The sequence below is a fragment of the Podarcis pityusensis genome, assembly GCF_964106645.2.
Source record: "Podarcis pityusensis genome assembly, chromosome: 11".
NCBI classification, from domain to species: Eukaryota; Metazoa; Chordata; class Lepidosauria; order Squamata; family Lacertidae; genus Podarcis; species Podarcis pityusensis.
This window is the reverse complement of record NC_138036.1, coordinates 11,225,083-11,297,171: the sequence shown is the minus strand read 5'-3', so window position 1 is coordinate 11,297,171 and position 72,089 is coordinate 11,225,083. Positions and strand designations below refer to the sequence as shown.

Below are 72,089 nucleotides of genomic sequence, written 5' to 3'. Positions count from 1 at the left end.
GGATTTTGGATCTTACAAATACAAACTTTGCAAGTAAACTCAATTTTTAAAAAAAGGTTTTGCAAATAGAAAGCCCGGAGAGGTAGTCAGTTGTGGCTACCCAGTGCATTGCATAGGCTGACACCTGTATGATCATCTACCTCAGGCATGTCCAACTTCAAAGAGACTGCAATCTACTCCCACTATTAAAAAAAAAAAACCTGGCAGTGATCTACCCCTTGGATTGACCAAAGTTGTTGAGCTTTTTGGGGGTTGGGGGAGATCAATCGTGATCACGTGATCAACCAGGATCGATCACGGACGCCCCACGATCGACTGGTAGATTGTGATCCACCTGTTGGACATGCCTGATCTACCTGATAGACAGAGGTTGTGGGCATGTGCTCACTGCAGTGATCTCCTGCCTCTCAGGAAACAAGATCATTCCCTTTGGGCCGTAGTATGCTGCGTTGATTCAAAGAGTCCCAATTATGCTTATGGTCCGCTGAAAACAATGGACAAATTAGTCACATCCAAGACCAATGGGTTTTCTTCTTCTTCTTCTTCTTCTTTTAAAAAAATTATTTTCAGTTTTTTATGATGATAATGATGATGATAATGATAATGATAATGATAATTTATTTGTACCCCGCCCTCCCTGGCCGGAGCAGGGATCAGGGTGGCTAACATCATAAAACTAACAGATAAGATGATAAAAACATAAAACAGGCAATCAGTTAATTTAAAAAAAACACCTTAAAATTAGTTCAGAGCAAATTAAAATCTGGACAGATGGCAGTCCATGGGTAAAACTGAGAGTGGTTCATATTCTCCAGGGCCAAATGTTGCCACTGGTATTATAAAGGACCTGTGAGCAGACTACGAGGCCTCTTTAATGCTTGTTCTTATACAGAAAGAAAAGAATTAGACTGAACCCTGACCAAAGGCCAGGTGGAACAGCGCCGTCTTGCAGGCCCTGCGGAAAGATGTCAAATCCCACAGGGCCCTGGTCTCTTGTGAGAGAGTGTTCCACCAGGCCGGAGTTATTTCCATACACTCCAAACATTTTATATGTATATAGTACTGGGATTAAATAAACCCCCTGGTTTCCAAATTTTACCCTCTTTTCTTGCATATAATTATATTTATCCATACTATTTCATCTTCTTATATTTTTTTTTTACTTTAGTTCACATCACTTCATAAATGTTATAACAACCCTGCTAAAGTTTCTAAGTGACTACAGTGGTTTTTAAGGTATTCTACAAATTTTCTCCTTTCTTGATTAAATTTTTCGTCATCTTGGGACCTGATCTTCACGGTCATCTTTGCCATTTCAGCATAGTCCATCATTTTGGTAATCCATTCTCCTTTTGTTGGGACCTTCTCCTCCTTCCACATCTGGGCTAACAACATTTTTGCAGCTGTTGTCACATAAATAGTCTTTTTAGATCTCTTGGTATTTCTGAGACCAATGGGTTTCAGTGTGTCTTAAGCATAAATAACTTCCTTTGGATTTGTGTCAGGAAGTAGGAAGTTCTGAATCCGAAAGGTCAGATCCCAGATTTTGGGGGGGGACAAATCTGTCACTATTCATGTAGTTTGCAGGAAAGTATCGGTGAAGGAATTCAAGCAAGACTACAAAAAGAAGAAAAGGATCAGAGTGCATTTAATAACAGCTCCATTCCATCTTGTGGTAAAAGCAGTGCAATTTGGGAAAGACATTTTCATCCAACAAATCAATTGATAACTATATGAAAGGCTTCCAGCTTCCCTAGTTTGTATGGGTGGCAAGCTGTTGACGAAGAATGAAATCTTTCTCCCGTCCCCAAAATGTAATTACCCATGGAAGATTTATGTTTCATACTCCAATATGCAGAAGCCACTCTCAAGAGACGTTTATAGATCACAATGAAACTTTAGCAAACACAGACAGAATGTAATGGCACACAGATAGGTCACAAAGAGCTGCTCAAAACGAGGAGTGCAGGATTCATCCCTCGGTGGAATTATTCAAGACTTCTTGTTGGATGAGAAGGCATTTGCGAACTCCAAAGTATGCAGAGCTGCAACAGCAAAATCCTTAGCATGTTAATTCAGAAGCAAGTCCCTCTTTGTTCAATGGGGCTTACTCCCAGGTAAGTGGGCATGCAACGCAGATTTTATCTGCCGTGTATTGTGGCTGTTGCCGTGTAGCTCCTTCCACTGATTGACTGAACTGGTGTAATGGCCCAAACATTCCAACGGCTCGGGGACATAGGCGCCATCTCTGGGGAGCCCTGAGTGCCAAGGCACCCACAAAATTTGGGCAACCCAATGCTTCACATGTGTGACATCACAAGGTGTGCCAAGTCCCGATGGGGCTTGTCGCAGCCACGGGAGGGTCCGATGGGGCCCATCGTGCCGTGTGACATCTCATTTGTGCAAAGCACAGAATGCCACGCTCTCTGGGCACCTCCAATGTGGGGCAGAACCCGGCATGCCTGCTCAGGGAACAAATCTTTCAAAGTGTTTGCAGTTCTGCTTCTGTCAGGAAAGGAGAAAATGGCTGACTTCTGTTGAGATTAAAACTTCACAGAGACTGTGGAAGTAGAAGCAGTTTTGTGGTATGCGCTGGGAGAAAAGTCCCAGAGTAAGATCAACGCTTATCTTAAAGGTAAAGGTAAAGGGACCCCTGACTGTTAAGTTCAGTCGCAAACGACTCTGGGGTTGCAGCGCTCATCTCGCTTTACTGGCCGAGGGAGCCAGTGTTTGTCCTCAGACAGCTTCCGGGTCATGTGGCCAGCATGACTACGCCGCTTCTGGCAAACCAGAGCAGTGCACGGAAATGCCGTTTACCTTCCCACCAGAGCGGTACCTATTTATCTACTTGCATTTTGATGTGCTTTCGAACTGCTAGGTTGGCAAGAGTTGGGACTGAGCAATGGGAGCTCACCCCATCACGAGGATTCAAACCGGCGACCTTCTGATCGGCAAGCCCTAGGCTCAGTGGTTTAGACCACAGTGTCACCCGCGTCCCAACGCTTATCTTAGGTAAAGTGACCACTGACCATTTGGTCCAGTCGTGGCCGACTCTGGGGTTGAGACACTCATCTCGCTTTATTGGTCAAGGGAGCCTGCGTACAGCTTCTGGGTCATGTGGCCAGCATGACTAAGCCGCTTCTGGCAAACCAGAGCAGTGCACGGAAATGCCGTTTACCTTCCCACCAGAGCGGTACCTATTTATCTACTTGCATTTTGATGTGCTTTCGAACTGCTAGGTTGGCAAGAGTTGGGGCTGAGCAATGGGAGCTCACCCCATCACGAGGATTCAAACCGGCGACCTTCTGATCGGCAAGCCCTAGGCTCAGTGGTTTAGACCACAGTGTCACCCGCGTCCCAACGCTTATCTTAGGTAAAGTGACCACTGACCATTTGGTCCAGTCGTGGCCGACTCTGGGGTTGAGACACTCATCTCGCTTTATTGGTCAAGGGAGCCTGCGTACAGCTTCTGGGTCATGTGGCCAGCATGACTAAGCCGCTTCTGGCAAACCAGAGCAGTGCACGGAAATGCCGTTTACCTTCCCACCAGAGCGGTACCTATTTATCTACTTGCATTTTGATGTGCTTTCGAACTGCTAGGTTGGCAGGAGCAGGGACTGAGCAACGGGAGCTCACCCCGTCACGGGGATTCGAACCGCTGACCTTCTGATCGGCAAGTCCTAGGCTCTGTGGTTTAACCCACAGTGCCACCCGCGTCCTAACACTTATCTTACCCTTCCATTATTATGTGCAGTCTTTCAGGGGCCACATGCCTGAGGCCAAAATGGGCAGAGCAATTTACCTTTGTGGTCAGTTTGGCAATAGCAGATCCAGAGAACCTGAGCCCCTGAACCCATCACTAGAGCCCATCGATAGACTCAGCCCACTCTGTGTGCCAGCCATAACAGCTGTAAAAGTCAAGTTTTGTTCCACTTCTATCATAATCCCTTGAGATGGGTAACATGTCTTTTGGGGGTCAGCTGCTTACTCCCCAAATCAATCTAGCTCATTCTAAAGGCAAGAGTTGAACACGAATTCCAGCGCTTGGCTAATATTGCTTCCAACACACATACTTGGGTGGTGTTAAATAAGCTTGACTTATGAAAGGTCCCTGCGGCTTGGAAACAAAACTGCCGTCCGTCAATTCTGCTGCAAAATGCATAAGGAAAAGTTCTCTGAAATGCAAAACTGTTGTATGGTTTGGCGTTAAGAAAAAGGCACTTTTGAAAAGCAGCGTGGACAACGAGTAGAAAAAGGTCAAAGCCTTATTTTTTATACCCTTATCTCATTTGTTGCAAAACTGGCATGTCGTTACTCAAAACTGTGATTTAAAAAATGAGGCGATCGCATTCTGTTTTACTGCTGTACAAAATCAATTCCTTTATATTTGAGACATGCAGAGGCCAGCATTGCATATATCTGCAGCCTGTAGAGGGGAGGGGACAATGTAGATGTTGATTGCGATGGGATGCAACTCATGTAGCAATGCACTGATCCAAAGTCCGCTATCGGTGGAAGAGTACCAGATTCAAATCATGTCCCAGGGTATGGTCTGAAGAAGCATGGGGCCACCAGCTTGCTGAAACCAAGCAGATTGGGGTTTGGTGAGCACCTGGATGGGACACCACTAGAGATGGTGGAGAAATCAGATTCAGTTCACATTTAAAGGTGAACCTACCTGATTCACACTTTCCGAAACAATATGCAAACCGAAGCACAGCTGTCCTCCGAAATTCACACTTCTCTGAATTTTGCAGTGCCGTTCTCCAAACCCAGTAATGTCGACAAAAATGCATGAATGAAAGAGTGCATTAAAAATGCTTAATATTAGGGGAACTAGCTTTGCAAAAAAAAACAAAACACCCTGTGTGTATTAAGCAAAATTGCATTCAAAAATGTGTATATTAGGACAAACATGCACTCAGATGCTAATGAATTGTCATGAGGACTTTATAAAATGCAAACTGATGTATAAATGTGAAGAACTTGAACTGAAGACTGGAAGGAGAGGTAAATAAAAAGGTAAAGGACCCTTGGATGGTTACGTCCACTCAAAGGCGACTATGGGGTTGCGGCGCTCATCTTGCTTTCAGGCCGAGGGAGCCAGTGTTTGTCCACAGACAGCTTTCCTGGTCATGTGGCCAGCATGACTAAACCGCTTCTGGTGCAACGGGAGACCATGACAGAAACGGAAACGGAAACACTGTTTATCTTCCCGCCGCAGCTGTACCTATTTATCTACTTGCACTGGTATGCTTTCAAACTGCTAGGTTGGCAGGAGCTGGGACAGTGCAATGGGAACTCACCCCATCTTGGAGATTCGAACCACCGACTTTCTGATTGGCAAGCCCAAGAGGCTCAGTGTGCAAATCTACACCTTTTTTTAGATCTATGACATCACCTAGCTCCTAGCTGCGATTGGTCAAGCTACGGGGCAGGGCCAATTCCTATTTCCTTTTCTTCAATCCATCCCCCATGTAGCAGTGGTGGGCTTTAAGCTTTCCAGTCAGACCTCTACCATTTCACACCCTCGTGTTTGCGTGAGGGTCCTTCCAAGATGTCCTAGCCACCAGCCTGAATCTAAGAGAATGAGGAAGATGGGGTGCATTTATTTGACCTGCACCAGAACCAGGAGGAGCCCCCCCCCCAAACCAGCTAGGGAGACAGCTTGCTGTAGGTTTTAGCCCCTCCACAGGTGATGAACAGAGCTGTTGTCCAACAATCCATTCAGCGCTGCCCGGGTCACCGGGCGTCTTCCTCTAACAACTTCGTGGTGAGTTCCAACACCTATTTTTCTTTGGGAAAAAGCACTTCTAAAACAGCACCCTTGTTGGGGCTCAGAGGACATAATAGGATGCATAAGAGGGTAGCCTCTAGGGTTATGTTGGGACTGACCCATCTGGAGTTTCTGCAAAACTATTGCCGTCTATTATGCCTGGAAAACAACAGAGAGCCACTGCAGATGTTAGAGCAGTGATGTAATGTGTTGTCATCCCTTAGCAGAATATGGCCTTCCTTCCTTGCAGTATGTCATCTTGCATAGATTTACAGGGCTGCAGCTTGGATTCATTGCCCGGTCAAAATAGATTTTGTGCCAGAGCCCCATTATTACAGCTGACATGCAATCTTCCATGTTTAAAGTTTCATAGTCCCCGAGTCGACAGGTGAGGTCTTGCTTGCAATAACGAAGAAAGCGCTGTCAGTGAGATGTAATAGAGAGAGAGATTACTGCAAGGGCATTTATGCAGAACGCGCTGGAGGAAACCTCGCGGATGCTCCTCAAAGTGGCCGTTTGTCACCGGTTTGGGATGAATTCATGAAAGACATTGTGAAACCATGCTTTATAATTGGATGCCTCTGTGCTTTGCTAGTTAGCCTGGCATCTTCAAAAAGTTTGTTTTACAAAACATTGTCAGGGAGATGTGTGACGTCCCCCACAAGGTTTAAAGGTAAAGTGACCCCTGTCCATTAGGTCCAGTCGTGACCGACTCTGGGGTTGCGGCACTCATCTCGCTTTATTGGCCGAGGGAGCTAGCGTACAGCTTCCGGGTCATGTGGCCAGCATGACTAAGCCACTTCTGGCAAACCAGAGCAGCGCACGGAAACATCGTTTACCTTCCCGCCGGAGCGGTACCTATTTATCTACTTGCACTTTGATGTGTTTTCGAACTGCTAGGTCGGCAGGAGCAGGGACCGAGCAACGGGAGCTCACCCCGTCGCGGGGATTCGAACCGCCGACCTTCTGATCGGCAAGTCCTAGGCTCTGTGGTTTAACCCACGGCGCCACCTGCGTCCCTCCCACAAGGTTTAGGGAGGGCTCAAGTTGTGTGTTTCAGGCTCTGGGTCATGATTTGTGCAACATCAAAACTATACTTGTGGAGAATGAGCTGGTCGCTGAGCATCACGGTCAGAACTTCATGGACCAGTTGACTCAGCCATTTCATATTCTTTATGGTGTGTGGCGCAGAATGAACACCTTTTTGAGCATTGGTTCCCAGATCTATGTCAAATGGCAGCAGGAATCCAGCCATTCACACCACAATCTGGAAGGTCTCTTTCTAATAGTCAAGAAGATTATCTGATTAATATACCAACCTCTGCTAATCTGGGCCCCTCCAAAAGTGTTGCATATAAAAAGTATATTGGACGCCGGCTGCCATTCTGGCTGGGGTGATGGGAGTTCAAAACATCTGAAGGTTGGTATTTTGATGAAGGCTGGGGTATACTTTTCCTATCCAACTCTTTTCTGTGCATACTTTCTAGCAAAGTATGTGCTCTTTCATTATTGTATTTGTTCAGTCTATTTGAAGGACTTTGTTTCCTCTTTGGATTTGCAATTCTGGTATACTTCATAAAAGTACAGTTTTAAAAGAATAATCAAGTGCTTATTCATGCATATATGATCCAGCTCTTAGCATAGCTTATATCAGGCTTCCTCAACCTCGGTCCTCCAGATGTTTCTGCCCTACAACTCCCATGATCCCTAGCTAGCAGGACCAGTGGTCAGGGATGATGCGAATCGTAATCTCAAAACATCTGGAGGGCCGAGGTTGAGGAAGCCTGTCTTATATGATTTAAACAATTACATAATATAGAAATAAATGTTCAGTGTTGGTGTTGGGAATTCAATAAATAATTTCTCAAATTATTTGTAGCAAACTTCATTTTATAACCACTCGCCACTATTACTTGGGTATTAAAATTTGATATCCGATGAGCAAAACAGAGGTGTTGGAGTTTAATTAAATCCATTAACTGTTGCTCTCTTACATGAAATGACCACTAGAGGGAAGAAAACACTTAGATTTTCCACTCTTTTAAAAACAAACCTACAGTTGAATCCACAGTACAGTGGTACCCCGGGTTACATACGCTTCAGGTTACAGACTCCACTAACCCAGAAATATTACCTCAGGTTAAGAACTTTGCTTCAGGATGAGAACAGAAATCATGCGGCGGCAGCAGAAGGCCCCATTAGCTAAAGTGGTACCTCAGGTTAAGAACAGTTTCAGGTTAAGAACAGACCTCCAGAACGAATTAAGTTCTTAACCAGAGGTACTACTGTATCTTATGTTCCCATTGTCCATTGAATTCCAAAAGGTAGGCTAAATGAGGAGCCAAAATGACATCTATAGACTGTTAATCATCTGATCCAAAGCCACCCTCACAACAATATTTGTAAGTAATATTCAGTGCTTTTTTTCCTAGAAAAAAGGTGCTGGTACTCACCATGAAGTTGTTACAGTAAGTGCCACACCTTTTAACAACAACAACAATAACAACAACAACTGTGCTGGTACTGTGTACCCTTGAGTGCCCCCCCCGGGGGGGGAGCACTGGTGATCTCCAATATTCAGCATCAGCATTTGACAGAATCGATATGTCCTTAACAGATTGGTAGTGTTGCCATACATCCTGGAAAACCCGGACATGTCCTCTTTCGGGAGACCAACATGCCCGTCCAGGCAGATTTTTACATTTTAAAGAAAATGTCTGGGGTTTGGGGGCGTTTTTGGGTTCAGGCTGCTCTGCACCCCATGGCTGCTGCCATATTGAGCCAGGAAAAGAGGCACAGAGGCATGGCAGCAGTGGCCCCATGCGCCTGCACCCACGCACCACTTGCCCCGACTCAGGCTGGCAGCAGCTCAGGCTATTCTCTTTTTTTGCTCTTCAAGATATGGCAATCCTATGCCTATGGATTGGATAACTGTGCCTCCTCCTCCTCCTCCTCCTCCTCCTCCTCCCCCAAGCTGAGCAAGTGCTAAGTAGGTTTTGTGAAGGAGGCAGGAGGACTCCAGGACCCTGAAAGAGCACTCATGTCTCCTCCCTGTTGCAGGAATTTACCGTATTTTTTGCTCTATAAGACTCACTTTTTCCCTCCGAAAAAGTAAGGGGAAATGTGTGTGCGTCTTATGGTGCGAATGCAGGCTGCACAGCTATCCCAGAAGCCAAAACAGCAAGAGGGATTGCTGCTTTCACTGTGCAGCGATCCCTCTTGCTGTTCTGGCTTCTGAGATTCAGAATATTTTTTTCTTGTTTTCCTCCTCCAAAAACTAGGTGCGTCTTGTGGTCTGGTAATACGGTATGTATAGTTTTTGGGGGGTTGCCCCTCCAGCAGATATCATACGCATGCAGCCCACTACCAAAACCAGCACAATCACTTTTGTGAATTTTGTGATTTGTCCCCACAAAACACTTCATCACAGTTTCTTCCTGTCTATTCAAAGGGCCTCTGCTGCACAGTACCAAATGTAAGAATTCACTGATAAATGTATCTGTGTACTAGCTCACTGGGAAAACTTCAGAAATTCATATAGACCTGTGAGCTCAGCTACTCAGCAGCCCCTCTGCCTGAGTGATAATTCCTGGCATCCTGATACCTGAGTGCCAGACAGGTAGCCATTCCAGAAATAACAAACCCAGATGAAGACAAAAGGGTGTGATTAACTTGGCTGGGAAACAGGGAAATGTAAATATATATTTTTGTTACACTTGATGGGTGTTTGGTGGAGGGCAAGGAGAACCATGGGGCAGGGTCCAGGATGCTCAGATTACTGCCACCAGACCTCCCCTTTCATGATGTAACCGTGATGTGTGAGTGATGTAGTTTGGAGGGGTGTAACATGGGGATTAGCAGCTAATAAAAGTTTGGGGGCTCTTTTGTTCAGGGCTTCCATCTTGTTCCACCTTTTGGCAGGTGGGAGTCCTGTCGCAACAGTCTTCAATAAAGACCAAGCCTACTGGCTGCTGTTTTGCTCTGGTATTCCTGGCTGGTGTCCTTGTTTTTTGTCCAAGGGAGCCCTCAGATTTCTCCATTAACATACCCAAAGCCCAGCACTTATTAGGCTTTGGGGGAAAGGTGCCCCCTTGTCTTTGCAGCCTGTGCTGGGGAACCAGTTGCACTTCCCTAAATCTGCCTTGGCCCCAAAGTTTGTGCTGATAGATTTCTGTGTGTCAGGCTGCTGTTAGCAGTGTAAGGGGCTGGACCAGTAATAACATATGGCAACCTGAGGATTAATCTGTGAGGTTTCTTGGATGGCCCATAGAAGCTGGCATCTTCCTTAATGGGAGGCCATTGTCATGCCATCTTAGTGTAGTCAGCACACCTACAGGTCTTAATTACCTTCTCTGGAGGTTCCTATGCTGACATAAGTGTGTTTAATTCATATTATTACAGGCCTTTGATTCTGAAACAGGACGTGCCCAGGGCACAAACTTCCTTTCCTTCCTTGGGGAAGGAACCACACATGTAAGACAGGAACAGTTTTCATCTTGAGTCCCTCCCCCCATGTAACACCATACCCTCCAACATTCCTCCAATTAAAATGTTGTTGTTTAGTCGTGGCCGACTCTTCGTGACCCCATGGACCAGAGCACGCCAGGCACTTCTGTCTTCCACTGCCTCCCACAGTTTGGTCAAACTCATGCTGGTAGCTTCGCGAACACTATCCAACCATATCGTCCTCTGCCGTCCCCTTCTCCTTGTGCCCTCCATCTTTCCTAACATCAGAGTCTTTTCCAGGGAGTATTGGAGCCTCAGCTTCAGGAGGTTCCAGTTAAAATAGGAATTTTTCCTATTCTATTATTATTATTATTATTATTATTATTATTATTATTATATTTTATTACCCCACCCATCTGACTGCTTTTGTACAAATCTATGGTGCAACTGTATTTGGAATACAGCACTGAGTTCTGTTTAGGTCACCTCATGTTAAGAAGGATCCTGCAGAGATGGAAAAGGTTAACAGAAGGGCATCCAAAATTATCAAGGGGGTGGAGTTTCCATGAAGAAAGATTGCAGCATTTGGGGAATTTTTAGTTTAGAGTCAATGAGAGTAAGTGTCAGGCGTCAGGGCATCCGATCCCCTCGCTGCCGGGAATAGATAAGACAGGGAAAGTTCTTACCAATGTCATTTATTCCATATTCACAGAGAGAGGCTTAGAAATGCATCCTCTTGGAGTAATGGTGTTGCTCTGAGTAAATCTCCACACACACACACACACACACACACACACACACACACCTTCTCTCCACTTCCTCAATCGTCAACAGTGCCACCCACCTTATGGTGGCCACTTAGGGTCATTTGCCTCTGAGCCTTTGGCTCTCCTACTTTCAATGCCCGCCAGGTTCTGGGAGGGGAGGGTCTGGAATGATTTCTACTGATAACGTGTCAGCCAGCTGTTCCAGCTCTGCCTCCTCTTCCTCTTCTCCCATTATTTCCCAACTTTGCCCTTCATCTGCCTCTGAGCTGTGACCTCCTGCAAACCAGTTTTTTAAATTATTATTATAGATTTTCTTGATTTACAAAAGTGTGTGCAATGTCTCTCTCTCGTATTCCCCCCCCCCAGTAACATTTTTACAAATCAGTTTCATTTGTTGAGACATTGGGAAGAAAGGGGGGAAAGAGGTGGAGGGGGGAGAAGATGGGTGGGGTTGGGGTTGGGTGGTGATGTTTCTATTTTACTTACTATATGTAGGGTTTGGTGTCAGCGTTGCTTGTGCAGGTTCTTTGCTGTTCGCTTGTGTTCCTTTGGTGGTGAGAGAGGTTAGGGTTGGCCTAGGGTGTGGTTATTCATTTGTGGTTGGCTGTGGTGGTCTTCATGTATGAGTGGGGTGGGTGGGTGTTTTGGATCAGGTTAGCCATATTGATTCGTATGCTGTTGGTGGATTCTTGTCGTTGTCTTGTTGGGCTGTGTATGTGATAAAGGGGAGCCATACCGGGGTGATGGCATCTTCTTCTATTTGTCCCCGTGTCAGTTTCAGTTTATTGGTTAATTTTTCTAGTAGGGCTGTTTCCTATACTATTTGGTACCATTGGTCCATGCTTACTCCTGACAGGTCTCTCCAGTGTCTGGCTATGATGTTTCTGGCTGCTGAAAGTAGGTGGGTTATGAGTTCTTTGTGGTGTAAGTGGGCATTGTTGTCTTGGAAGATGTTTATTAAGGTCAATTCTGGGGTGATTTCTAATGCTCCACAAACCAGTGTTGTAAATCTATACTGACGTCCTCTTCTCTGGAAGGTTCAGGCTGGGGCGGCAGTCTCCACCACTCTTCCTCTGTCCAGTCCCTGACAGTAAGAGGTGTCATGATACAAGTTTATAAACGTATACATGGTGCAGAGAACAGTTTTTTCCCCATCTTTCATAACACTAGAACTCGTGGACATCCAATGAAGCTGTAGGTTGGAAGATTCAGAACAGATAAAAGAAAAGTCTTTCTTCACAGCACATAGTCAAACTATGGCTCTCTGGACTAGATGGGTCATTGGCCTGACTTAGCTGGCTCGTCTTATGTTCTTAAGGTAAAGGTAAAGGGACCCCTGACCATTAGGTCCAGTCGTGGCTGACTCTGGGGTTGCAGCACTCATCTCGCTTTATTGGCCGAGGGAGCCGGCGTACAGCTTCCAGGTCATGTGGCCAGCATGACTACGCCGCTTCTGGCAAACCAGAGCAGCGCACAGAAACAGTTTACGTTCCCGCCGGAGCGGTACCTATTTATCTACTTGCACTTTGACGTGCTTTCGAACTGCTAGGTTGGCAGGAGCAGGGACTGAGCAACGGGAGCTCACCCTCTCTTAGGGATTCGAACTGCCGACCTTCTGATCAGCAAGTCCTAGGCTCTGTGGTTTAACCCACAGCGCCACCAGCGTTATGTTCTTAGGTTTTAGCAAAATCTGCTTCTGAGCCTTATTTGTGGCCCTGTTCCTAGCTATACTCCTTGATGTTGTTTCTGATACAAACTGTACAATATATATGTCTATAACGACCTCATTAGAAACTTCACATCCTATATATGTTAAAAGCAGAACCATGCTGGACTATAGCAAGCTCATCCCTGCTTTAGACAAAGGAATCTCCTAGGACCAATATCCCCTAGACTGGGTTTCTGCTGTTCTTCTTTGCACAGGCTTAAATTTGTGCTGCAGTGATCCAAGAAATTAACATTTGGTTCTTTCAGGCAGCATAACTAGAGACATTGCCCGTGTATTGACCCATTGATGAATGTTTCCTTTTTTAAAAAAAAATTAAAACTGCTGCCAGACACAGAATTATATCTTTGCTTATAAAACGCCAATTAAGGATCAATGTTGGCCAATTAAAAAATTTTTATCAGCAAGCTTTAGAATCGGCCAGTGATTAATGGGTTAGCAATTAACCTTTTCACCTTTCCCAAGTTGGAGAGTATATATTTTTTTCACGGCCAGGAACTTGTTCAATTAAATATAGATTAATGGTGCCCGTTGCTGAGTTTATCATCCTTCTGGCTCACGGTTCATTTGTTATCTCATAGATCGCTGCGACAGCCCACGCTATCTACAGGTGCACCTGTTTTCAATTGGCCTGCCTTTCTAATACTTTGGCTATCTTTCGGACACCCGCTAGAAATAAGAATCACCCACTCAAATATGTTTTTATTAGGCTAATAGAGGTCATCTCTTACTGAAACCCCAAGAGAGTCTCTGAAATGCTATGCTGTTTCTCCCATTCTCCAGTAGCTCAGTTAAGGTTGCCAACTTCTTACCAACCCTGCTCCAATGCCTTCAAAAGCAGGTGTGCCGCACAAAAGATTTAGCAATAAATAAATACATAAATAAGGATGTTCTATGTTTTAAAGGGATTGTTTTATTGTGCATTTTAATGGTGGGTGTTTATATTTTCATGATTGCACGGTTGGTTTTTATACTTGTAAACCACTTGGAAGCCTATGTTGGCATTCAGGGGTATATAAATGAATAAATAATCCACCTGTAAGGTAAGTCAGCATTTTTATTCACCCTATTGTGTGGGGTGGAGTTGGGGTTATCAAGAGTGGCTTGCCCAACTCTGTCCTGAGTTCATGACAGAGGCAAGATTCAAACCGGGGACTCCATGATTCCCTTCACCAGCTCCTGCAGCTGCAAAGAGTACATTAAAAAGAGAGAGAGAAACACCTCAGAGTATGATATCAAATGCTTATTAACAAGGGGTACATTTTATGCTTCCGACAGGAGCATGCCTCTAATCTATTATACAGCGAGAAGAGAATTACATAAACCTAAATTCCAAGCATGGCTAGCCTGCCTAACAAACCCCATTCCCCCGAATGCTGAAATAATTAGGAGACTGCTCATTCATAAAATTAAAGCCACAGATGTAAAACTGCAGCTGTGCGAGGGTGGGTTTTTGGTTTTGTTTTTTTTTGGTCGCCACGCAGAGCAGGGGGAGAAATTACACACTTTTGTGCACAATTCTTTCTGGGGAATGAGTGAGAGGCCAGGATTGCCACGCATGTCAGAATTCTTTTCTCTCTCTTCCCAAGATGTGCTTATGTTTTTTGGTTTTGAAAACTTAATAACTGAAAACATACAAACAAAACAAAAAACAACAGCTGTACCTTGTTGCACGTAGAATAAAATAAGCAGAAAGTTCGGTATACTTTAGCAGACATCAGAATAAAATGTCACATGCCTCTGCGACTCTTACTTCCCCAATGCCCCTTTGATGAATCTATTTCATTATGTCACAGTTCTTGTACACGGTATAAGACCCTCTATGCTCTCATATCCAAATTTCCATTTGAAGCACCAAAGGATTAAGCTCAGGCTGTGCAATAATTCATAGAATCACAGAATTCCAGAATTGGAGGGTTATCTAGTTCAGGGGTCAGCAACCTTTTTCAGCAGGGGGCTGGTCCCTCAGACCTTGTGGGGGGCCGGAATATTTTTTTTGGGGGGGAATGAACGAATTCCTATGCCCCACAAATAACCCAGAGATGCATTTTAAATAAAAGCACACATTCTACTCATGTAAAACACCAGGCAGACCCCACAAATAACCCAGGCATGCATTTTAAATAAAAGGGCACATTCTACTCATGTAAAAACACGCTGATTCCCGGACCATCAGTGGGCCCGATTTAGAAGGTGATTGGGCAGGATCCGGCCCCCGGGCCTTAGTCTGCCTATACCCATGATCTAGTTCAATTCTCTGGAATGCAGGAATATGCAGCGGTCCCAAAAGGGGATCAAACCTGCAACCTCAAGGACTGCTTCTTTCCATCTGAACCTACCTGGACCCTGAGATCATCTTCTAAGGCCCTCCTTCGTGTGGCCCCTCTTTGAGAGGTCCAGAGGGTGGCAACACGAGAACAGGCCTTCTCTGCAGTGGCTCCCCGTCTGTGGAATTCTCTCCCCAGGGAAGTTTGTCTGGCACCTTCATTATACACCTTTAGGCACCAGACAAAAACGTTCCTTTTAAACCAGGGCTTTGGTTGATCCGATTTATATCCTATGCCCTTTAAAATGTGTTTTTGTGTGAGGGGAGTGCTATTGGGTCGTTATTTTTATTTTCATTAGGTATTTGGTGGTTTTATAGCTTGATTTTATTCTGTGAACCGCCCTGACACCCCCGGGTATAGGGCGGTATATAAAATCATTATTATTATTATTATTATTATTAATAATCAGCAGCATGTTCTAATCCAGGGGTACGCAACTAAGGCCCATGGGCCAGATGTGGCCCAATCGCCTTCTCAATCTGGCCCACGGATGGCCCGGGAATCAGCATGTTTTTACATGAGTAGAATGTTTAGTTAAAATGCATCTCTGGGCTATTTGTGGGGCATAGGAATTCGTTCATTTTTATTTTCAAAATATAGTCCGGCCCCCACAAGGTCTGAGGGACGGTGGACCGGCCCCCTGCTGAAAAAGGTTGCTGCCCCCTGCTCTACTGGCTGAGCTATCCAGGCCTTTGTTATAGTGCAGCCCAACAGTGCAGCAAATGGCCAGCAAGCAGCTTTGGTCCCCAGTAATCCCAGTTCAAAGGATCTCGAGTTGCAGAACTAGGACAATGTCAGGCAGGCAGCCAGAAATAAATCACACAGAGCACATGAAGTTAACTCTTTATTAGTAGAATTTGCTCCCCCCCCCCCCTTTCATGCCTCTTCTGCTCCTGAAAGACCAGAGGGAAGGGGAGCATTTTGCAACATTTTGAGTCCCCTCCTCTCCAGCCTCTGCTTCTGCTTCTGGAGTGCTCTCCACCACAGCCTCTTCCTGCTCACTAAGCCCTGTTACCTCTTCAGCTTCCGACACCTCCTCCTCCTACTCTGCTCCCTCTTCTTCCTCTGACCGCTCAGTGCCGTCCCACCACAAGTCCCTAGGCTCTGAGCCTTCTTCCCTTGGGCACTCCCCACCTAGTGCCTCCCACCATTCCTCTGTGTCCAGCCAGCCTGTGACATTAACATATGAGAGTGCTGGAGGTGAAATAGTTAAACAAGTTACCCAATCAGAACCCAGGGGGTGGAGTCAGAGGGACTATAAAACCAGCTCTGGGAGGGGCAAAGGGAGGAGTTCGTTGGGAGTTGGGTGGTTGGTTGGAGTGGGAGTGAATTGGGATAGAGTCTGTAGGTAGGTTGACTTAGTGTAGAGAAATAAGCTGAGTCAGGAACAGTTAGGAGCTAGGAAGCCAAGTACCGTATATTTTGCTCTACAAGATGCACCAGACCATAAGACACACCTAGTTTTTGGAGAGGAAAACAAGAAAAAAAATATTCTGAATCTCAGAAGCCAGAACTGTTCTGTTCTGGCTTCTGGGATAGCTGCGCAGCCTGCATTCGCTCCATAAGACGCATACACATTTCCCCTTACTTATTAGGAGGGGAAAAGTGAGTCTTATAGAGCAAAGAATACGGTACTATCTGAGAGGTGGTTTAGTGAGTTAGAGCAGGTAGCGCAAGTTATAGGTCTGGATAGGCACCCCATGATTGTAATTGACCGATACCGTTTATGAAACCACACGCTTGTTAAACTGCAATAAATAAACAGAAGTTTATGTTCCAATTTAAACCTGACTGGACTCAGTAGGTCCTAGGTGGTGGCAGCGAGAAATAAAGTGGTGGCACAGGGATCGATAGACGGTGAAACATCCGGGGACCCTGTGTGATCGCCACACAGCCCACGACAGGCAATCATTTCACTGGACATAGGAAATCCCGTTTTCTAAGTATAGCGTTGTATCTTTTCTTTTTCATATGAGTAATAAAACCATTTTTGCGCTTCTCGTGAGCAGCTGGCCATGCTCTGGGAGTTGATGATCGCAACATTTTTAGAGGTTCTGTAGTTCTTCCCCCCTGCCTATGGTTAGAGCAGGAACAGAGACAGAACACCATTAAATTACTTTGGGAGATTTGCAAACCGTTAGTCCACACGGTTTCCAGCCTATTAAAAGAAATTCCAGGGAAAGCTCTAAGATGCCTTTCCTAGAAATCATGGGAAGATCCCTTTGTTATACAAATGTCCAGAAGGGTGCTTTTGTGTGGACTCCATCTCTAACAAAAGGCACTGAATGTTGGACTCAGAAAGTTCTGGAATGCCCCACGGCAGTTGGAAGTCGGCTGGAAGGAATAGAGACAAGCAACTTTTCATAGAAAAAGAGAAGGGAGTCAGAAGGGAGTGTGCAAAGGAGAAGATTGCGAGGTAAGATAAAGTCTGTGGCTGTGTGTGTGTGTGTGTGTGTGTGCATGTGTGAGTGAGTGACCTGAGAGTGAATGAGGGAGTGGAAAAGAGAGAGACTAAAGGAAAGGGATGCAAAACAGGGAACCTTTCTGATGAACTTAAAAAAATAACTATCACCTTTCCAAATTTAGATTATCTTGATCATCGGCCAGCCAAAACAAAGCACACTTAAAGGTAGAACTATTGCCCTACGTTTTCCAGGTTCACATTTAGAGCTCCATGCCCCAGTGCTCCTTTTTTTTCTCCCCTGAGCTTTCTCTGTGAAAACCCACTCCTTAAAGCTGAAGCGCAGCAGACGTCAATTCAGTTTTTCTGCAGATTGCTGTTTGCTCCGATTCAGCAGTAAAGAGCAGGCTTTCATGGGGAAAGCTTCAAAGCAAGACAGAGAGAGAAAGAGAGAGAGAGTGCGCTCAAGCACAGGAAATTCCTCGTGGGTCTTTTATTTTTATTTTTTATATTATTATTAGTTTGTTTTAATTTTCTGAATATTTTAACTGTTTTGACCAATAAATTTATTGTTTTAATCTTTTTGCAAACGATTTTGAGGTAGGTAGGTTTGTTTGTTTTTCAATCGTATAGAAATCTTAGGAAATAAATCAATTAATAAATAAATTCAGTTCAAATGTGATGCCAGAGAGTAATCTACCTCATGAAAAACACATTGATCTATTGCTTCCCAAAGCAATAGCAGACTTCATCAGAGCAATGGGCATATATTTTTTAATTCTCTTTTCTTGACCCACCAGTAGCATGCAGTCAGTGGGCCGGGGGAGGAGGCTAGTCTCCTAAATGTTCCCCTGGTGCCTCCTCCCCAAAGCCCCGGAAGCTTCTGCCTGGCTTAGGGAAAGAGGCATGATGCTCTTATGCATCCGAGAGCCCTCCCGCCACCTTCCCAAAGTCCGATGGGCTTTGGGAAGGAGGCAGCAGAGCTCCAGCAATGCTCACACACACAACATTGGCCCCCTGCCCCAATCGCCCTTGCAAGCCCTAACTTTTGCCCTACGGAAAGTTTCACCGCATGCCACTGTTACCCACCCCAAAATACTGTGTATTGTAGCAACTATGTTGTTGTTGTTTAGTCGTGTCCGACTCTTCGTGACTCAAACTCATGTTGGTAGCTTCGAGAACACTATCCAACCATCTCGTCCTCTGTCGTCCCCTTCTCCTTGTGCCCTCCATCTTTCCCAACATCAGGGTCTTTTCCAGGGAGTCGTTTCTTCTCATGAGGTTGCCAAAGTATTGAAGCCTCAGCTTCACGACCTGTCCTTCCAGTGAGCACTCAGGGCTGATTTCCCTAAGAATGGTTAGGTCTGATCTTCTTGCAGTCCATGGGACTCTCAAGAATCTCTTCCAGCACCATAATTCAAAAGCATCAATTCTCTGGCGATCAGCCTTCTTTATGGTCCAGCTCTCACTTCCATACATCACTACTGGGAAAACCATAGCTTTAACTATACGGGCCTTTGTTGGCAAGGTGATGTCTCTGCTTTTGTAGCAACTATGATGGTGCTCTAAATGTTAAGACTCCAACTGCAATCAGCCCCAGACAGCCTGGCCAATGGTTAGCGGTTGCGTGGCAAGACCCCTCCCCCATGTGAAAACAAGACACTGGACACATTATATAAGGTTAATGGGCATAAAAAGGCCACAACTTTATTGATTACAGAGTTGAAAGGTATTGGCCTTAGGCATTGGCTCCTATCGACTACCCGGTAATCAACCCGGGAAGGGTTAACCACCAACCGTGGGAGTCCTGTTGAAGTACGCCAACTAGGATCCCACGGGTGTCACCGTTCGGGGGCGTGCCGGGGGCCCTTACCTCCCTAGGTTTCGGACAAGGCAACGCCCCCCGGAGTCCTCTACCGGACTACCCTTTCCATGGGGGAAGGTGATGGCGCTTCCTTCCCCCCCAGACATTTGCATAACAATAAACCCCTGCCAATGCCTAACCGCCACTCGAGCGAAGCTCGCCGCCAATACCTTCAAGCCTGCAACCAACTCTTGCAGTCCATGGGACTCTCAAGAATCTCTTCCAGCACCATAATTCAAAAGCATCAATTCTCTGGCGATCAGCCTTCTTTATGGTCCAGCTCTCACTTCCATACATCACTACTGGGAAAACCATAGCTTTAACTATACGGGCCTTTGTTGGCAAGGTGATGTCTCTGCTTTTGTAGCAACTATGATGGTGCTCTAAATGTTAAGACTCCAACTGCAATCAGCCCCAGACAGCCTGGCCAATGGTTAGCGGTTATGAGAGCTGCAGTCAAACATCCGGAGAGCAGCAGTTTAACCACCCCTACTGCAGTTGATAAGAGGGATGTGGGTGGCACTGTGGGTTAAACCACAGAGCCTAGGACTTGCCGATCAGAAGGTCGGCGGTTCAAATCCCCGCAACGCGGTGAGCTCCCGTTGCTTGTTCCCTGCTCCTGCCAACCTAGCAGTTCGAAAGCACTTCAAAGTGCAAGTAGATAAATAGGTACCGCTCCGGCAGGAAGGTAAACAGCGTTTCTGTGCGCTGCTCTGGTTTGCCAGAAGCAGCTTAGTCGTGCTGGCCACATGACCCAGAAGCTATACGCCGGCTCCCTCGGCCAATAAAGCAAGATGAGCGCTGCAACCCCAGAGTCGGTCACGACTGGACCTCATGGTCAGGGGTCCCTTTACCTTTACCTTACTGCAGTTGATAAAAAAGGTAAAGGTAAATGACAAAAGCAACATAAGCCTGATGCCGAGACCAACGTAGCAAGGATTGCCATGCAGTCAGCTGTAGCAGAGTTAGCCAATCACATGGCAGAACAGCCATGCTTCTGTTTCAAACAGAAAAGCACCTTACCCCATTCTGCTGGTTGCTCAGCTGCAGTGACAAAATACATACTTAGCTAGAAGGACCAATAACCTGAGTCAACATAAAACAGTTCCTTGTATCCAGCTGCTGTCTGGAATTGACAGCCTTTGTTTCCACAAAATGTTTTGATGCAGAAGTTTCGGTGGAACAGAAAGAACCACTCTGAGTCTGGGAAGGCCTTGTGATCTTTTTGAGTAATAGTCATAGGAAGCAGCCTTATACTGAGTCAGACTTTTGGCCCATCTAGCTCAGGATTTCTGTGCTCACATACCCTCCAATATCTGGACAGTGAAAACTGGGACACAATCTTCATGGACACCACCTTCCTGATTTTTTTTATGGCAAGAAAATGGCGGCCATTTTGATCGCAGTGATCTTGCTCGATTTCATGCCACAATTCACTCTTTTCCCGGGAGAAAATCACAGCACGAAATGATGCAAGATCATGCCAACCAAAATGGCTGTGTTCTCTCCCAAGAAAACAGGGGTTGTCCCAGTTTTCCTGGGACACTTGTGGGGAATAATAATAATAATAATTTATTTATACCCTGCCCATCTGACTGGGTTTCACTAGCCACTCTGGGCAGCTCATAACAGAATATTTAAAACACAATAAAACACCAAACATTAAAAACTTCCCTGAACAGGGCTGCCTTCAGATGTCTTCTAAAAGTCAGATACAGTCATACCTCGGGTTACAGACGCTTCAGGTTGTGCATTTTCGGGTTGCGCACCACGCCAAAGCCGGAAGTACCAGAACGGGTTACTTTCGGGTTTTGGCACTCGCACATGCACAGAAGCGCTAAATTGCACTTTGCGCATAAGTGCCAAATTGCGAGCCGCGCGTGTGCAGACGAGGCGCTGCAGGTTGCGCACATGCCTCCCGCACGGATCATGTTTGCAACCCGAGCATCCACTGTAGTTGTTTATTTCCTTGACATCTGATGGGAGGGCATTCCACAGGGCGGGCACCACTACCAAGAAGGCCTCCTGCATGATTCCCTGTAACCTCACTTCTTGCAGTGAGGGAACCACCAGAAGGCCCTTGGAGCTGGACCTCAGTGTCCGGGCTGAACGATGAGGTGAAGATGCTCCTTCACGTATACTAGGCTGAGTCCATTTAGGGCTTTAAAGGTCAGCAGCAACACTTTGAATTGTGCTCAGAAACATACTGGGAGCCAATGTACGTCTTTCAGGACCAGTGTTATATGGTCTCGGTGGCCACTCCCAGTCACCAGTCTAGCATTCCACATCATTGGCACAGACTGTCCAGGATTTCACACAGGGATCTCTCCCAGCCCTGCCTGAAGATGTCAAGGGTTGAACCTGACTTCACTCTGCCCTCCCAAGTCTCAGAGGTGATGACCACAAAGAGCAGTATTTACCTGAAAGCTCTCCTTCCTCCACGTACTACATACTTGGTTGTTGACCCATAACTAATTATGGATGGTCCATAAGGACAATGGGGCATTTCCCCACCAACCTCAGCCAGCTTCCCCCTGTCCTGCCTTCAGTCCAAAGCGGGGAGCACAGACGATCAGCTTCCTCTTCCTTGGTCTTCCATTGTAAAACTCAGCTTGAAGAAGAACAGGAGCAAAACTAGAATTAGTTGGTTCTCTGGCTCCATCTGCTATTGGTCTGTCTGCCTTCTATCTTAACAGTTCCAATAGATACCAGCTACCACGGACCATAACTATGGAACTGAAGGCCAAACCACCCATTATGCTCTACGAATAGCATGAAGCTACAACATCTCTGTTTTTTCCTTCAGTTACAGGCCAATGGGCAGTTGTTACTAGGATTATTCATTTACAATCCCCCCCACAAAAACCTATTTCTATACTGCTGTAGCATGTGTGTGTGTGTGTGTGTGTGTGTGTGTGTGTGTGTCTCACATCACACAGTGGTTTACAGCAATATAAAAGCCCCAAACCACACAGTAAAATCACGAAAAGTTAAAAGCAAAAGAATTTAAAACAGACCATTGTGAGTGATGTGCTCTTCATTGCCTGCATAGGCCTGGCAGAATAGAAAAAGTTTTCGGATGTTTAAAAGCTGGCACAGAATGACCTTCCCTCAAGGTCCCAGGGTGGGTTACGGTATTAAAGCACAATATTAAAAACATATAGATAAGGAAAGGCGCTAGCAAAGTTTGTCCTTCTATCGGAAGAGTTAACCAAAGTAGGTAATGGTGCAAACTATCAAGCATTGTCCAGCAGCACTAAACATTTTTAAAAAAACACAAACATGGCCTGGATATTTATTTTAGGTAAATATTGTCAGAGCTGGGCTCTAAGAGCCTGTTCCATGGGCCTACTGACTTTCCTGATTAACCAGTAAGCTTTTATAATCTGCAATTAAATTTTTAATGGATTAGCCATGCAGATGAATCAATTAAATTCCAGGACCTCCAGCTGAGTATTATTTTAGACTGTTAACAGTCTGCAAAGATTTATAAATGAGAGACTCCAGGTCATCTGAGGCTAGTTATGGAGGCAGATCACATAATCCTGGCCTCCTAAATACTTGTGGACGTTTCCCAGGATTCCCAATGTGCTCCTAGCAGCTGCATTCTCCCCTTGAGAAACTAAACAGCCTTCGCCTGTTGCAGCAGGGCTTTAAATGCAAACAAATTTAGAGCAGTTATACAAGAGGAAGTCACAAGTGGCAACTGCAACAAAATGCTGCAGTCTGTTCTCCCCCCCCCCCCCAAAAAGCATGCTTCTGCTCAGGATGCCAGCAAGCCATTTCCTCCCAGCAAAGCATTCCACTCCCCTTTCAAAAACAGTTCAGTTAGGACTAAGCATGCTCAGCAGCCTCTGCAACCTGGAGAGGGGGCGTGACGCCCTTTGGGGTTTCGTTTTTACTGCTTTTCCTTTTGTAGTTCTGCAAAACATAGTATTCCCCAGAAGCATGGAAATCTCTCTCTTTCCCAATGGCCCCATTTTGACTCCAGGCCTGCCTGCACTCAGCACCTGAGCTCAGTATTAGATGGAGTGATAGAAATAGCTACTCTCTCCAGTCAACCATGGAGAAAGCAGGTTTTTCCTATGAAGAGCTATTGTGTTCCTTTGGTGTCTAAGTTATTGCCATGACCTTCTGTCAAAAGTGTGTGTGTGTGTGTGTGTGTGTGTGTGTGTGTGTGTGTTTTTTACCCTTTCTTAGGACCTTACCCCAACAATTCCTGTGCTTCTTAGAGACCAGTTAGTTATGACTTGAACAGCCAGACTTCTTTTATGCACTTAAAAATATACATCCTGTTTTCTCTCCAAAAGGCAGCCTTGAAATGAGTTACAAGAATGCCTTTGATGTTCCGCCAGGTTGTGGGGAGTGTATCTGTATACATGTGTATATAATTTTAAGGGACGTGTAAGTTGAGTTGTTTATGTGCATTCACAGCCAGCCATGGTGCACATTCACCAGGCCACGTACGGAATGGGCACATGATCTATTCACGAAGATGGAATGTTGTACATTCTCCGATCATTATGCATAATCCCCAACTGACTTTGGAGAATGTGCATATATCAACTGAATTTTGTACATTCTCTGGACATTTCAGATACAGATATATACCCACCCACCACAAACAAGTGAAAAGCTGAAAAGATGAGCATCCCAGCTGGAGTAAAGGGAAATAGGGAGAGACACAGGCGAATGGAAAAAGGAATAACAGACCGGGGGAGACTGTCATTGTCCAAGGCAACTAAGCACACTTCTATTTATTCTGTTGTGTCAACATTTGTTTCATTTCAGCAGAGCCTCAAGAGGCAAATTCTAATGAGCACAAGAGCCCTGTCGGATCAGCCCCATCAAGTCCAGCACCCTGTTCTCACAGCGGCCAAGCCCATAAGGAGGACCCACCTATGATTCCTACCAAACGGTAATACTAAATGGAACCATGCCTTCGTGTTTTGTGCAGATAGCAAAGCACATATCTAGCTTTATATATTTTTCTCTGAAAGTGCTAGGACAGACACACCCTCAGTCCAACTATCAAGTTTAGGACCGAATAGTCTTTCCATGGCCACTCATGCTCCAAGGCAGCTTCTGTCCATTAGACAGTGCCCATGACATCACAGCATGCCTTCTTGAACCCACTGTCATTTCAAAAAGCTTTCACTCCTTTTTTTTTTTTTTTTTTACCTATCTTCTAATCCCGCCTTCCCCCATTATGTAGGGATAGCATTAAAGAATTGGTCAAAGTGATGCAAACGCTTCTTCCTTCAACACCATCCTATTTCCTGGTAACATGCAAAGCCCTCCTGAATTCTGTGGGGATTCTACTTAACTTTCTTATTCATGTAAAAGCCCACATTTGTGGAACTGGCAAACCACTTAAGCTAGGACAGTGGGGCGTTCTGAAATCCACAGTCCAGTCCTATTTGATGTACTCAACACCATAACATCCCAATTTCCATTGAGATACATTGGCACAGAAATCACTACACCCCTTCCGAACCCGTCCTCGCTATTTAATAGCAAAACAATCCTTAGAATTAGGCTATTAGTCTTATTGATGTCAGTGGGGCTAAAAGCCTTCTTAAGTGGTTTGTGGGTGTCAGCCAGGATGACTCAAAAGCATATTTGCAGAGCTTCAGGCATGCAGGAAACATAAGACGCGTAGCAAAGGCAATATGTGTGTCATCCTAACTGTTTTATATCACATAAAGTTTGAATAAATATTTATTTTCCAGGGGAAAATGATGAAGGTTGGCTTAAAATAGAGCCTTGCAGATAGTCTGGAAATAGTCTAAGCTCACACCATATTGGGATTTCTCCATAAAGCATGTGTCCACAGGAAAAGGATGAAAAATTCAGTCTTCTATGACCTACTTTCCCCTCTAATATTCTCCTATGTAACAGTAACTTTAAAAAAAAAAAAAGGCTGTGGAACAAGTTAACAAGGGAGGTTGTGTGATACTTATCACTGGAAGACTTAAAAAAAACTAAACTGGATAAACAGCTCCTATCGGAGAGCTAAGGTGTAGTTCTTATACCCTCACAGTTTAAAAACACATCATCAGCTCAAACTTTGTTAATTGTAAAATTATTCAGAATGTTGCAACTCCCAAATTGAGCAGCAGACTCAAGTTGCCAGCCTAAGTAATAGGCCCTCAGACTCACATTTCATCTCAACTCTTGTCTCCCAGTACTGTATACATTTGCATAAGGCCAAATGGAAAGTGTTTTTTTTTGGGGGGGGGGTTGAGTGGAGACATTTTCAATCATATTGCTTGAGGTGCCTTCTCCCTTGGACCCATAAGCACTACCTTCCCATTGGCAGCATTCAGATATTGGTTCAAACAGACCACTCCATTAATGGTAGCTGCTTGAAAACGCTAGCTTCATGCAAGCTGTTCTAAGTGGAAAATAATTTGTCTGAAGTAGCCACCACTCATGAACATGGAATTTATTACGGTCAGAGACCAGCTTCTGAAACACAAATGGAACTACAATCCCAAAAGCAAAACAAACATTTAAAACAATATACATTTAAAACAATAGCAACCACTCTAAATCACCAGTTTTCAAACATTGTTGGCTTCTCCACTGTGGAATGCCACGTTTGCCATGAAACCTCTGTGTGCTGCAGAGGACGTGGGGCATATTCTAGGGTAGAGCTTTGGAGTCTGAGTTGACCCATGTGCTCCCGATATCCCACCCCCTGCACACTGCAGAGGAAGATCAAGATTGGTTCGCAACCTGTCCTTCGAAGAAGCTTGCCTGCCATTACTGATCTCCTCAAGGAACCCCTTTTACGTTTGAAGAATCCCAGCGGTCCCTAAAACAAAGTCTTAAAAACCACTGCTGTGGTACAGATATATGGAGAACACTGTAAGCCAGGCTTCCTCAACCTCGGCCCACCAGATATTTATGGCCTACAACTCCCATTATCCCTAGCTAGCAGGACCAGCCGTCAGGGATGATGGGAATTGTAGTCTCAAAACATCTGGCGGGCTGAGGTTGAGGAAGCCTGCAGTGTAAGCAATTTGCTGGCGACAGTTTTACTTCTCCTTTCCATCTGCAAATGGGGCAGTGGATGGGCTGGATCATTGCCTTGTCTCAGTAATGGAATGGATGAGAGCTAACAAAGTGAGGCTCAATCCAGATAAGACTGAGGCATTCTTAGTGGGCGGTAGGGTTCCACCTTTGTCCTGGCAAAATACAGGACAGGCTGGGGTGGTTGGGGATGTGATCTCCCCCCCCCCAAAAAAAAATGTTGCGAAGTGACTTCAAAGCAACCCATTACAATCTATTTCAGCCTAACAGGATGACCCCTCTGGAATTTGTCACATACACATGTGCACATGAATTTGTAAATCCTTCTGTGCTTGGCTACCCAGAGCTTAAAGACATGACCTCTCACACACTCTTTCAAACATGCATTTGGAGAGGATGCCTAACTTGGCATGCGCACACACACAGAGGGGCAGAGACGACCTGTAATACATGACAAAAGTGTATCAATGCAGGACATAGCATTTTCCACTGAAATACGGGACAATCCTGTATTATAAAGGACAGGTGGCAACCCTAGTGGACCGTTCCCTAGATCAGCTAGATGGGATGTTGTCTGCTCTTGATGCGGTTACACTCCCTCTGAAGGTGCAGAAATGTAGCGCCTATATCTGGACAGGGATAGCCTAACTTCTGTCACCTATGCTCTGATAACCTATAGGTTAGATTACTGCAATGTGTTATACATGGGGCTGCCTCTGAAGGTGGTTTGGAAACTTCAGCTGCTGCAGAAATTGGTGGCCAGGTTGCACACCTAACACTTGTTGTGTTAGGAATCCACATCATCTGGCCTTTTAGTTTTCCTTTTGCTTTCACTAGTTTTAGCATATTACAACAATCCTGGCCTGACTACACCAGCTGCCAGTGCCAGTTAAGTTTCCAGGCCCAATTCCAAGTGCTGGTTTTAGTGTATAAAGCCTTAAATGGCTCAGGACTGCCTCTCCCCATATGAATGGATCCTACGGTCATCCTGAGGACCTTCTTTGTGTGCCTCATTTCTGCAGTGGCTCCCCACTCGTGGAATGTTCTCCCCAGGGTGGCTCGCCTGGCACTTTCATTATATATCATAACATAAACAGGCCTTGAACTGATTAAACATTCTATGGCCTTTTTAGATGGTGGGGGTGTTCTATTATGCATTTTATGTTGTGAACCACCCTGGGATCTTCAGATGGAGGATGGTTTACAAATTAAATAAAGATGGAAGACATTTCTCCTTTCTGCCACTTTTAAGAAACCTGATGGTGAGCAACTGAAAATTGACAAGGGGTAACTTAGCCCCAGCCTGCAAAAGGCAACTTGGCCTGCTCACCCAAGAAACCTTTTCCAGGCAACTCTCCAGGAAGCACTGTAAAACAAAACAAACAAAAAAACCCTTTTCTTTTGGAGAAAGAAATTCACATGTGCTTTTGCAGATTTTCAGCAGAAGCTTGTTCTGGAAGGAAGTGGGCAAGTTCCCCACACTCTCTCTCTTTTGTCAGGGCTGGTGCCACCCTGCCATTTATTAAAAAGGAGGCTTGGGCTTTCCTGGGTGGAAGCCATGCCTTTGATCTGGGGAAGCTTCTGGGGGCGAGACTTGAAAAAAAAAAGTAAATAAAAAAGTTGTGCGCGCGCAGGTGCGTGCATTCTGTGCATGTTCAGAGGCACGCTTGTGTGTGAACCTGTCGAATTATTATTATTATTATTTAAAAATGGCATATAATCTCTGGACGGGCGCCCATCCTTTGTCTCCTGCTCCTCCCTCGCCTCACAGCGGCTCCTGCCCTTCAACCTTCCCTCCCTCAGGCGCCTCTGCCTTTCTCCCTCTTCCCTCCGTTCCTCTTCCCACGCGGGATGAGGGGGGGGGGGAGCGGGAAGCTGACCGAAGGCCGGGGTGAGTGAGGGGTTGGGCCAGGCCAGGCCGCGGAGGGCAAGCAGGGCAAGGCCTCGGCTCACCCGGCCGGCGCCGCCGCCTCAGGCTCCCTCCCGCCCCCGTCACAATACCCGCCCGGCCGACCCAACAATCCTGCGGGGCCTGGCGGCGAGATTGGGCCCGAGGCGAGCCAGCGAGGGCGGGCGGGCGCGTGGATGGTGTCTGAGGAGACCAGAGGGCAGGAGGGAGAAGAGCAGCAGGAGGCGCCGCCGCCGCCGCCCTCTCCGCAAACGCCGCCGCCGCTTCTTCTCGCCCCGCGCCCCTTTGCCCGTCCAGGCGCGGCCGGAGCAGCCGCTTTCCCCCCCTCCACCTCCGCCGCCTCCTCCTGCGGCCGCGGCAGCAGCCACCGCCTTCCCGGGGCCCTGCCCAAGCGCCGGCTGCTGCTGCGGTTGCTGAGCCGCCGCTGCCACCACCCAATCGCCCGGCTGGGGGAGCGGCGCGGGGCGGGGCTGGAGCTGCCTGGGCCGCCGCCGCCTGCGGCCGCCGCCGCCGCCGCTGCCGCTGCTGGAGGAGCCGGCGGGGGGAAGCCGCCATGGAACAAAAGAAGCGCTGAGCCGAGCGGCGGCCGTGGCGGCGGCACCACCGTCGTCGCCGCCGCCGCTCCTGCTGCCAGCGCCTCGCCTCAAGCCCCGCAAGAGGCGGAGGAGGAAGAAGAAGAAGAGGAGGAGGAGGAGGAAGAGGAGGAGGCCGTCGTCCTCGCCGCCGCCGCGGGAGAGCCGGCAGCAGCAGCATGTCGCCCAGGAGGGCCCAGTAGCCCCAGCGCGTCGCCCCTTCCTCCTCTTCCTTCTTCTCCGCCCGCTGCTGCTGCCGGCGGCGGCCTTGCCGAGGCCATGCCGAGCGGCAGCGCCTCGCCGTCGCCTCAGGAGGAGCCGCCCGAGCTGGTGGGGCTGCTGCTGCCGCCTAGGCCACCGCCGGGCCTGCTGCTCCACTATCACCACCATCACCCGCTGCTGCTGCCGCCGCCGCCGCCCTCGCCGCCCATGCTGAGGGAACGCCTGGCCGGCTTGGGCCTGGGCGAGGCGGCGCCCGTTCCGTCGCTGGAGCGCCCGGAGGAGGGAGAGGAGGGCGGCGGCGCCGAGGAGGAGGAGGAGGCGGCCCCCGAGGGCGGCGGCGGCGGCGACCTGGAGCTGGACTTGGAGGAGCCGCCTGACGAGGACGACGACGACGACCGGGGAGGAGGAGGAGGCGGCGGAGAGGACTTGCTGCTGGAGCCCGGCGGCGGCGGCGGCGTCCCGGCGGCCTCCCTCCTGCTGCTGCCGCCGCCGCCGCCGGCCTTGCCCCCCGGGCTGGGCTCGGTCATGCTGCCGCCGCCCCTCTCCGCCGGCTCGGCCTTCGAGGCCCAGGAGGCGGCGCTCGGCGGGGCGCTGTACGGGCCCGGCGACGATGCCCACCACGGCGGCGTGATGGCGGCGATGCTCTCGCAGGGCTACGGGCCGCCCGGAGGAGGTGTGGCGGCAGCGGCGGCGGCCGGGATCCCTCCGGTGCCGGCCTTGAACGGCGAGCAGGCGGCGCTGCTGAGGAGGAAGAGCGTCAACACCACCGAGTGCGTGCCGGTGCCCAGCTCCGAGCATGTGGCCGAGATTGTGGGGCGGCAGGGTGAGTGCTTTGGGGGGTGGGAAGGAGAACAGGAGGAGGCGGCCTGGGGGGTGGGGGAGGCTGAGTAGATCGGGGATCGGGGCCCCGAAATTAGGTGGGCGCTGGGGAAGGAAGAGGAGAGGCTGGGGGGGCGGGGATCTGGATAAACTGGGTTCGGGCGAGGCCCCCCTAATTATTATTATTGCCCATTGTTGGAGGCTGCCCTGTTCTCTTGTACATGCGAAGCACGAGGGGGGCGGGCGGGTAGCATGCCCCATTGAAGGCGCACACACGAAATTTGCACGAGGCCAAGGGTAAGTGCAATGGGATACTGGGAAGGGCTGGGTCCGATGGAATGGGATGCACGCGGGGTGACTTGGAGCGAAGGCGAAGTTCCGGAGTGGGTCAGGAGACCCCCGGGCATTCGGAGCAGGAGGAAGTCGGGTCTGAACCTTGGGATTGCCAGGATGCCAGGTGGGGGTAATGGGGAGGAGGGGGAAATTGTCTGGAGGATAAGGGGTTTGGAGGGGTGCGACCTCGGGCGATGCAGGATCATAGCTGTCAACTTTTCCCTTTTCTTGCGAGGAATCCTATTCAGAATAAGGAAATTTCCCTTTTAAAAAGGGAAAAGTTGACAGCTATGTGCAGGATTGACATGTGCTGGAAGTTGGGAAGACCTCTTGGTTTTGGAACTAAATGGGTTACCTTGGTGGTGGGAGGTGGGTGGGTAATACCAACAGGTGGGTGAGGAAGTGGCGTTCCGAAATGTGGGGTGCTTTCTGGTGTTCCTGTGACCTGTAGAGAAAGGGAAGCTGCGCAAGAGTTATGAGCTGGATTGGGAAGGAAAGGTCCAAGGTAATTTAAAACTAAATGTAGGAGGCCTTTGGACAGGCCTGGGCATGTTCCACAGAAAGCATGAGCAGATTTTGGTGACTTAAGTTTTCACAGACAGTAACAACTTAGTTGTATGGGTGGTAGAACTGAGTAGGGCCTGTTTTTTTATTAAGAGCAGACACTTAGAAAGAATGTTTGCTTCCATTAAGTGGGGTTGGGAATACTGTATATTGCTCGTAAAGAAAGGATCAGAGATCTTTCAGGAAGCGTTATTCTGGAGAAGACGAATAGAACATTTATCGCAGGTAGAACCGTGCACAAAGTCTTATTGTTGCAGAGTTTGGAATGGATGATATTGAAGCCTGACGTTAGGAAAAACTTTCTAAATAAGCATAACTTAGCAGTGGAAAAGATTGCCTGGGGTGTGGTGGAATCTCCACCCTTCAGGCCAGGGGGAGGTTAGGAAAGAATTGAGTTGGGATAGGTGATGAATTCAATGCCTGGGGCTGGCAAGAGGCGTGAATATTGAGATGACTTCCTGGTAGAAAGCTGGTATGATGTTAAGAGTACTAGGGAGACCAGAGTTCAGTCCCCAACTTGGTCATGTAGCTCACTTAATGATGCACTTGTCACCTGCTCAGTCTTCATTGTGAGAATAGGTCCCATTTTCCTTTGGAAAGATAGACATGTAATGTGGTGTGAGGCCATTGCTAATATACACAAGCACCTTATAGCCTGCGGTAAAGGACTCCTACCACAATAAAGGGCTACCTCAGTTGTATGATTCTGAGAGCTCTTTCAATGAAGGATTTGATATATCTTAACTGCATGCTATGTGGTGATTTGTTTTCTGCAGGGATACACTTGGGAAGATGCTGTTTTGTTGCTGTAGGTGGTCTGTAACGATGTCAGTGGTAATATAAGTGTGGGAAGGGAGAACTCTGGCGACAGATCTACTGGGATATAATAATTTATAGTTGAAGGGTTGGCATAATCCAAGCTGGTGCAGTATCAGAGGGGTGGGTTAGAAGATAACTAGCAGAGCCCCTTTGTAAAGCAATATGCAAATAAAGATGAGACGCAGCCACTTTTTCCACAGCTTGTGCTTTCCTTGTCCCCTCCTCTCCCATCTACAGTGTAGAGTACTGTATTCCAAGTTTCACAAAAGCACAAAACCAAACTAGTTGAATTAATGCCACTCATCCTTTCCCATTCTCTGTCAGTTAATTGTCAGTTGCTTTCCTGTCACCCCTCCTCCTCTTCAGAGTTATCCCCCATCTGTCCTTTTTTGTCTGGGAACACAATAACCTGAAGTTGGTGGGAAGGCGTATTCAAGGACACAACAAAAGCGCCAGGCTTTTGTGACCTGTGAAGCAATAAATAAAAAGCTGAAGCAGACATAGCTGGCTTTGCAGATACAAGGATAGACATCATTTGCTGCTATAAATTTTAAGTGCCTATCCTTTCCTCCCAAAAACTTGATTTTGTTGTTTTTTAAAAACTTTAGCTCTGATTATAACTGAATATGAAACCTATTAACCTCAGGCCAGATGCTGCCACCAGGCTTTTAACTACCTCTGTTAGCAGTCAACTGACTTGTTAGGGACTGACTCAGATCAGCAAAGTTATGCTACTGTGACTTTTACTTTGACATGCTTCCCTTTGTGCTGAATCAGGCCATAAATAAAAAGAAATGGGTTTTACAGTAAGCAGATTTAAGGAGGTAATACATGTATTGTTTCATGTTTGCCTGGCCAATGTCTCCAATCCTCCAGCTTCTGCTTTCTGCTGTTGCTTCTACCAAGTACCCTGTTTCTCAGTTTGTGCTTTTCTGATAAGGACATGACTTGTGATGTCATAAAATCAAGTAATCACTTCCTTGTGGATGGTGTGGTCAGTGATAAAAGCATTTCCATTAAACCAAAGTACTATATACCATGTGTGTTTTTTTTGTTATTTGATAAACACTTCAAAAGTTTGGCTGTCTCTTGTGTTTTAAAAGTATTTTTAGTCAATCATTGTGCTTCTTAACTGATTAATCAGCTACTTTAAATTTGGTTAATTTGCATATTAATTATGATGCTGAAAGTCATTTATTATTTAATAAACGGTACTTATTGCTCATTATTAGAAAATGATAACAATCCTCTTTCCCTGTATTTCATTCCATGTCACAATAACATTCCAGAACCAACAGCTTTTCTGCTTCAGGCTAGATAACCTTTTAAAGATTACTCATGTGATGTACTTATTCAGTAGGGCAAATTGGACTATACTTTCCTCCTACCCGTGTCCATCATGTGGAGAGGAGACTGGCCCACTGACCTTCATCTCTAGCATCCTCAGCTGTCCATGTGGGAAAACTCAAATATATCCAGCACTTGTGGTGGGGATCCTCCTGTCCACAGGCTTAATTATGCTTGCCCAAGCCATGCCCACCTGCCATACACCTAACTTCATATGTTGTCAGGTATGGGCAGATAAAGGCACAGTGGGGCTGCAAGGACATCAGTCAGCTGATCAGCGGAACTTGCATAGTCCTGTGCATGAAAGCTCAATGATCAGCTGATTGTTGGAGCTTGCAGAGCACAGGGTTAAGGCTTCCATGCTCATGCAAAAACTGGTCATTGTGATGCCAGCTGATTGACAGGTGGATAGCCCTGTCCACCTGTCTAACTTAGCCCACAAGGCTGTGGGAGGTAAGAAGCCCACCAGCCAGCCAAATCCTGTTCCCACTTATGTCCTAAATCAGGCACATCCAACAGGTAGATAGTGATCTACCGGTAGATCACTGGATGTCTGTGGTAGATCACTAGACAATCACTGGCTTCCCCCAAAGAAGTTCAACATTAAAACTGCCCTGCACCCCCAAAAATGGGGCTTTCGTCCTCACTAAAAAAGCTCAACAAACTTGACCTGAACCCCCAAAAAGGGGGCAGATCACTGCCAGTCTTTAACTCTGTGAATAAAGCATAGTCTCTTGGGAGTTGGCCACCCCTGTCCTACACCATCCTTCCACAACCTAGTGTGTTTTAGACTGAAACTCCCATCATTCCCACCCAGTGGTAGGAAATAATGGTAGTTATAGTCTAAAAAGATCTGGAGGGCATCCAGAAGGGAACACTATCTTATGCGCATAAAATTCAACATGTGTAAGTCAAATCTTGTAATCAGTTTATTGACAAAATCTGCTGATGAATAATATACACTTTTAGCTTGCACACATAAGAAATTATGCACTTAGATAGTATCTGAACATGACATCCCCATGGTTAGTGGCGTCAGGTACTAAGTGGAGAGAGCATGCATGTTTATTCTTCTCTCCACGTGATAGACTGCCTTTGGGGGCATGTAGTCCTGTGGATTTTATTACCTTGGTAACTGGCAAAAGAGAACACTATTTAGAGATTAGAGCTGCCATGGAAGTCTATTTTAAATCTTAGAGGCAGATCATAGAACTGTAGAGTTGGAAGGGATCCGAGGGGTCATCTAGTCCAGCCCTCTGCAATGCAGAAATCACAGCTAAAGAATCTTTGACAGATAGCCATCCAACCGCCGAAGGAGGAGAGTGCACCACCTTCCGATGTAGACATCAAACAGCTCTTATTATCAGAAGGTTCTTCCTAATGTTTTGTTGGAATCTCCTTTCTTGTTATTTGAATCCATTGGTTTGGGTTCTACCCCCTGGAACAGGAGAAAACAAGCTTGCGCCATCTTCCATGTAACAGCCCTTCAGATATTTGAAGATGGCTATCCTATCCTATAACCTCTTGGTATTATCTTCTCCAGGCTAATCCTGCCCAACTCCCTCAACCATTCCTCATAATGGTTGGTTTGCAGGCCCTTAATTATCTTGGTTGCCCTCCTTTACATACATTCTAGCTTGTCAATATCTTCCTTAAACTCTGATGCCCAGAATTAGGTGTAATTCCCTAAAAGGCTTTATTGAAGTAATAATATTTTTTAAAAACCCATTACAAACTATATGTTAAATAAATAGCTGTCCCATCGTTTCTTATGTGACTTAGGTTGAAGTTTCTTGGGTGCCTGCTTTTTATTTTCATGTTTATGACAAGGCTCTTCTCTCAAATTTATGCCCTATCTACTCTAGATTCTTTATTTATAGCTGTGCTGAGGATCTTACTACATTGCACAAAAGCAGGAAATCATACTTTCAAAGAAGAAAAATGCATTTTTAAATGTGGACCTTTTATACAAACAAAAGCAGAAGAAATGTGATGGAGTGTTCACAGTTACTCCTTTTAAGAGAATTGCAGGCATTAGGGAATTTAAGAAATTGTGTGACCATTTACAGTGCAATCATGACTCCCACATACAACACATCCCCACTATTCCAGCTAATATATTTTTCACCCCGGCTGAGCTCTTCTTAAGCTGGCGACATAACTTGGCACATTTGCTTAGACTGTCTGTGTTCAAGCCATTCTGGCACAAATCAAAGTGGGAGAGAGAGAGAGAGAGATTAGGGTAAAAAGGGTTGCGTCAAGTGTGGGAAATGAGTGTGCTGGGGTGGGGAGAGGAATAAAACGACACTGCATCCTGACTCTATTCACTGATCCTGCCCACCTGTTTGGTGTAATATACACCGCCAAAATACAAGTGTAACTAAAAATCATCCCATAGGCACCATACACACAAGGGAAGTTAGGATGTAGTTAAATTTGCATAGAAGACAGGTTGGATTATTTGCCTCATTAGTATTTTTCTGGAGGCTAGAATCCTATGCACAATTTACTTTGGGTGTAAGTCCCATTGAACTAAAGAGTTGTCTACCTAGAAATAAATTCTTGCATAGGATTGCTTTGCTAGTCCAGTAGCTGTCAAGTAATATCTTCTGCAGCCTGGATTGTAAAATACTAGTTTGTTGATTCTACTAAGAAGTAAGGAAAGAAGTAGCAGCCAATCTAAATACATTGTTTCCCCAATCTCCGTTCTCAGTTCATAACAAGTGGTTGAACCACCTTTTCACAGTGAGGTGTGAGCTACTGCAAAACAAGCACACTATAGGATCTGTTGCTTGGCATCTGCCATAAAGGTTGGTATGCAAGTTATGTTAACTATCTGCAATTAAATGTTGCAAGATACAATCCTCAAGTGTGGTATATGCTTCTGATATGCTCCTCAATGTTGAACAAGTAGCTCTTCCCCAGAAGTACTTTATCAGGGATTCAGTTCCTTCAAACCAGATTCAGAAAATGTTATTTGCGTAAGAATTGAGTCCTGTTCTGTTTCCCCACCACCACCACCAAAGGCTATTGTTGTTTATTGCAGTTACTTTTTGTACTACATGTTCCTGCTATTTAGTTTCTGATGCCACTACAGAGTCAGCATAGCAAAGAACATGTCTTAAATAGATTTGTGGCTCCGCAAAGAAATTCCTGTTGAAAAAAATGTTTTCTGTAAGAGGCATGAGTGAGGAGAGGAATAAACAAACATTAGTGCATCTGTACATTTTAAACAGTTCTCAAAATTATATTGTGCTATTTGAACCTAGAAAGCAAAAGTTGACCAGTTGAGATGTCTGAGTAGTTCTGCATTCAAGACTACACCCGGCCAGCTCAGCATTCGATGCCACCATGGTAGAATTTAACATTTCTGAAAGTACCTAAAACAGTTGCCCAGGTTATTTATCCAGCCTTCCAAAGGCCAAGTGGGTGGGACAAAAGAACTGTGTTTCATCCAGAGGCAAAAAAAAACAACAACCTACTAACATGAAGGAATCTGAGTAGAATTTGCCTTTAAAAATGGATGGGGCTAAATGGATTTTCCCTATTCACATGATACCTGCTTTGCCAGGCATGCTCAGTGACAAAGTTGCCATAAGAGGCATGGTTAATCCAGGCTAATATAGAGTTTTGTTGGGTGGGGGAGTTATCACCATTTTATAGTGAATGGCTTGTTCCACTTAAAGATGTGGTTGTCATAAAACATTTTGAGGAATGGTGAAAAATAAATACCTGTTCAGAAGGACATTTTGTTAGAATCCTTGCTTACATTGTACAGTACAATTATACATACCATGTATAGTCAGAGCTTGTATTACCAAAGCAGGTAGAGCTCCATCCCCTTTGATATGGATGGGCAAAGGGCTATTGGTCCCATTTTGTATGATCAGCTCCATAATATTCTTGCAGTGAAGCTGGTAAAATGTGGGTTGGGTGATATAAGTCTTAGGTAGGTTTGTAGCTGGGTGTCTGACCATACATAAAGAGTGCCCACTAATGGTTCCTCACCATTCTGGAAGAAAGTGACAAGTGTGCGGCTTCAGAGTTCTGTCCTAGGCCCACTGTTGTTCAGCATCTTTATTAACAACTTGGATGAAGAAATTGAGGGGATGGCCACCAAATTTGCAGATGAGAGGGATAGTTAATGTCACGGAAGATAGGATTCACTCTGACCTTAACGGATTGGCGAACAGGACCCACACTAATAATATGAATTTCAATAGGGACAAATGTAAGGTTCTGCACTTAGGCAGGAAAAAACAGCTGCACACATATAAGATGGGGGACACTTAGCTTGGCAGTGTGATGCAGCAGCAAAAAAGAAAGAAAAGCTAATGCTATTCTAGGATGCATCAACAGATGTACAGTGTCCCGACCAAGGGAACTCAGTAGTACCAGTCTGTTCTGCCTTGATCAGACCACACCTGGAGTACTGTGTCGAGTTGTGTGCACTGCAGTTCAAGAAGAATATTGACAAGCTGGAATGTGTGCGGAAGAGGGCAACCAAGATGATCAAGGGTCTGGAATCCAAGCATTGGAAGGAATGGTTGAGGAAGTAGGGTAGCCTTGATGAGATGAGACAGAGAGGAGATATGATAGTCATCTAAAAATCAGACTCAGACTCATTTCCTCTCCAGTGTGGCAAAGTCACAAGCAGGGGAGGAGCAAAAGCCCTTTTGTGTTTTATTTGCATTACTGTAGATAGTTTATGTTGTGTGCAAACTAGGCCAATGTAAGTTGTTTCTCCCAACACAATTTGACACTTCTTTGAGGACAAGTATAGCTTCTACAATGCTATAGAAAGGTAATAAATTGAAGGTACATTACGTGTTCTTCAAGTACTCATTTGACATAAATAGTAATTTTATGAAAAATGGATTTAGTTAAATGATGGTTAACAAGGGGAAAATAGCTCTAAAGGTTTTAAGAACAGTAAATGGCTCCCCTGCTAACTAGGCTGCTCATTTTTACCCATTGTTACCTTGTTTGTTCTTTGCTGACTGAAAAGTGTTAGGTTTAAAAGATACTTGAAATTTTAATAGAGGTAATATGAGAGGACCTCTGTGCTTTATAACGGCAAAACAAAAAATACAATAAAGCTGATTTATTTAGCTGGAAATTGCCATTTAAGTTTGCAATTTCTTCAGACAGTCTTTTGTACACTCCACATTTGGGATGGAGGATAAATCAAATCAAGTTCATAGAGGATAGGTCTCTATCAACAGGTATTAGCCATTACGGTTATATGGAACCTCTGGATTCAGAGGCAGTGTACCAGATGCTGAGAAGGGCTGCTGTCTTCCTCTTCAGCTTGTGAGCTTCCTGGAAGCATCTGGTTGACCATTGTTGGAAACAAGTTTCTGGGTCTTGATCTGACACAGTAGGGTACCTCTTAAATTCTTACAATGACTCCTGTGAAATTTGCACTGCAAGAAACTGAATTCCAGAGCATTAATAATTGGGGTGGAGTAGTTGCAGAAGGAGTGATTTGATTTATTTTTTAAGACAAGGAAACTTTACAATGGTGAAAGATTTGTGAGCTTTCTGAAAACAGGGCCAGATGGACATTAAGATTACAGTTCTTGAGAGAGTTCCTGAAGAGTGGTAACTTAACAGAAATGTGGTAACCTAAGCAAGCAAGGTAATTATGCATCTTGATGACAGATGTTTTCCATCCAGAATTAGTATATATTGAAATATGCTAGTGGCGTATTCTTGTAACTTCCACTGTGGAATATTAATACATCAGAGTTCCCAGAGTCCGAAACTGGAATGAGTTAGGTATTTTAGGTCTTTTTTTTTTCTTTTTTTCTTTTTGGCCTTCGTGTGATTTCAGTGGGTGGGCAGTATGTGTGCACATTCCATTTCTTCAGCTGCTTGCGAATTTATAGCCTTACATTCAGCACCGTCAGTACTGAAGCCATTGCTGGCAGGGCTGCAGTAAGTATCTCGCAGCTCCATTCACTACAAGCTTTGCTCTGTGTTATGAGGCACAGAGTCATCCAGAATGATTTGCTGCCAAAAATGGACAGTGTTATGCACACTGCACAGAGAATTCAGGCCAGGAACAAGTTTCAATGACCACCTTGAGAATAGGTTGGTGACCGCTGCTGGTTGGCTTGCTTTGTCTCCAGCCCAAATTTGGTCGCTGGTCTCACCTGCTGCGTGTGATGACATCACAGAAACTTGTAGTACCATTTCCAAAGAGGAGAACCAGGCAGCCCCCAATCGAAGGTTTCTTGGAGTCTGTACAACTCCAAACCTCCTTGCAATAAGAATAGGAAGGTCAGAAGGGGGGGGGGACAAACCCCCCAACCTGGCCTTTGGTTTATTGAATCTCCAGAACAGAGGTCAAAAATTAAAAAGGAGGCAAACTTCTAAACCTGCTAAAGAAAATACTATCATGTCTGTCTGACTATTTGTATTTTATATAAATTATGCCTTTTGAGTGCCAGCATCAAGAGGCAGCTGTGGGTGTTTGACTCCTGAATGAGTAGGAAAATAGGAAGTTGTCTTGTATTGAGTTCATCTAGCTGAGTAGTTTATCTAGCTCAGTATTGTCTACACTGGAAGGCAGCAGCTTTCCAGGATTTCAGCTGGGGTCTCTGCCAGCCCTTCTAGCCGGAGATTGAACCAGGGACTTTCAACTTGCAAAGCAATTAATCTCTGACCCTGCCACAAATAAAAATGAATTTATCTTTGTGGACATGGGGAGCTCCTCATTCGGAGGATAAGAAATCACTTCAGCTCGTGACACAGTTGTTAGAATGTGTTAGGAGTAATAATAAAATATTGGAGTGCATTTCCAGACATGAACTCCAAAGTCAGAGAAGTCAGGGGGAGAGTCCCATAATGCATGCTTAAATCTCTTCATGCATTTCCCTAGATGAGAGTCAACCTGAATATACTTGATATGCTAATCGGGTTACGAAAAGGTATGTAGTGTAAAACATTTCCGATCTTTTCAGACCCAGCACCCACTTTTAACTCAAACATGCATTTGCGGGACCCATTTCTTAATCCTTTACCATATATGTGCATGGTGTTAGTTAAAACATTTGAGAATCAGTGATACAATGGACCACGTCCTTTTCATGGTGCTTTATTTTATTTGCTAAAATAAATAAACAAGCATTGAAATGCAGACACACAAGACTCCAGGAGTGTGAGGCTATAGAGCCCTTGAAACTTTCTGTGTATTTATCCAATCTGGCGCTTTTGAAGGGGTATTGGACTTAGGTGCTTTGTTTGGTGTAATAGAACATTTAAACCTGATTCAGGGAGGTGGGTGTTCAAATCACCATCCAGCTGTGACTCTCACAAGGTAACCCTGGGCGTAACCTGCTCTCCAGATAATCTGAGCTCTCTGGAAGAAAGGGGTATGCAGATTTGTCAAAATTAAAACGTATTTTTCCAACAATGATCATAAAGACACATAATAGCCACCTTAATAGTGATGGGGTTTGAGAGCTATTGCAAAACTCTGTTAGTCCTGCAAACATAGAGGAAGGATTGCTCAAGGCTGTAGATTCTGGGACAAGAAGCCGGGCTAGAGGCTGTGTTGTGGGTTAGGGAATTCTGATGATTAAGGAAGTTCTGCCCGTGCTTCCTGCTCGCATCCTCTCTGGTTTCAGTCTTTTGGCAGGCACTGTCTGCACGTGATTTTAGTTTTGCTTGACAGCTGTGAGGGCTCGAAGCACTTCTCTGTGTATGTTTTTGTTAGGCTTATTTTAATGAAAGCTGAGTTCCCAGAGTCCTCCTAAGAGGCCAAGGCCAAGTGATCTGATCACAGCCATGGAGGTTTTGTTTATAACTCTTCTCTCTGTTCCATAACCTTTGTGACTAATGGCAGTCGGTGCCCTTTCCATGCAGAGTGATTGTGACTGTTATCTGAGGGCAAGTTATGAAGCTCATTTGGGCTCAAAAAAAGAAAAAAAAATGCTGAGACACTTCCTCCAGTGCAGTTGTGAACTCCAAATGTAATTCAGCATGTTATATATTGATATTGCATGTTATTTTTTTTTTCATTATCATTCTTACTGGGGGATTCTAAATCAAATTTCAGTAACTTGCAGTTCCCTTTCAGTTCTTAGGAAGTTCTGGAACATTTCCCCCGGGACCCCCTGCAACTTATTTCATTGTTATGGTTACCTTTTGAAGGTGAACAGATTTGTGTCAGCCACTGAAAAGTCTTGGTAGTGGAAATCTAGAGGCTTGGTGAATTCTGGCTTTTAGAATAGTTTTTCCCATTTGTGATACATTAGTATTTCAGGCTTATTTCTGCATCTCTTTAAATAAATTTGTTTAAAATCAGTGCTAAGGTAGTGCTTCAAAAATGCACCAGTACTCACAAATAATGTGTGACTGAGGACTCAGCTATACAGCTGCAAATAAAATGTTTTAAATGTGTTGTAAAATACAACATACAAATGTGACACTAGATGGTGATGGCGAGCTATGGCAAATTCAATATATTTTTCAAAACATTTTTTAAAAAAGCATTTTCACAGCATTTTTCATATGTGTGTATTTTCCACATGAGGAGGGATTTCAGTGCTCCTCTGGGCTGCTCCTGCTTGCAGCTGTAACAAGCAAGATAGCACTGTGTTTTTTATACTGTGAAATAATATCTACTTATAGGCAAGTACAAATGGGTGAGTTACCATTGGACTGGCTCAGAACCAGTTTGATTCGAATCTCCTACCCATACACAAATGACAACGCAGCCAATAGAGAGAAAGAACTACTGGCTGTATGAAACATTTCCATGCATCTGGTGATCACACGAGACATCAAAGTTAGTCCACATAGTGGGAAACAGGCAGCACTGCCCAAAGTACGTGCTTGGGGCCACCCCCACTAGGGACCCTCTTTCCCAGTGACACTTGGTAAGTATTTGCATCCCACCAGTATAGTGTTCATAAGACTGGTCTGTAACAATCACCAATATCTTTTCAGAAGCAGTGAATTGTAGTTAAAACAGAACAAAGCAGTATTTTCTGTGTAGTGCAAATAGACTATTCGTTTTGTTTATAGAAATTATTTCAGAACTTTAATACATTGCAGTTCCTGGGTAGTTTAGCATAAAAAGGGAATATATGATCATCATAAGTACTCGGTGTATGATCCTAGTGAGATACAGAATGGCATCAACTAGATTCTGCTGCCAGGGATCAAACCATAATATGAGCACATGGACTGTTGTGCTGCAATGATAATTACTGAATATGTTTTCCCCACAGTGATTGCTTTTCAAACAGTAGCCTTTCATCAAAAGCTCACAAGAGTGACATAAATACAGTTGTTAAGAGATACAGTGGTACTTTGGAAGTCGAATGGAATCCGTTCCAGAAGTCTGTTCGACTTCCAAAACGTTTGGAAACCAAGGCGCAGCTTCCGATTGGTTTCCAGTTGGAAGCTGTGGAAGCAGCGTCAGACGTTCGGATTCCACAAAACGTTCACAAACTGGAACACTCACTTCCGGGTTTGCGCTGTTCGGGACCCGAAACGTTCAACTTGCAAGGCGTTCATCAACCAAGATATGACTGTAATGGGCGGGATTCACCTTACAAACCCCCTCAACAGCTCCCTCCCTTTTACTCCCTGTTCACCCTGAAATTGGCTTGGGGTGTGTGTAGGAGAATCCCCAGTAGGGGGGCAGGGGATACTATCTGGCAAGGCTGATAAGCTTATGCAAACGAAAACACTTGTAGTATCACATTAAATTCCACCGTAAATGTTTGCATTACATTAAGATTTCATTTTTACCAGCTTTTTTTAAATAGAAACTTGTTATACTTGAAGCTTTTACAATCTGGCAATTTTCATTAAAATAAAACTTTAAAAGTAATCAGTTTTTATCTCTCCTGGCAGTGGGTGGATGAGATAAGGAGGATATGATAATGTGTCCCACATACTAGTTAACTATGTTTAAGGTTGAGGTTTTTTACAATCAGGCGGTTGTGCCCATTTTCTTAAATAAATGAATTCACCCGTACCATTTCTGTAGCTGTGACTTTTAAGCTGCTAAACATGAATAAACCATAATGCCCAGATCAGTCTTTGTATATAAGCTACACTATATAATTGCATGGTTCTTTCTCCCCATCCCCACCAGTTTAAGTTGAAGTTTTGGAGGCTAGTTAACAGGTGTCATTGAACAAGTGCTCCACCTTGTTTTGTGTAATTAAAGTTGATGAATTAATTGCTCCTTTGATTAAAATATACTGACTGTAAGACTAGTTCAGCTAGTATAACCTGGCTTCTGGCCTTTGAATCAGTACAAAATAGTGAAAGTTCCCTTTTGGGCGTAGGGTTATTATTTAATGAATTTATTATCCCGCCCTTCCTCCCAAAGGTGCCTAGGGTGGCAAGCAAATTCACAGTTGTTGTTTTTGTAAAATCAACCTTCTAAAACAAGATAGAAGGAACTGGTCCACCTAGCTTAGTATCATCTCTTGAAATGGACTTAGTTCTCCAGCCCTTAGGCAGCAGGCTTCTCAACACTCTGCTACCTAGCTTCCTTTAGCTGAAGGTGCTGTGGACCGAACCCGGGCCCTTGTGCTTACAGGTATATGTTCCACCTGCCAACTTATATCGCAATCACATTTTTTTTACAAGAGCTTGGAACCAGAGACGTCTTGCACAAGCAGAAAAGCACTTACGCAAGGCAGTCGCCTGCCAATTTATCTCTTGTTGCCCTGCCCTGCTATAGTCCCCCATACCCAGTCACATGCCATTCCAGAGAGTCCCTCACCCTTCAGAAGTGGCTTTCCAGGGATCCTTGGGATTGCAGTGCAGATATGTGCCTGGAAAGCCCTGCCACATGAGTGGAATTCTGCTAATATATCTCAAGATCCGATGTTTTAATTGCTATGCGTTTCCCCCACAAAGATGTATCTTTCGGTGTGCTTTATTGTAGTGTTTCTTCCAAACTGACCTGATTTGGAGCCAAGTACTTTGTCTTCAGCAGCCTACCTTGAGTGAGAGTGAGCTATCAGGGATTGTTAGTTACTTAAGAAATGTGCATATATTCTTCTAGTTTACCTCGGCAGTATTTCCATATGTGCTGTTTCCCTCTATAAAGTTATGCATTTCAACATGGAAATGCTAATAGTAATTACTTAACAGACATGCCTTGCAGAGACTAGCGGAGGCTTGTTATGTGCATCAGTATTTGGGGGTAACTGCCAGAGTTCCCTTGGGTATTGTTTTTCTCTTTCCTTAGGCTACTCAAAGTTGCCAGTGAACAGACAGCTTTGTCATCATATAAAATAACTTGCACTGTAAAACTAGCAGAGCCAAGCAACTAACTTGGTTTGGTTGGTGTTGCTTTTCTCATCACAGGAAAGGGTCCAGACTCCACTCTTGGAGCAGGATTGGTGGAATACCTGTAGCATTTGCCGTGTGCTGACTACCTGCAAAGTTTAATTTTGTGGGGAGACTTTTGCACCCTGATACCTGTTACCAATCATAAATGTGGAGGAATATGGGGTGCCTTTGCATGTGGCTATGCGGTGCAGACAACCGGCTCCCCATGTGGTTGTGTGCATCTTGCAATCAAATAATTGTCACTTTGGTTCACCCTTTGCTGTTGGAAAGAGAGAATGGTAAAAACACATGTAAAACAGGCAAAGGAGAGAAGGCTGCAATGATACAACAGACTGGTGGGTGGGGGATGTACAGTGGTGCCTCGCAAGACGAAATTAATTCGTTCCGCGAGTTTTGTCGTCTTGCGATTTTTTTCGTCTTGCGAAGCACGGTGTCGGGAAAGTTTTGGAAAAGCTTCAAAAATCACCAAAGTCTTTAAAAACCTCAAAAAAGGCTACCACACCGCGTTCTATGAGTTGCTCCTCGAAGTCAAGTCGCAACTGTATTAACGGTGTTAAGAAAAAGGAAACAAACTTGCAAGACGTTTCCGTCTTGCGAAGCAAGCCCATAGGGAAAATCGTCTTGCGAAGCAGCTCAAAAAACAAAAAACCCTTTCGTCTAGTGAGTTTTTTGTCTTGCGAGGCATTCGTCTTGCGAGGTACCACTGTATGTATATATACAGAGAGAGAGAGAGGGCCCTTCTTTTCCTCTTTGAGACTGTTGTCTGTCAGTTTATTGGCATACAATAAGCCTGATAACGCATCACATTTTGCTGAAGTGCAGAAATGCAAGGAGACAGGCTTTTTGGATCTGTATTCCAAAATGTGGGAACTTCCTATCATTCACACTTTTTAGTGCAACTAGAAAAATACCTGCCTTAATTAGAATTAAAAGATGTCCAGAGACTTTAGTGGTTGCCTTGACTGTAGCTAGAGACCCAGTGAATTCAGGCACTTCTTAACCTCTATACAAGTTACCGTATATATTAAGCCAGCTTTTGCCAACCTTGTGGCCTTCAGATGTTTTGAACTAAAACCACACCAACCCCCAGCCATCACTGCCATATTGATGCTGGTGCTGATGGGAATTGCCGCCAAAAAGATAGGGAGGACACTAGATTGGTGAAGGCTGTATTAAGCTATATACAGAAGTCATGCGTTTGGCCTGCATATCCCAAGGGAAGCTAGCAGATTTTAAGGTGTGCCAAGTCTAAACAGATATCAGCAAGAGAGGTGAGAGGGCAAGTGGAACAGCCGACTTCGGAACTGCCACTGTTCCAGACCAGAGGCTGACGGGTAAGCACGAGTTTTCTTGTTTCAGTTCCTTATTCTTCAAAGACCAGCACTTGCAGTGACGTAGGCAGCACTTCCTTAATTTGGTGCCTCTATTCCATGTAAAGAGGAATAACCAAGTAGAAGGAAACAGGTGGGCTTGACTGCTAAGAAGAGCTGTACATTTCAGCAGGCAGTGTGACGTTGCCACACATGTGCAAGCAGGGATAGACTCCTGGAGATTAAAGCAAGGACTGAGATATGCTCAGCTGGGCTGTTTGGAGAGTTTCTGCCATGTCCTTGCTGTGCCTGAGGACATCACCTGTTGACACTGAGATGCCCTTTCTTTGAATAGGAAATAATTTCTTGGTTGTTTAGCAGCAAGCTTATTTCCACACTCAGCTGCCTTGCAAATATCCTGAACGGTAGTTAATTAATCCATTATACTTCTGGTAAGCATTGCTCCAAAATTGCTTATCTTTGTGCATTATTTTATTTTTTTTAAAGTAAATTCGGATTATGGTTTAGAAAGATTTTGGTTGTTCAATTGCTGCTTAGCTTTTGGGTTTCAAGGGTTGTTTTCAAAAGATCTTGGGATATACAGTGGTACCTCAGGTTAAGTACTTAATTCGTTCCGGAGGTCCGTACATAACCTGAAACTGTTCTTAACCTGAAGCACCACTTTAGCTAATGGGGCCTCCTGCTGCCACTGCGCTGCTGGAGCACGATTTCTGTTCTCATCCTGAAGCAAAGTTCTTAACCTGAGGTACTATTTCTGGGTTAGCGGAGTCTGTAACCTGAAGCGTATGTAACCTGAAGCGTGTGTAACCCGAGGTACCACTGTACTCTTCAGAAGGAAGCAGTGGGTTAGATCAGGGCGGTCCACTTTTCATACCTGCAGGCCATGCACTACCTTGTTGCACAAAGTGGGGAGCCAAGCCAAAAGGGGGGGACCCCACCCTTGTGCTGCCTTCTCAAAGCCAGCTAAGCGAGGTGTCGGGCTTTAGGAAGGAGGCACAAGGCTCTGGCAGGGTTCTGAAGTCTTCCCGCCTCCTTTGGCGCCTTACCCAGCTGTGGGAAGGTAGCACGAGGGCCACATGTTGGACCACACTGAGTTAGATAATGCAAAATGATTTTTTTTGTTCTCCGCCACTTTTAAAATGTTGTCATTTGTAAGGGAAATAAGTAAGCTATAATGGAAGGAGTGTAATAACTTAGGCACCGGCAACGAGTCCATAGAGAAACATTTCTGAAAATCAGTGAAGATTCAGTAACATTTCATTCTGTGGTGGAGGAGAGACAAACAGATGGAAGAAACATCAACTTTGTTCTCGTCTGACCCCAAACCTGCCATGTTTGATTTTGAGTACATCTTTCCTTGGCTACATAGTATTCAAAAATATTTATTTTTGGTGTATTATAATTTGTTTCTCTGATGTGATGTCTAAATAGAAGGTGTCATTTCTAGAGTTCCTCTAGTTGCATAGCAGCCAGTTATTTGCTTTCTACATTTCCAGGAATAATTCTTTCTATGCTTGATACAGGGGTCAGAGATATTGGCATGCCTCGGTACCCAGCCAAAATGTCTTCCTGTTGTTGCACTATCCCTCCCCTCCAGAGAGAGGGATTCCTCGCACCCAAACATGCAAATAATATGGAATGATAACAAGAATAGGTTTTAGATAACATGGCGGTCAAGCTTAGAGTAGGGAATTTCAGCACCCCACTCCGCGATAGATGGCTATTGCCAGTTATCCGATTCCAAGCTGACTTGAGTCCCATCGGGGGGAAAGCAGAGTATAAATAAATTTATCATCATCTTCATCATCTACCATGTCCCATCTCCTTGTAATTTCTCTTTCGATCATCCTCTGCTTCAATTGACAGCCCCATTAAATGTCAAAATCTTTTGAAAGCATCTATGTTGAAAGCTGAGTTTATGTAAAACAAATGCATGCAAATCTGCATAGCTAAAATAATGTATTCTAACACAGAGTTTGCTCTTTCCTGGCAAATAAAATAACATTTGTGCGCTGCATGCATCCTACCCACAATACCAGAGAGAGAGAGAGAGCGTGCGCAGGATCAGCCCAACAGATGCAGAACGTATCAACTAGCTGACTTGAAGGATAAATCTATTATTATGGAAATATAACCCAGGATACATGTAGAAAAGTTTAAAACTACAAATACTGCACAGATGTGGGGGCAGTGAGGGGAGAGGAGTGGTGAACCTACTCAAAAGCATGGTAGGAGCAACCTCAATTATTGCAAGCAGCTTCCAGTATTAAATTTTCCTAGTGATGTGAAGAGCTTGATAATAAGCATCTATCAAGGAAATACTGCTCCAGCCCTAAGGAATGTATAAAAGAAACTCAGCCAGAAAGAGGGATGGGCACATCCCATTTATATTAGCAGCAGCAAAAAGCACCTTGGCGCAGTAACCTTTTGGACATGGCTTTGAGAGAGGGCAAAAAGATAAATCCATTGAGAGTGAGGGCAGTCCTGCTATGTTCCATCTCAGCCACACCAGCATGTTGTCAACTTTGACACCATCTTCCTCACTATACGATACCCACTAGGCAAGGATCATCAATGAGATTATTGCCAGGAAGAAGACTCTGTTTACTTACTCATTTTGAGGATTTATAGCCCAACTTTTAATTGAGTGGATTAAATTGAATGTTTTATTTTTTAATGGCATTGAAGGAGACTAGTAAAAAGCAGCGGACTGAATGGCAGTAAGCAGTTTTTTTTTTAATAAAGAATGTTCACAGCACTGTGGGGGGGGGGGGGAGAGAGGAAGGTGCTATTTAGCTCTGTTCCCAAAGCAACATTTTCTCCCTGAGCATGAAGCTGGCAAACAATAAGGACCACCCTAGTATGTAATTTGGCCAAGCTTTTACCTGTTTGTACCAGTGGTGGTAGAAGAGAGCTGGAAACAGAAGGCTCACAACTATTTTAAGTCACTATTAGGGGTGCAAACAGTCTTGCAAAACTTAGGAGAAAGATTGGAGGAAGGGATATAGGCAGAAAGAGAACTGATTTAGGGAATAGGAGCCTGCTCTATCTTATTCTCCTCCCCCCAAACCCCAATTTCCCTTCAAGTATTGCTCTTGGAAATTATTATCTCCAGGTGTCTGCTGGCTAGGATTACTTAGCAGTGAAGGAAAATAATAAGAAAAACCTGGAGATCAGTGGCCCATCTAATCCAGCACCCTGTTCTCACAGTGGCCAAACTGGTGCCTTTGTGAAGCCTGCAAGCAGGATCTTAGCACAAGAGTACTCTTACCTGTGGTTTCCATCAACTGGTCCTTCTGTATGGCTTTCAGAGTTCCCACCACTGAAATGAATTCTGGAACTGTGCTCTAGGAAACCTTGGCTCAAAGAGAAGGTGGAGGAAACAGCAAGATAGTACAGTGGTACCTTGGGTTAAGAACTTGATTCGTTCCGGAGGTCTGTTCTTAACCTGAAACTGTTCTTAACCCGAGGTACCACTTTAGCTAATGGGGCCTCCTGCTGCCGCCATGATGCCACCGTGTGATTTCTGTTCTCATCCTGAAGTAAAGTTCTTAACCTGAGGTACTACTTCTGGGTTAGCGGAGTTTGTAACCTGAAGTGTCTGTAACCCGAGGTACCACTGTACCAGCTAGCACCGTGGTAGCTACAGCTGGACAATCAGATCACATTTTAGATCTTATTCCACCTACAACGGTTGCTTATTTGCTTCTGATCACTTTAATGCCAGTGTTAACCTCTAAAGCCCCTACCAACCTAGGTTACCTCAAGGACTATCTATTTATGTGTAAAGGTGCCTGGTTTTTAAAAAATAAATGTCAGAGGACATCTCTCTTTCTATTACAATGTGAGATTAGTCAGGCAGGTACAAGACACAGCATCTTCTGAAAGCACCAAAACTATGAGATGCCCTTCTTGTGGAGATTCATCTACTCATAAACTTTTCATCACAAGCTTTTAATGCTTAACAATTTGCTGCTTTTAGGGATCTTTACGGACTGCCGCTTCTAACGTGATTTTTTAATAGTGCTGCTATTTTTAGTACTTTATCAGCTGTAATTGTATTCTACAGAAAGGTAGGATATAATTAAAATTAATAATACTGAGGGGTCTGCTTTTTGCCCTCATCAGCAGCCTAGACACCATTCACTGAGCCATCTTCCAGAGAAATCTGAGGTCCTGGATCTTGCTGCATGTCATAGTGGACTGCTGCAGTAAGGAGAAGCAGCACTGGTCTTGGAAGGAAACCCGGATCTGTTTTACCACCTGAGAAGGCTAAAAGTAAATAAGAGTCTGCCTTGCTTCTTCTCCAAACTTCTGGAGACTCTGGAAAAAGGGGAAGCTGCTCATGGTGATCTGGAAAGAGGGATTTGCCAAGCATTCAGGGCGTGGACACATATTTCCATACACAACCTCCTTATCTCACACACTGATGCAGGAGCATTTCAGCCAGTTCACCACAGATCCACCCAAGCAAATCAGACCAAAACTTATGTGCCACAGAGCATCATACCTATAATGCCAGCCACAGTTGGAAACAAAATGAAGGACTTGATTTGTCTGTGGGTCCTATCCAAGGGACTCTTAAAAGGTTCCCAGAAAGCTATTTAAAGCAAACAGCTTCAAGCTGACCCAATCACATAGTCAAGACACGTGAAGCAGAAAAGCTAACAAAAGTAGTCTGGATCAACAGTCAATCTGAGTAGAGAAATTCTTGTCCAATTCTAATTAGTGGTCAGTGGTGAAAAATGAGCCTATGCTAACTCCCTGGGCAATGGAACTTCCTGAGCAGTTGCATTGGAAGGCAGACTGCAATATATAGTTTGCAGGCTGCTGAACATGGGACTATGTTTATTTTTATTCACAAGTATGGTGATGGAACATTTCACCTAGCAAATAACTAGTCAGCTGCATTTGTGGAGGGGGTTCTCCAACAAATTCTACGGTCAGAAAGGGCAGCAATGGTGCATAATGAGTATCATGGTCTGTCTGGGAAAGGGCAATGATTAGTTCTCCTGGTTGTATGAGGGATTTGGCACTGAGTAACTAAAGTGAGTTTTCACATACAGTGGTGCCTCGCAAGACGAAATTAATTCATTCCACGAGTTTTGTCGTCTTGAGATTTTTTTCGTCTTGCGAAGCACGGTGTCGGGAAAGTTTTGGAAAAGCTTCAAAAATCACCAAAGTCTTTAAAAACCTCAAAAAAGGCTACCACACCGCGTTCTATGAGTTGCTCCTTGAAGTCAAGTCGCAACTGTATTAACGGTGTTAATAAAAAGGAAACAAACTTGCAAGACGTTTCCGTCTTGCGAAGCAAGCCCATAGGGAAAATTGTCTTGCGAAGCAGCTCAAAAAACAAAAAACCCTTTCGTCTAGCGAGTTTTTTGTCTTGCGAGGCATTCGTCTTGCGGGGCACCACTGTACACACGCACACCAGAGAGTAGACAAAAGGTCTTACAAATAGAGGCTGATCGAACCAGAACCCTGACATCTCTTAACTGCACATGGCCAAAGACATTGTTATCTTATTACCTGAGAAACAAGTTCCAGGGCTGTGATTCAGGGAGAGCAGGGTATAAGACTTGTAATGTAAAAATCAGCAAAATGTTAAAAAACAAACATATATATCTTTCACCTGGAAACTTGGTGAATAATGTGTTCCATCGTATTCCAGGCCATTTTCATAATGCAGAAATCTCAAAAGAAACAACAAAGGCTCTGTACCACTCACCCTTAGATTATAAAATCTACATTGAGAACATCCAAGATGGGTGCAATAGGCACACATCTTGAATTCTCTACAGTCTCTCTCCCTCTCCTGCCACAGTAGGTAATGGGCACAGCTTCTGTCTTAAGCAGGTCGAGAGGTTATAACGGTTAGTGTCCTCCCCCTTTAACTATGTCATAAACACATCACACAGGTTCAATGATAAAAGGGAAAGGACCATAGGGCTTGCACAAAGTGCACCTTGCAGTATGCAAGCTCCAAGCTCTTTCCCCCCCTTCAAAGATGCAGTGAGAGATTGACCTTGGAGGACATGCACCCTCTGGTCCAAACACCCAGTGGCCCAATTCCCTCCTTCCTGAAGCATTGTTTTAGCTACAAGGGGAATGGCCTATTAACAAGTTGCAAGAGGAGCAGAGGCTTTGCCTTGGGAATGCACTTCCTCTGAGCCCAATACTTCCCTCTTCTTTTCCACCTATGAAATGTCCACATATCCCAGTTTGTGGTGCATTTAGGCGTTGTTGTTTAGTCGTGTCCGACTCTTTGTGACCCCATGGACCAAAGCACGCCAGGCACTTCTGTCTTCGCATGTAGGCATAGTGGTGTATATTTTGCATGTACATACTGAAGAAAATTACAGCAGCGCTGCCCTCCAGTCCTGAAAACTATCTTTGCTTATTCCCTCCATCCTTCTGCACATACCTGGCTGACTTGACTTGGGCACCCTCAATGTGATCTTTCACCTATAGAAATAAGAGGAATAATGAAATGAAAGGGCTGGTAAAGTATCAATTTTAAAAAAAGCACCACTTGAGAGGACTGTGTTTGCCTGCCAAGCTTTTGCTTTTACTAAAATTGTTCATTTTTGTTTACAACGATGGAAATATTCAACTCGCAGGAAGGCATATCTGTACATAAATCTTGGTGACTACATTGGAACACAATGTAGTCTTTCGGTGTTCCGCATCTAGAATTGAGCATGTAGTTCAAGGCCTCAGATAAGAAAAAACAACTTCCCATAGGTGGATGTCTGTTTGTACATACAGTTACACCACCTTGTACCAATAAATAGGGAATCACCTGTGTAGTGTGGTAACTTGTTCTCATAGCTCTAGATCAGTAGCCCTAGGTTTATTCATGAACTGTGTGTATTCTTTAACATCTCTTTGAGCGTATCTGGAGACAATATCTTGCTAACAAATCAGCACTGCACAGTTTAACTCAGTTTTTCCAAGCATCAGGTCTGTTCTGTCATCACAACAGAAAATGCATGTGGCAATCTCTCACATGTCCAGGGATTTGGAAACAAGGTGTGGGAGATTGTAAGTTTCCCTCCTTTATAGCTTTGGGCCTCAGCATCCAGGACAGTCTGTTAGAAGCATAAAATGTACCAGTAACTCACCCTAGCTTAATACTTTTACCAGGCTATTAGATGGCATGTTGAAGACGTGATTTAATGGAGAAGACAAGGAAGGCAGCAGACACGAAGGTCAGCCAGTGGAACTACAGAAGAAGGTTAATGGCCTGTGTTCTGGCCTGGCTGCCTTTACAGTAGTCTATTGCATCTGTATCTTGCTACCAGTTCCTTACAAACGAAACTCATTTAGCATTGATTGATGACGCATTCAGAAGTTTCAGGTGTCGGAGGCTGTGGCTTTCTCTCGACTGCTGTTTCTTCTCTCCAAATAACAAAGGAGAGATTGACCTTGGAGTCTGTAGAGTCAGCTTTCTTGTAAAAGTCACTTTAAGAAAAACTTTTTAATGGTCTCGTTGTGTTGGCTTTTCACATAATAGATCGGGACTTGGCATTTTTCAGTGACGTTCCAAACTGCATGCATTTCTCCTGATGAGAAACCTAAAGCCACTGAATAGGGTGTCTTCAGCTTGGGAGGCTTAATTCTGTACTGTACTGTATATGCGATGTTTTAATGGTACAACCCTGCATGTGTCTACTCAGAAGTAAGTCCCATTGAGTTCAACAGAAATGTCTTATTTTTGGCAATCTCTCTTCCGAAAATTCACAAATTCCAATTTCAAGTAAACCCTTTGCCTAACTTTTCTAAACCAAGCTAAGTGGGTAAACTTTGTCAAATATAGTGTATCCCACACTATTCACCCTATTATATTTCTGCACACCTTGAATTTTTTACTTTTTAAAATTTATTTGCCACCTCAGTTGGAGTTGTAAAATATTAAGTTGCCCTCCAATTCTGTAATCTTCAGATGGTATTATATCCTCAGTGCATCATAGAATAATTCTTACTGGTGATGGCAATAATGGAAATGTGCGCAGTGATTCTAATCTCAACAATTTCCATCCAGTGCCCTTCAGAACCCCACCACATATGAAAACCACATACTCTGTGCTGGAAATACATTCACTCTGTCATTACCCTATTCATTTTTGCTTAATTTTAAAGGATTTAAAATTTTTTTGTATAGAACTTTATAATGATTTTCCTTTAAAGCAGTAGGAATTGAGATATAAGAGTCTTTTATGAAAATAGCTTCACCACCCCACAATAATTATTCCATCTAGCTTTTAAACCTATCTATATTTGCTTTGCTTTCCTCAACCATTATTCTCCAATATATTTTAGATAATTATTCTTTAGAGTTCTGTAATTATGAAGTTAATTTTTCAAACCCTGTTGTCTATTAATTTCATTTTGCCTTATAAGGTCTTCTAGCAGGCGCATTAATTGAAAACATTCAAACCATTGAATTCTATTATTCCATCTTGTGCAAATTATCAAATACTGCAAGACTTACCATCTTTTTTGGGGGGGAGTGATATTTAACAAAAACCCACATTTTCCTGGGCTATGAAATTGTAAATGTTATTGTTGAATATAGTTAAAATATATATGCCACCAAGCAATATCTGCGCTCAACTAGAACTGAACAGTTTTCCAGTTAATAAGAAAAGATTGTATCATATAATTAACAGAGATATCAGATGACCATCTATTATAGTTATACCTTTATGAACACCTTTAATAAGATCTCCAGACCATGTTTATTCTTTTATCTATAGTAACTCTTGAGAAGGCAGCACCATACTATTATTGGACCGAACTTTGTTTGTTTATTAATTTCAGTGAGTCTTCTCTGGGTGTGCTTTTTGTTGCTCACTCATATGTGGTTATGTTGCTTTTTCTGCTTCTGTTGACCTTATATGGGTTTTACTCATTTTATTGTAAACAGCTTTGATATTCTTTGATGAAAAGCAGCATATTGAAGAAAATTAAATCTCTTGTTCAGTTAAATAACCTTCATGTAGCTTCTGTTTAATTGCTATATACGGAATGGAATGAAACTGTCTGCTACACCATTGATCAATGTGTTTTTGGCTTCAGCTAATTACTTGGAAAAGATTTCTTTGAAAACCTAAGTGCACTGGCTTTAGAGGTTGTTCTGCACTCCTCGGAGGAACAGAACAAATACAGAAGTCGTCAACTTTTGTTAGCTTAAGACAATGATTTGGAAGAGGCTTGTAAATAGTCACTAGCCAGGCAAGGAGGCATTTCAAAAAGTTAGCTCTCTTTTTCAAATTGCAGCTTGGTACGGATGGGTAGGTTGCTAAAGGTTTCTGTGAGTTTAGTTACTTTGTGACTTAATTGCCATGCTTCCTAAGCACTTGTTCTCAATAGCAACCTTCTTTAATTGGGTAATTGCTGTTTTCACTGTAATGGTGTGATTTTGCACTGACCTAATGGTGGGGAGAGGGAGATGTTGAGGATCAGAGTGTCAGCACAAAGCGATTTTTGCTTCTTGCATCTTTTTCCATTCAAGATTCTTCACTAAAGCACTGTTATTTGTGCTTTCTCCACGCAGGTTGCAAAATAAAGGCATTGAGAGCCAAGACAAATACCTACATCAAGACCCCTGTCCGCGGAGAAGAGCCCATTTTTGTCGTCACTGGGCGCAAAGAAGATGTAGCCATGGCCAAAAGGGAAATTCTTTCTGCTGCTGAACACTTCTCCATGATTAGAGCTTCACGCAACAAAAATGGCCCAGCACTGGGAGGACTGTCTTGTAACCCCAACCTACCAGGCCAAACTACAGTCCAGGTCAGGGTGCCTTACCGTGTTGTGGGGCTGGTGGTGGGCCCCAAAGGCGCTACAATCAAGCGGATCCAGCAGCAGACCCACACCTACATAGTTACTCCCAGTAGAGACAAGGAGCCAGTCTTTGAGGTTACCGGGATGCCTGAAAACGTAGATCGTGCTCGCGAAGAGATAGAAATGCACATCGCCATGCGCACTGGAAACTACATTGAACTGAACGAAGAAAACGATTTCCATTATAACGGTACGGACGTGAGCTTTGAAGGAGGGAACCTGGGATCTGCCTGGCTTACTTCCAACCCAGTACCTCCTCCAAGCCGCACTAGGATGATTTCTAATTACAGAAATGACAGTTCCAGTTCTTTAGGAAGCGGCTCCACTGATTCCTACTTTGGAAGCAATAGGCTGGCTGACTTCAGCCCCACAAGTCCATTCAGCACAGGCAACTTTTGGTTTGGAGAAACGTTGCCTTCTGTAGGTGCGGAGGACATTGCAGTTGACTCTCCTGCGTACGACTCCTTGCCGACGCCTTCTCAAACCATCTGGACACCCTTTGAACCCGTTAACCCTCTCTCCAGTTTTGGTAACGAACCTGCTAGTAACGTGAAGGCTCCACGGAGAGGGAGTCAGCCATCCACTCCTCGCCTGTCGCCTACATTTCCCGAAACCTTGGAACATCCGCTGGCAAGGAGAGTCCGAAGCGATCCACCCAGTACAGTCAGCCAAGTTGGCCTTCCGATCTACATCCCTGCTTTTTCCAATGGTACCAACAGCTACTCTTCTTCCAATGGTGGCTCCACATCTAGTTCCCCTCCAGAGTTGAGAAGGAAGCATGACTGCGTGATATGCTTTGAGAACGAAGTAATCGCTGCCCTGGTTCCATGTGGCCACAACCTATTCTGCATGGAATGTGCCAATAAGATCTGTGAAAAAGACGTACCCACGTGTCCAGTTTGCCAGACAGCTGTTACTCAGGCAATTCAAATTCACTCTTAAATATATAGAGATATTATATATGGACTTTTTAAACTCTTAATGGCTTGGATGTAATGGTACCCCCTAAGTAAACTTATAATGAACTCAGACTGTTATTGGGCTTTCTTGAGATTAGGCTAATGTTGTTTGAAAGGCATGTACTCTCTTTTTTTCTTTTTCTTTTTTGGAAAAGGTCTGTACAGTTTAACACTAAGCCTAGCCAGTCTTTGTCCATTTTGGTTGCAGCTGTGGCACCTGTAGCAAAGTTCTGGAATGAAGTTGTGAGGCGATAGGAGGGTCAGGAACAGTTTCAGAACAGAATGAAGCGTGAGGCTTCGCAGGTCATGACAGCAAAAGCCTGACACAGCCCTGAATGTAGAAACTGTCGGTTTATAAGAGGGAAGGGTACAAAGGATTATCAATGTATCAAACACACTTCCAATGCTGCCTTCTTTTACACTGCCAGTTTTTCAAAACAGGTTTGGGGGCGCTTCCTCCCCCCCCCCCCCCACTTTACAACATAGGCTTAACTTACCTAATGTTGCAAATAATTTTATGATGCACAATTTGATTTCCTGGCATTCAGCAAGTAGCGTAGCGGTAACTTTTATTAATGTGATCATTGTTCATAAGGGGACAGAGGACAGGGCAAAATGGTATGAATTGACCACCACCTCCTCCAATATGCAAATGGGGCATCTTAAGAGAATCAGGAATGTGCGGGTCTTCCATTGCTGAAGCGTGGGAAAGTCTGCCTTGCCTCGATCAGTGCTAAGGGACGCAGGGGGGGCTCCCAACGCAAGCAGAGAGTCCCCCCCCCCTTCCACAAGTGGCTGGCCTCCCCATTCATTTCAAGGGAGGGAGTCGGTCTAGCGTTTTGTATCCATAGATTGGCTCACCCCGTTGAGAGTAGGGGGACCCCTCTGCTTGCACTGGAGCTCTCTGTGTTCGACCCACACCGCACATGGAATCCATGTGAAGAGCTGTGGTGTTCCGAGCAGCCCACCAAATGTCCCTTCCTTTCCCCCTCCCACCTTCTCTCCCCCCCCCCATCTGCTTCAGAGGAGGGGGCGTCTGGTGGAAGGACAGCTGTCGGGTCATTGCACCCTTTGTATCTGATAGCGAGGATGCTAACATTCCATTGGCTAGTTTGATCAAGCTGTTCTTAAATTAACTATTTTAGAGAATATCAGAGTTCAAAAAATGTGAATCATTTTTATGTTTCAACCATAACTTGCACATTATGTGAAGCATGTATTTTATTTTTAGTAATGTAAAAGGGGGGGACGACGACGACAGAGAAGCAGTCACATTCATGCTCTTGTATCATTCATGAGAGCAGCTGCGACTGTGGCCCAGCGAGGGGTTTATCTCATTTCAAAGCCACCCATCTTCCCCTTTGCAAGTCAATACGAGCTTCTCCCTGTTCCTTTCCTTTGTGTTTTCTTTACATTTCAACCTGTGGATGTTTTCTTGCTTCTTCATACTCAGAATGTTCCCAAATCTGTGCTGGCATTTGAAAAAAAGAACACTCAGAAGTTCTGGTGGATTTCTTTATTTTTTTATTTCTATCTTTTCTTTTCCTTTTGGAGCAATACCTTCCCGAGTTGAAACAAACAGATTCCCCGCTCCCCTCAGTATAGCAAATTCTATGTGTATTGAACTAGTAAATATACAGAAATCTTTATTTTTTATTTCCACTTGAAAGGGTTACATTTCGTATTAAAAAAAAAGTTTACAGATAACGGTTTTTATTTTATGATTTTTTTCAGTATAAAAGTTGCCTTGATGGCATATTATTATTATAATATTATTATATTATGAAATGCATAACTTTAACGCTAACAGCTTGTAGGATAGTTTAAATGTCAGTATTGAAACCTTAATCTTTAGCTGCAGTCTTGTAGATATGAACAATCTCGTTCACCGAGCATGTATTTTGTACTCTTGCATTGTACACTGCAACTAATAAGCCAAGGAGTCGACTCGACAGACATTAGGTGCGTGTACCGTTTCTATAAACCACAGACTCAAGAATGACAAAGCTCTCAATATAGTTTAGTATTTGCTAATTTTACTACACTCTTTTTGTTATGTATATGTAGGGAGGTCATAGGGATTATAAATTCAATTTGAGTAAATTTAAAAAAAACAAACCATATATTTTATGATAAAGGGCCTTTAACTTATGGTGGCCAAAGCACTGATATTATATATTTGCTGTAAAGAGAATTATAAGAGTTTTATTTTTCTGATATTAAAAGTTACTTAATAAAGACTTGTTTCCATTAACTTGAATGTTTTCTTGACTTCACTCTTTTCATGGTTTGCATGTCGCCTCATGTTAAAGGACATATTAGTAACCCGTAACTGAAGAATTCATGGAGGGTAACTAGTGCACTGAGAAGAAAACAAGGGAGGCAGGCAAAGAAAACGTCTCCATCTACACTATTACCTTGCGCACGCACACCCCAATTCAGGGCCATTTACCTCCCAATGCCAGGGTCAGCCCAAGACATACTGGCACTCAGGTGAACCACAAAATGGTGCCTCCCACCAGGGAAGAAGGGCTGAGTGAAGATCTACATCAGAAACAAGAGGGAAATACAGATCTGCATTGGGAACTCAGTGGGAGGAGACCAGTACAGTGGTACCTTGGGTTAAGTACCGTATGTTTTGCTCTATAAGACTCACTTTTTCCCTCCTAAAAAGTAAGGGGAAATGTGTGTGCGTCTTATGGAGCAAATGCAGGCTGCGCAGCTATTCCAGAAGCCAGAACAGAATATTTTTTCCTTGTTTTCCTCCTCCAAAAACTAGGTGCGTCTTGTGGTCTGGTGCATCTTATAGAGCGAAAAATACAGTACTTAATTTGTTCCGGAGGTCCGTTCTTAACCTGAAACTGTTCTTAACCTGAAGCACCACTTTAGCTAATGGGGCCTCCTGCTGCCGCTGGAGCACGATTTCTGTTCTCATCCTGAAGCAAAGTTCTTAACCCGAGGTACTATTTCTGGGTTAGCGAAGTCTGTAACCTGAAGCGTATGTAACCTGAAGTGTATGTAACCCGAGGTACCACTGTAGTGCCTATTCACCAAGAGGTCTTCAAGGTGCCTGCTGCAGCCATTGCTGCCACCATGGCAGCAGCGGCAGTAGGAAGTACTGTATTTTTCGCCCTATAGGACGCACTTTTTCCCCTCCAAAAATGAAGGGGAAATGTGTGTGCGTCCTATGGGGCGAATGCAGGCTTTCGCTGAAGCCTGGGGAGCGAGAGGGGTCAGTGCGCACCGACCCCTCTCGCTCTCCAGGCTTCGGGCAGCTCTCCGCAAGTCTTGGGAGCCCGGCGCGACTTCCCGCCGGGCTCCCAAGGCTTGCGGATAGCAGCCTGTTCTGGGGGCTGGGGTCGGGGGAAGCCCCGCGCCTGGGGGGGGGGATAATTTTTTTTTCTTTATCCCCCCTCCCAAAAAAACCTAGGTGCGCCCTATAGGGCGAAAAATACGGCACATTTCTTGGAGGCGGCAGGAGCTGCTGCCGCTGTGGATCCTGCCACCTGAGGCGATCACCTTGCCTCATGGATGGGCCGGCTCTGCCAAATGCCCTCAGAATCGAAAACCAGGTGGCAGTCGTTGCTCCTGTGGGGCTGTAAGCTGCATTCTGGTACCAAAGCGGAAAGCAGACTTACCCACTTTATAATATTGCCAGGAAACTAACTGATTTCTTTTCTCGCACAACGGACCTGGTACAGCCAGATATCTCAACAATGTGTTTGAACCACAGCTGGGTGGATTTTTTTTTTTTAATAAATATTTATTAAAGTTTTCACAATATTACAAAATGAAAAAAGAAAAAGAAGAAAAAATACAAAATAAAAATAGTTAAAAACAATTCAATCTTTCTATCACTTATCTTTCATTTGCTTGTTTCTCGGACCTCCTCGTACCTCCCTTTTTTGTATTCCAGTTCAATTTATTAGTTCAGCAATTCCTTTCCCTCCTTAATTTATCCTGATCTTTAATCTTAATATATTATAACATTAAATTTTTACCTGTTAAAAATCCATTTTTTCATATTCTTTTATACCATTACAGCTAGAAACCACTTAACTTCAATCCAACATCATTCTAGCATTCATTAATTTTGCAGTATTTCTGTAAATAGTCTTTAAATTTCTTCCAATCTTCTTCCACCGACTCTTCTCCCTGGTCTCGGATTCTGCCAGTCATTTCTGCCAATTCCATGTAGTCCATCACCTTCATCTGCCATTCTTCCAGAGTGGGTAGGTCTTGTGTCTTCCAATACTTTGCAATAAGTATTCTTGCTGCTGTTGTGGCATACATAAAGAAAGTTCTATCCTTCTTTGGCACCAATTGGCCGACTATGGTGGATTGTGCAAAGGAAGCATTGTTGTGGAAGATGGTCGCCATTTTGGCGTGGGATTCGGTCATATTATCAGCAAATTCAGGCTGCCCAATCATAGTCCCGTTTGGGAGGGCTTGCGCAAGAAACCCGCTTTCCCCAAATTTTTGTGAGAAGGAAATTGATAGGGAAAGCAGTGGTAAGTGTGAAATGGCCCCACTTCAACCAGTGTTGGCTGTTGTTACACTCCCCTTGAAGACTCAGGCTTGTAGTTTGAATGTTCTGGATTTCTCCAGCTTTCAGTGCTGGCCAGGAATGTGTTTGCACAATTACAGCTCGTGCAGCAACGAGTTTCCTTGCCTTGCAATGTTGGCTATGGCCATGGCTATGCATGCCTTTGTTACATCCTACCTGGACTACTGTAATGTGCTCTTAAGTGGGACTTCCTTTGCAAAGTGTTCAGAAGCTTCAGCTGGTCCAGAATGCTGTATCCAGATTGCTAAGATCCTCTGGTGAGCATCTTTTCTCACTCCCATCAATATCAGACACATTTTGTGGTGACACACAAGATCTGCAAGTGACCTGATTTTCATATTCTTCCAAGACTTATTTTCCCTGTGTATGTGTTGTGGCATGTGGAGATGAGCAACGCATTTCAAAAAGGACTTGGGAAATCACTCAGATGTTCATGAATTGCCATATTTGATACTGCTGCTGCTAAGGCAACGCACAGCTCTCTTTTGTAACAGCTTATATTCAAAGCAGTTGAGACTAATTACCTTTTAGCAACGTTTTGCTTTATCTCAGCTGTGGAAGAGGAATATTAAGTCAGATTCAAGTTCTTTCAGGCTTTTAAAACTGCAAACTGGAGAAACATGTCTCTGCATGCATACATTGTCTTTTTTTAAAGAAAAGGCGACTAATCTAGACCTGTGCACATTAACTGTTTTAAGAAAATCTACCGGCTGCTCCATACTTACTATGTATTAAATTTATATACAGCCCTTCATGCAAGGATCACAGAGCGGTTTATAATAAAACAACACAAAAATACATAAAGTAATAAACAAAAACAATGCACTTGCACACACAGTTTAAAAGGATATAGAGAGTTGAATGAAGAAAGGCCTAGGAGAAGGGATTTGTCTAGAGATGACTCACTTGTGTAGGTAGAAACCAGTGTATAGGAAATTGTATCCGATAGTTGTCATGTGTGTGTTTGTGCATATTTGTTGGAATGTTGACAGTGCAATGCTCTGTCTACTCACAAGTAAGTCCCACATGAGTCCAGTGTGATTTAGGGTGCTTTTGACACAAAAATTTGTTGTGGAATCATGTGTGTGTGCACATATGTGGAGTTTTTTTTTGCAGAGACCACAACAAAAAATTATCCCATATTCTCCCCCCACACACACACACATTTGATTCAGATTTACCATTTTTTGTTTTTATTTACTTATTGGATTTTTAGCCCCAAATAGCTGTAGGGCACCAGGGTGGTGTACTAGACCTTTGATTCACTCATGCCTGGACGCAGCAGAATGGACCCTTCCCTGTGGCATTTGAATGAATTGCACAGAGTTGCATGCAGCAGGTTCTCTTCAACACAGGGCATTGTGTGTGTGTGTGTGTGTGTGTGTGTGTGTGTGTGTTTTACAATATACTGGAAGGGCTGAAGCATATGGGATTTAGCATAATTTAGGTTCAAATCGGGTGGCGCTGTGGGTTAAACCACAGAGCCTAGGACTTGCCAATCCGAAGGTCGGCGGTTCGAATCCCCATGACGGGGTGAGCTCCCGTTGCTCAGTCCCTGCTCCTGCCAACCTAGCAGTTTGAAAGCACATCAAAGTGCAAGTAGATAAATGGGTACCGCTCTGGTGGGAAGCTAAACGGCGTTTCCGTGCACTGCTCTGGTTCACCAGAAGCGGCTTAGTCATGCTGGCCACATGACCCGGAAGCTGTACGGCGGCTCCCTCAGCCAGTAAAGCGAGATGAGCGCCGCAACCCCAGAGTCAGTCACTACTGGACCTCATGGTCAGGGGTACCTTTACCTAGGTTCAAATTTGGCTGCAGGGACCTTTGATCTGTGATTGGAGCCACAGCAGTGATGAGGTATAGTGGTACCTCGGGTTACAAACGCTTTGGGTTACAAACACTTTGGGTTACAAACTCCGCTAACCCGGAAGTAGTACCTCAGGCTGAGAACTTTGCCCCAGGATGAGAACACAAATCATGCGCCACTGGTGTGGTGGCGGCGGGAGGCCCCATTAGCAAAAGCGCGCCTCAGGTTAAGAATGGTTTCGGGTTAAGAACAGGCCTCCAGAAAGAATTACCGTATTTTTCGCTCTATAACACGCACCCGACCATAACACGCACGTAGTTTTTAGAGGAGGAAAATCCGTAGGCATGCCACCCGTAGGCATTCCCTCCATAACACGCACAGACATTTCCCCTTACTTTCTAGGAGGAAAAAAGTGAGTGTTATGGTGCAAAAAATACGGTAAGTTTGTAGCCCGAGGTACCACTGTACTTCGAACCTTTTCCTCTATGACATTTCCTGGGTCTAAATCCTGCTCTTCCACACACACACCCAGCTACTATTTCCCCAGCTGGAAGGGACGGTGGAGAGCAATACAGACAGTGCCTATGTTGTTCCTTGCCACTTGGCGCAGCCTCTTTTAAAAACCTGTTAGTGCAAGTTGTTATTCTTCAGGTTTCAGTTGACTATCCCTCAGCTGCAGAAGTGCCAAATCCAATTACACCTTTTCATTCACAGAAAGGCTTTTGATCCAGAGACTAATGGAAGAGGATTTTCACCAATTTACCCTATAGGCCTTCCGCCCGCCCCCCCCATCTGCTCCAGGACCGGGGGTTGGGAGCCCTTCCAGTTCTGCATTGAAGGCGTTGGGGGAGGGTGTTAAGGGAAATAGAAGTCGGCAAAAATCACCTCCCCTGGCCTGTTATCGGAGACCCATTACCTGAAAGGATTGGGAATCCATTGCATACCTGCAATTTCAGATTGTGCAGTTATAGCTGATTGGGCACAAGAAGCCCACTTGCCCCAAAGGAACTTTATGTGATAAGGAAAAGTGTCAGGGGAAAGTATGGGATGACGTCATCTAAACTCCCCACAAGTGAAGAATGAATACTTGCATCCAACATCATCTAATCTCTCCAGAAACAAATGTTTATGACTCCTCAAAGTCCTCTCTTCTGCGTACCAAAGGACTCTCCTTTTGTAAAAGGGCACAATTGCATCGTGTCTCTAGTGCCCATGTAGGCAAATGTATGCAGATGAAGAATAAGGTCTCATGCCTTTGCTGCGGTTGGAGGATGGATGGCAGGCAATGGATTGAGGTTGAATCCTGACAAGAAAGAAGTACTGTTTTGGGGGGACAGGGCGGGTGGGTGTGGGGGACTCCCTGGTTCTGAATGGGGTAGCTGTGCCCCTGAAGGACCCGGTATGCAGCCTAGGAGTCATTCTGGACTCACAGCTGTCCATGGAGGCACAGGTCAATTCTGTGTCCAGGGCGGCTGTCTACCAGCTCCATCTGGTACACAGGCTGAGACCCTACCTGCCTGCGGACTGACTCGCCAGAGTGGTGCATGCTCTAGTTATCTCTCGCTTGGACTACTGCAATGTGCTCTACGTGGGGCTACCTTTGAAGGTGACCCAGAAACTACAACTAATCCAGAATGCGGCAGCTAGCCTGGTGACTGGGAATGGCCGCTGAGACCACATAACACCGGTCTTGAAAGACCTACACTGGCTCCCAGTATGTTTCCGAGCACAATTCAAAGTGTTGGTGCTGACCTTTAAAGCTCTAAATAGCCTTGGCCCAGTATACCTGAAGGAGCGTCGTTCTGCCCGGATGCTGAGGTCCAGCGCCAAGGGCCTTCTGGCGGTTCCCTCACTGCGAGGAGTGAGGTTACAGGGAACTAGGCAGAGGGCCTTTTCAATAGTGGCACCCTCCCTGTGAAATGCCCTCCCATCAGATGTCAAGGAAATAAACACCTATCTGACTTTTAGACATCTGAAAGCAGCTCTGTTTAGGGAAGTTTTTAATGTTTGATATTTTACTGTGTTTTTAATATTCTGTTGGGAGCCGCCCAGAGTGGCTGGGAAAAGTCAGCCAGATGGGTGGGGTATAAATAATAAATAATAAATATTATTATTATTATTATTATTATTATTATTATTATTATTATTCCACACACTACAGACCCTCCAGTCTATGGTGAACTGTTGCTCATGTATACGGGCAACCGTATTTGGGGGGGAAATGTTTGAACTGAAAGCACATGCCAACTGGTTTTTTAAATCTATGGAAGACTAAGGCTGTGCACACACTATACCTTTAAAGTACATTCTCCAGCCTTCCAAGAGATTTTGTCTATGTAGTTTGCACCTTGTAATTACAATTCCCAGCAACTCTTAAACTTACAGTGCCCAGAATTCTTTGAAGCAGGCTTTGACTGTGCTTTAAACGTCTAATAGGTCTAATATTTCCTAAAGGTTATTTTCATCTGTTGTGCTTCTGTCCGGCTCTTACAAAAGAGGCTTCCAGTGATCTCTTAATCCCAATGAGCGCTACACCTGCCTTACTCAAGCAATTCTACAGCATCTGCAGCTTCCGGACCATTTACTAGTCCCAAGGCAATAGTATTTTGAACATAAAATGGCCCCAAAATAGGCTCGGCACATTGGGTTGAAAAAGTAATAAAAAGAATTAAAACAGGTCCAGGTCTAGGACTCACTACCCAGTCAGAGTAGCCCTGAGTTTCAGAGCCTGCACTATAAAGATTGCCACCCCACGTGAAATTTGGGGATTTGCGTCCACAAGAAGCGATTTCAAACAGTCTTCCTTAGATGTAATGGTGGACGGGATCAAGAGGAGGAGCTTAGGTCTTATTGGCTCATAAATAGGGCAGTAGAAAAAGAAATGTATGAAGTCCTCTACTTCATTCATTGTGCATGGACATAAACGCTGAGTAATAGGGGTCTTAGAGTAAATCCCCTGCAGGAAGGCCGTGGGTATAGAATGGAAACGGGCCATAGTAAACGCTCTTCTCAAATTGGGCTCCGTCAGGTCTATCAAGTAGTTGGCAAGTGATCTTACCACTTTCACTTTAGGGAGCCACATGGAGAGGCGAGCTGTAGTGGACTGTGCCCGGTCCATGGCCTCGTCTCTTGTAAGAATCCAGGCCCGGATTTTATGTTGGTCCCAAGATGACAGCGTGTCGAGATCTGGGAGGGAGTAGCGTGCAGTAATAGTCTCCATGGCCTTGGACCATTTGTTGGTATGAGAACAAGTTAAAAAGGCTTGCCTAGCTAGTAGGGAACCTGGGGCATTGATTAATTTACAATAAAAACTAATGATTCTAATGTGGGCTCTCGCAACAATGGAGGGGAGGCCCAGTTCTGTTCTTAACTGTGCAGCAACTGAGCCCTTGGGAAGGCCCAGTATCTTTCGTGCAAAAGAGTTTTGCAGAATCTCCAGCCGTTGTAGTGTTTTTAAATTCCACCCCCAGATTTCAACCCCATACAGTAACATCGGGAGGACTTTGCTGATAAATGCTTTTCTGATTGGTGGAACCAACTGGCCGCCTTTTGCATAGAAGAATTTCTCCAAAGCTTTGATGGTTCTACGGGCAGCCAGGATGGTCATATTTAGGTGAGCTGACCATCTAAGCCCATGCTGAAAAGTGATACCCAAATACTTGAATGCTGAACAATATTCAATAGAGTGGCCCTCAAAATTCCAGAAAGGCTTCCGAGTTTTCATGCCAAAAGTAAGAATTTTGGTTTTGGCGAAATTGATTTTGAGGGAGTTGGTGTCACAATATGTCATGAGCCCTCTGAGCATGTTGTTTAAGCCCTGCTTGGTTAAAGACAGTATCACCATGTCGTCCGCATAGAGTAATATGGGGATCTTGAGCTGTTGTAAAGAGGGGGCAGATTGATTTAGGGCCTTCATGGTTGTAACGATGTCATTGATGTAGAAATTGAATAGAAAAGGGGCCAAGAGGCAGCCCTGTTTGACCCCTTTATTCAGAGGGAAAGGATCAGATAGAGCTCCCAGAGGGCCGAATTTTACTCTGGCCGATATGTCATTATGAATTTCCATAAGAAGGTGGAGGAGTCTCTTATCTATGTTAGTGTAACTAAGCTTCTGCCATAGCCTATCTCTGGGGATGGAGTCAAAGGCGGAGGTCAGGTCCACAAAAGCCGCGTGTAGTTTGCAGTTGAACCTGTTTAGGTATTTATCAATCAGGGTAAATAGAACAAGACATTGGCCAGATGTGCTGTGACCTTTACGGAAGCCAGCCTGTTCCGGGTGGAATAGCTTTGTTTCTTCTGCCCACTCGATTAATTTCTCTAGCAAGAATCTAGAGTAGACCTTGTATGATATGTCCAGCAGGCTGATAGGTCGATAGTTACGCGGATCTTGTGGGTCCCCCTTTTTATGTATTGGGATGACTATGCTCTGTTTCCAATTAGGTGGAATCTTAAGAGTAGCATTAATAGTGGTGAAGAGAGATGCTAAAATAGGGGCCCACCACGTCTGGTTCGATAAGAATACCTCAGGTGGTATCATATCCTCCCCCGGGGATTTATCCCCTGAAAGCGTGCTGATTAGTTGTATACATCTCTCTGGGGAGACTGGCTCCCAGGTGGGCAAGGCAGATGCTGGAAGAGTGGAGACAACATTTACTTCGGGATCTGGGGCGGAATACAGCTGAGCAAAGTGAGAGTGCCAACTGGCTGCTGTGATGTTATTAGCGATGCATGAGGGGGGTCTTAAACCTGCATTAATTAAATTCCAGAATTTCTTGTCGTCACGGGTTTTAATGGCCACTGACAGTGCCGTCCAGCGTTCTTTCGCAAAGAACAATTTCTTATGATGGAGCAGCTTCTTGTAGTATGAACGGAATTGGGCTAACTCCCTGATTTTGCTCTGGGTGCTGTCTGATTTCATATCAGACTGAAGAAATCTAAGCCTACTTCTGCACTGTTTGCATTCTTGGTCGAACCAAGTTTGATTCTTCCAGGTTAGAATCGCACGGGAAGGTTTCGTAAGTGAAGGAAGCAAGAAGGCTAGAATTTGCTGGAAAGTTGAGAAATGATTCACATTCCTTGTTAACAGCTGAGCTTTCAGGGCTAGGATCTCAGGGGAATTTAGGAGGACTTTTATGTCTTGCTCCAGATAGAAATCCCACTTCTTACGTCCGGGAGCTAAGATCAGTGGATCCTGGGGGTGGAGTGAGCTGGGAAGCCCCAGCTGTGTGTGGAGGAAGGAGATGGCGATTGGAAGGTGGTCACTTTCGGTTCTGTTGAACACATTGAAACAATATGCCTTATCATTAAATGCCGAGGAGGACCAGATGTAGTCTATAACGCTTGCCCCTCTAGATCCTAGAAAAGTATAGAATCCCCCGGACCAGTCTTTGGGTGTGCCATGCAAGCTGTGCAGCCCGCAGTTTATGGTAAACTCCAGCAGTATGATGCCAGCCCTATTAATGGTCTTATCATGTGAATTCCACGTAGGAAACCACTCCTCTTCTATGAATAATTGCGACTTATCGGTGAATGAGCTTATATCTGCTCCGATTCTGGCATTAAAGTCCCCCATTATAAGGATCTCTGACTTTGGATATTCAGCTACAGATTTATCGAGGATAAATCTTAAATCCTCCCAAAGCTGATTTGAATGAGAAGAGGAGTAGGTAGATGGATTGTACAAGTTTACACATATGAAGTCCCCAACCGGGCTGTTAGTGATGTGTAAAGTTTGAATGCAATTACTCTCTAACCAAAAGAGAGGAGAGATATTAAGTTGAAGCTCCTGCGAAACAAATGTTACCAGGCCTCCACTAGGGCGCCCAAACAAATGTGTTTTGGTCGCAGGAATCACAAAGGCGTCATAGCCCAGTAGGGAAGGGGGGGGGTGACGATTCTAAGCACCAGGTCTCTTGTATACCCATAATCTGGAATTTCGCTAAAAACTCTATCATATCCCCGCCATCCTGTTTGGACGTCCATCCCGCCACATTCCAGGATAGCACATTGAAGCAGTTTGAGGAGGGACTATGTGCTAGTCAGTTACTCTGGTTGCTGGTGGAAGAAGCATTGCCAAGGGTCTGAGACAGCGCCAGGCGTGATACAGCCGAAGGTATCGAAGGGGTGGTAATTTGATTGATGTGGCCAGCAGGGTCTTCAATAAAGCCTGAGCTGTCTCTTTGCGCAGTGGCTTCCTTAACGTTTGTATATTGGCTTGAAGAGGTTGCGGATACATGAGGTTCTACCAAAAGAGGTTGACTGGCAAAGGACGAGGATACACAGTCATCTGCCTGGACCGCACTGGATGAGGACTCCAGGTCAGGCATAGAAGAATAGGACATTGACAGATTACCAGGATGAGGGGTGTTTGGCGTATTGCTCTTTAAGGCGGAGGACGAGGTAGTTGATTGCAGATCTATTAGTAGAGGTGAAGGGGGTCTGCGTTGCGACGGTGTATGAGGAGCTTCCGCCAGGCAGACTGCCATATCATCCGTTATTGGAGTCCCAGTGATTGGCAGGGGTTTCTGGGGTGTTAGCCCCTTCATGACTGCGTTCCTTTGATTTAATAGGTTGCTATGACCAGGTTTTGAGGAGATTTTCTCTTGAAGTACATGTGTAAGTTGCTGCTTGAGTGTATCAAGCCTGTTTATAACTTCCTGCTGTTCTACTAATGGCAACTCGCCATAGGATGAAATAAGGTCCCTCTCCTCTGAGGCAGCCAGATGACTGGGCCCGCTTTGGTCATGCTTCTCTGTTGCTGGGGTAGATAAACCAGGAAGCTTGGGCTGAGAGGGAAGGTGAGGTTCCTGGGTGGACAGCTTGAGTTTCAAGACTATGTCGCGCCTGTCTGGCGAGCGGATACCTTTTTGTACGATGCTACGGAAAAGAGGTTTAATCCTGGTGTCATTAAAGACTCTCGTTGGGAAGATGCCCCAGGTGGCCAAAAACGCTTTACGCCTAACCAGTATGGAGGGAATTTTTGGTGACTGGAAGGAGAGCAGTACTTTTTGGAACCGATGGTGGTAGTATAAAAGTTTCACTGTACTGAGATCTATTAGCGGAGGCCAAATCTGAAGGAGTTGCCTTAGATGATCTTTGACCTCTCTCGGATTATTCCACCTTGGGGACCTGGGGTCACTGCTGCGTATAGTTAGACATATTTTGTTTGGTTGTAAGATCAGAGATTGAAAGTCCAGTTGAGTTTTTAAGAGGTGAACACCAGTACCACTTTCATGTCTAACAGGGGAGGTACACCACTGTCCCTTTAAATCCCTCGGAGGCAGAGTGAGGTTGTGCTGCAGCTCCAGCAAATGGGCCTCAAGCTTTTGGTGGAGATTATTCACCTGCATGGAGATCCCATTTATGCTCTTAAAGATGCAGCGCAGGGTCCTGGTTATTAATTGGAAATGATCGAATCCCATACCATCGCCCAGGGCCAACTCGGACTCCCCCTTCGAGGTGACTCTCACTTCTTTGTCATTATCATTAGCATTATTCGTTGCCTTCGAGTTCACCCCCTCCACTTCTATATCGGGTGCGAGGTCAATTAAAGGATTAAAACGATTGTAAGTTTCAACCGTGTAGCTGTCTTCCTCGTTATTTCTGCTACAGTTAAGAAAGAAAGAATCAATCTTAGACTGTTTGGGCCTCGGGGGAGGCATTGCCTCATCCAGGTCCCTTGGCCGCTTGCCATGGCCCATAGTGGAAATTAGGAGAAATATCCGCAATAATTGGAATTATCTTAATGCACCTTAGAGAGTATTGCAGGAGGCAGGGGAGTGGTGAGCGAAGAAAAAATAAGGTAAAGTTCGTTGCTTGCTTACAATTCTCAGTCAATTGTCCGAGTGTCCCCCAGAAGAGAAAATCATTTAGCAATAAGAAACCTTAAACAGGGGAGTTTCTCTTCGTGCCGGCGGTGCAGGTCTGAAGGATCGTTGTTCTATGAAGCACACAAGTTTGGCACCACCCAGATCAATCCAAAGCAATCCTCCTTCGTCAAACTTAATTAAAATCTGGCATCACACCAGTGGAGAGTCCAGCAATTACTTGTCTAGCAAAAGGCAAAACTAAAGTAAATAGCTTACTCCAGCGGTTGTAAAATCCAAGTCAGGAGAAGAGGTCGGAGAGAACTGGAAGGAGGAAACTTACACGGTGGCCATCTTGGATCGACTCCCCCTGAAGGCGTTGGGGGAGGGTGTTAAGGGAAATAGAAGTCGGCAAAAATCACCTCCCCTGGCCTGTTATCGGAGACCCATTACCTGAAAGGATTGGGAATCCATTGCATACCTGCAATTTCAGATTGTGCAGTTATAGCTGATTGGGCACAAGAAGCCCACTTGCCCCAAAGGAACTTTATGTGATAAGGAAAAGTGTCAGGGGAAAGTATGGGATGACGTCATCTAAACTCCCCACAAGTGAAGAATGAATACTTGCATCCAACATCATCTAATCTCTCCAGAAACAAATGTTTATGACTCCTCAAAGTCCTCTCTTCTGCGTACCAAAGGACTCTCCTTTTGTAAAAGGGCACAATTGCATCGTGTCTCTAGTGCCCATGTAGGCAAATGTATGCAGATGAAGAATAAGGTCTCATGCCTTTGCTGCGGTTGGAGGATGGATGGCAGGCAATGGATTGAGGTTGAATCCTGACAAGAAAGAAGTACTGTTTTGGGGGGACAGGGCGGGTGGGTGTGGGGGACTCCCTGGTTCTGAATGGGGTAGCTGTGCCCCTGAAGGACCCGGTATGCAGCCTAGGAGTCATTCTGGACTCACAGCTGTCCATGGAGGCACAGGTCAATTCTGTGTCCAGGGCGGCTGTCTACCAGCTCCATCTGGTACACAGGCTGAGACCCTACCTGCCTGCGGACTGACTCGCCAGAGTGGTGCATGCTCTAGTTATCTCTCGCTTGGACTACTGCAATGTGCTCTACGTGGGGCTACCTTTGAAGGTGACCCAGAAACTACAACTAATCCAGAAGGCGGCAGCTAGCCTGGTGACTGGGAATGGCCGCTGAGACCACATAACACCGGTCTTGAAAGACCTACACTGGCTCCCAGTATGTTTCCGAGCACAATTCAAAGTGTTGGTGCTGACCTTTAAAGCTCTAAATAGCCTTGGCCCAGTATACCTGAAGGAGCGTCTCCACCCCCATCGTTCTGCCCGGATGCTGAGGTCCAGCGCCAAGGGCCTTCTGGCGGTTCCCTCACTGCGAGGAGTGAGGTTACAGGGAACTAGGCAGAGGGCCTTTTCAATAGTGGCACCCTCCCTGTGAAATGCCCTCCCATCAGATGTCAAGGAAATAAACACCTATCTGACTT

General features: G+C 44.9%; 1 protein-coding gene across 1 annotated transcript; it reads left to right on the top strand.

Annotated features, from left to right (window-relative positions):
- The first annotated feature begins 28,388 nt into the window (after nt 1-28,388).
- Nucleotides 28,389-56,467, top strand: MEX3C (mex-3 RNA binding family member C). The gene is made up of 2 exons (XM_080973448.1): nt 28,389-29,871; nt 55,152-56,467. Exons 1-2 carry the CDS (start codon nt 28,431-28,433, stop codon nt 56,378-56,380), a joined length of 2,670 nt encoding a protein of 889 aa, XP_080829574.1. The 5' UTR covers nt 28,389-28,430; the 3' UTR covers nt 56,381-56,467.
- Nucleotides 56,468-72,089: the final 15,622 nt, after the last annotated feature.

Coding starts and splice junctions, on each gene's coding strand:
- MEX3C (XM_080973448.1), top strand. CDS start 28,431: ATGGTGTCTGAGGAGACCAGAGGGCAGGAGGGAGAAGAGCAGCAGGAG. Junction 29,872..55,151: donor CGAGATTGTGGGGCGGCAGG/GTGAGTGCTTTG, acceptor TTCTCCACGCAG/GTTGCAAAATAAAGGCATTG.